At 35.7% G+C, this 60,948-nt stretch overlaps 4 protein-coding genes across 36 annotated transcripts; 2 read left to right on the forward strand and 2 right to left on the reverse strand.

The window, feature by feature from the left end:
- Positions 1 to 14,742: 14,742 nt before the first annotated feature.
- Positions 14,743 to 30,724, reverse strand: LOC127245076 (uncharacterized). Of its 33 annotated transcripts, none has more exons than XR_007837397.1 (12): positions 30,543 to 30,724; positions 29,861 to 29,933; positions 24,949 to 26,154; positions 24,125 to 24,180; positions 17,654 to 23,079; positions 17,338 to 17,544; positions 17,171 to 17,255; positions 16,946 to 17,038; positions 16,525 to 16,847; positions 16,355 to 16,410; positions 16,169 to 16,253; positions 14,743 to 15,314 (listed from the first exon to the last, which is right to left on the reverse strand). XR_007837397.1 is itself a non-coding variant. In XM_051265718.1 (9 exons), exons 5-9 carry the CDS (start codon positions 16,723 to 16,725, stop codon positions 14,835 to 14,837), a joined length of 714 nt encoding a protein of 237 aa, XP_051121675.1. In that variant the 5' UTR covers positions 16,726 to 16,847; positions 16,946 to 17,038; positions 17,171 to 17,255; positions 17,338 to 17,544; positions 17,654 to 18,632; the 3' UTR covers positions 14,743 to 14,834. The 33 variants fall into 33 exon arrangements, 1 of the variants encoding a protein (XP_051121675.1); XR_007837392.1 differs by having other exon boundaries at positions 24,949 to 26,211; XR_007837393.1 differs by having other exon boundaries at positions 29,857 to 29,933.
- A 999-nt stretch (positions 30,725 to 31,723) lies between these two features.
- On the forward strand, positions 31,724 to 34,170 carry LOC127244939 (flavonoid 3',5'-methyltransferase-like). Its single transcript, XM_051265545.1, has 5 exons — positions 31,724 to 31,878; positions 32,735 to 32,820; positions 32,903 to 33,047; positions 33,258 to 33,389; positions 33,694 to 34,170. Exons 1-5 carry the CDS (start codon positions 31,726 to 31,728, stop codon positions 33,991 to 33,993), a joined length of 816 nt encoding a protein of 271 aa, XP_051121502.1. The 5' UTR covers positions 31,724 to 31,725; the 3' UTR covers positions 33,994 to 34,170.
- Positions 34,171 to 45,920: 11,750 nt separating this feature from the next.
- Positions 45,921 to 47,164, reverse strand: LOC127245004 (uncharacterized). Its single transcript, XM_051265646.1, has 5 exons — positions 47,033 to 47,164; positions 46,789 to 46,914; positions 46,348 to 46,671; positions 46,041 to 46,171; positions 45,921 to 45,936 (listed from the first exon to the last, which is right to left on the reverse strand). Exons 1-5 carry the CDS (start codon positions 47,162 to 47,164, stop codon positions 45,921 to 45,923), a joined length of 729 nt encoding a protein of 242 aa, XP_051121603.1.
- An 11,688-nt stretch (positions 47,165 to 58,852) lies between these two features.
- On the forward strand, positions 58,853 to 60,643 carry LOC127245005 (uncharacterized). The gene is made up of 2 exons (XM_051265648.1): positions 58,853 to 59,290; positions 59,381 to 60,643. Exons 1-2 carry the CDS (start codon positions 58,853 to 58,855, stop codon positions 60,641 to 60,643), a joined length of 1,701 nt encoding a protein of 566 aa, XP_051121605.1.
- The last annotated feature ends 305 nt before the right edge of the window (positions 60,644 to 60,948 follow it).

The raw sequence follows: 60,948 nt of genomic DNA on the forward strand, positions 1-60,948 counted from the left end.
GTCACCCAAGCTGCCCAGCTTGCTAGGCAATGAATATGTTCCCTTCAACCAGCAGGGGGCAGGTGAGTCAACTGCTGCTGGATCAGACAATGAAACCACACCCGTTAACCAGTTGGGAACGGTGGAGCCTACTACTGCTGGATCAAATGAGGAGCAGGAGACCGTTATCACACAAGAAACCATCGGCGGGATTGATGTCACTGTAGAGTCGTACAAGGAGTATCCCACCGAGGTCCCCGCTGCCCCAACCGCTGAAGCTACCAGTGAAACCGAAGGGGTGGAGGCAGTGATTTTGAATCTTCCCCTTCTGCCGGTGTCCCCGTGCAGCCCAAGAACACCAGTAACAACTGGGACACCTGCAGAAGCTTTGACTCTGGCCTCAGCCAAATCAGACAAAACAATCATTGATGAGGAGGAGAATGAAGAGGAAAGGAAATTTAGGGAAAGACAAGCTCAGATGCTCGCCGAAATACAACATCTCAAAAAAAAGCGGCAGCTCGAGCATCAGAAGAAGAGGAAGATTAAGGTGCTGGTCAAGTTGCTCAAATACTGGAAGCCGCTGACCCAACTCCAGCTGCGATTCAGGAGGTACCTAGAATGAAAGAAGGTAGAGCAGCTGGAGTATGAGGCAGCGAGGCAAGTGGTGTTCCTTAGGGATGTCACCCTTGAGCCAGCACCCGATTCCTCACAGAAAGAAGAGCCGGTGAAAATCAGTTCAGCTGAGTCAGAGAGACAGTCACCAGCAACCGCGGGAGCGGGCACATCAGCTTCCCGCACAACGCTTGAAACCTTAGAAAAAAGACTGAATGAACTCGACTCAGCCATGCTCAGCCAATACTTGATGACCCAGACCTTGATCGACACCTACGCAAGGAACTTGGCTGAGGGACTGGCCACTGGCAGGAAAGCAAGCACCGCACTAGAAGCGCGTGTAGAGGCACTGGAGACTCAAGCTGCAAGCATGGGTGCATCTCTAATAGAGATTCTGAAGGCGCTCGCAGCCATCACCCAACAAAATGCCATTCTCATGGCACAACAGCTTGACATAGCTCGAAGTCTCTAAAGGATGGAAGATCTAGTGCGGCAACTATCACGGAATCTTCCTCAAGGGCGAGGACCCTTAAGCGAAAAAAGAAAATGAAGGAAGGTCTTCTCCCATGTACATAACTCTGAATGGAAAGGGCTATATATAGAACAATGATCAACAAAACAACAATTTTTGGTAACAAGTGACATTTTTCTTTATTGTATGCCTAACATAATCTAAAGTATGTGTTCTTATTTGAAATGCTTGTGATATTCCACTGCGTTAACTCTGTGATATATTTTAGAGTAAAGTTAGATAACTTACACACATCAGACCAAGTAATTGTCCTTTGAACTTCTCAATAACCCGAACATTAGTGTTAGACTAAGTAACAACGAATAAGACTTGTGAAGATTAGTACCCCCTTTGTTTCAAATTTTTCCATACTCAGTAGGGTAAGCGGACTTCTATTTTTCGACTTTGTTCACAAGAAATGACTTGAAAAGAGAAATACTTAAATATGGTTTAAGACACAATGTGAGCGAAGCAGGGAGAACCTATCATTACAAAGGAATTGAAAAGGCCTAGGTGCGTGAGAATCAAATAAAATCTTGAGCAAACATAATGTTTGTTTGAAACTCTCGATCCAAAATATATATATATAATTATCCGCACCGTTCGGCTAAAGGTTTCCTTAATAAAAAACAATTCCTGCTGAGCAAACAAAGTAGATGATACCGGGATAACTCCATTCATGTTATATCAAATGACAAGTTTGAATGCTTAAGGCTCAATTGTTTCTATTTGAGGTTCATATTGCTCCCAATCATGACATTGATCGTTAGCAATTCTTGAGTGCAGTGAATAGAATAAATCTGTGATCTCATAATTCAGTTTGTTTGAGGACGAACAAAGGTTTAATGTAAGGAGGTTTGATGACTCCAAATATGAGAATATTCTTAGCTTGACAAAACTGTGTATTACTTGAATTTTTGTATAAAAGCCATCATAATAACTTGTTAATGGCGTACATTATTGATCTATATCGCTTGGCATGGTCCAGAGTTCGTTGTTGAGATTATTAACAATTTTTGCCCTTTTTAAGCGGTATTCTGGTGCCAGAAAAAGTTAAGGCAGATGCCACAAGCGGTAGCCACCTCTGCTCGCAAGCGACCACTGCATCACCTAGAAATGGCTAAGGCAAGAGAGACAAACAGTAGCTTCCACCGCTCGCAAGCAACAGTCTCTCCCGTTTGCAAGCGACAGTCCAGACACCCACCGCTGCAGAATGACAGCAGATATTGACTAAGTATTCCAACTGCAGCAGTACAACCATTCCACTTCCAGCCAGCACAAGCAAGCCTAGCTGCGCTGATGCCCTCTAGCCCCGGCAAGCGAGGAAGATCTGAGCCCTTACTATCCTATGCAAGCGAAGCGGGCACCCTAGGAGTTATGGCCAGCAACTGTTTCAAGAAAATAACTACCATCAACCGCCTAACTGCCTAACGGTTGGAACTCCCTTGCAACTGCCTGCAACCGTTCCTTTTCACCTACTATAAATAGGGCCAAATATTTCTATGTAAATATACTACGATTTTGGAGTACTTTAGCAATTAATTTCTGCGGAATCTAGTTGTCTTCTTGTTTTTCGAGAGCTCCAACCCTGTAAGGGAGTTCTCCACAAGAATGAATCCCTTGGTCAAGACTTTACCGCTTTCTTAGAATAGCTTACTGCTTTCAATTACAGCTTTGTAGTTTTAGCATTTCCAACTTTATTAGTAAGTAATGAAATATCATTCAGTTCTTCATATATATTTCTTCCACATTCTCTTCATACTTATATAAACTTTGAATTTAAAGAATTTCATTTCACTGGTTTAGAGCATGAGAAGAATTTATTATCTAAGCCTTGTCTTTTGCCAAAAGCGTTTTCAAGGTAGTTCAATGTAGTTAAGTACGCGGGAGCCTTGTCGACCTACTTAACTACTGTTCTGAATTCAATTTTGATTAAAAAGAGGTAACAGAAGGGCAAAGCCACTGATGAGGCAGAATTTGGGATAATTCATGGGGCATAGACGATGGTCTATTTGGTCACAGAAATTCCTAATGACAGTAGGGTTTCTTTCTTATAATATTCCAATTATGGGTGTCATTGAAGTCTTGCTGTAAATCCCTTAAGGTCAAATTCCAGTGTTAAGAATTCTTTAAAATTCAGTTTATATATTTACATTATCTCATTCCACCGCTTTCGCATACATATACCTCCGTTAACACACTTATACCGCTCGCTCACTACATCCAGGAAAACCTAGCCATTAAGTAACGCATAAGTCAGACACAACATCTCTCCTTCACTCTCCACCGCTTACATATATACATATATACATCTTGTGCCATCCGCTCATGTTCCGTTCACTTGGTAATCGCCATCCGCTCATGTCCCGTTCACTCGATAATCGCATCCGCTCATGTTCCGTTCACTCGGTTACCGCTGGCACTTCACTGCTCACCTCTGCCCCGCTCGTCTCCACTCACTCTTTACCGCTTTCACTTATCGCTTTCCTTAGACTAGAAATCTGGATCCGCTGCAAAGCAGGTCCTTTACTGTATTTTCTCAAGATCTATACTTGTTTTGAAATTCATGGTTTAAAATCCCTGTGTCCAACCTAGAAACTCACCAGTAAAAAAGAGTATGAATAATTGTGATAACTACTTAGGGTTTACAACCACAATTTTTACTATATCTGACCGCCTCCTATAAACATTCGCTCATAGATTTTCGAATATAAATTCCCTGTGAAAATGTACAAATTATATTTCAGCAAATTTTAGTTATCATGTATATATATAATCAATACTAGTGACAATTATAGTGTTAAAAATTTTGGAGAAGAATAATAAAATTGTATATTCTCAAAAGTAAGAGTTTACAATATATATATATAGCGGTGAACTCAAGCCTAAACTAACCAAATAATATTTAAAAAATATCTAAATTTAATAAAATAATATAAAAAAAATATCTAAATTTAACATCCCCTCAAACTCAAGATAGGGCAGTACAAATCAACTTGAGTTTGTCCAAGAGTAATCAAAAGCGGCCTGAAAGAAGAGACTTCGTGAAGATATCTGTTGTTTGATCTGCACATGATACTGGAACGAGATGAACTCCCCCATTGACAATATGTTGTCGAATGAAGTGACAGTCAAACTCAATATGCTTGATGCGCTCGTGGAAGTTATCATTATGGGCCATCTTCATAGCACTCTGACCTTAGTGTACTAATTGCAATCAATTGTGTATGGGTCTAAAAGATACAACACAATATTCTCCGGTTACTTTATATCATTTTGACTATTACTTTTCGAGACTTCACTAACCTTGATAGGACAATAATACCATACCAAGCCATTGTGCTTCGAGAGATTGACTAAATACCCCACCGGATAATTTGTGTGCCTCTATTACGATTCCTAATACTTGTGTCATTGAATTATCATACACAAAAAGGAACTGCTAAATGCCCGTTGTTCGTGTTATGTACCACAGTAGATCCAAATTACAACCGCGGTTCTATGCAAGTTGGGTCTTACTGTTGTATATTTACCAACAATATTACATTATATCAAGCACTTCAGAAGTAATTACACACCAAATGGGACGTCCATAACAAAAATTACACTTTCAAAAAGACTACACTAGCCGGTCTTTACAACTTCTTCTGTTGTGCTCGAGACGATCAAAACAACCGTATTTTCGTGGCCGCTTATAAAACTATTACATAAAGCTCCCCTTGATATGAACAAGTGGTTAGCAATTCTGGGCTGCTTTTGTCACTTTCCATCAAAGCCAATCAAGTCTACACATAAATTAACAATTTTGTTTCATCAACTATAATTATATTACTAAGAACAAATTTAACTACCCAAAACACTCAAATCAGATGCTTTTACATACTTTTAATATTTAAAGTCAAGTTCCGATTTTGTTATAGATATCATATACCGATAGACAATTATTCTATCTGTTAATTAGTGCACCACACAAATCAAAAGTCCCGATAATTGAATTAGTAATTTGTATAAAATTTTGACAAAATCAAAATGAAATGCATTGATAAAAACATCCATATCTGAAAATTTTTTTACTTCTGCTTTAAATGCAAGTTGTTTGAGTAAGAGAAATTTATAATAATTGCCATCAAATCAGAGATGCTAGCTATAAGCTACCACAGACAATAAACTAATATGCTAAATAATAAAATTAGTACATTTATTGAAACAATATAGAAACAAATTGATAAGAACTTTCAATCAAGCGGATATATGCAACATAGGACATTTCTTGAAGATAACTCATATGATCTTAGTTAACATATGGAAAAGAGCTATTATCCACGTAATCACAAATATCTAATCACTTGACAAACCAAATTTTTGCAAATGAAGTTTGAATATATTTTTACAAATGGATATATTTGAAAGTTTGTTACTTGTGAGTCAGCATTCTCGAGTAGAAATTTTAGTTTCCCATAAAGTAATTAATTTTACCCAAAAATCAAATTATAAATATAAATTATTTTATTAATTCCAAAAAAGATATATTTGTAATATACTTCCAGTAATAACATGTATATCGGCTTATACTCATACATATACCCTCACTTAAAATATATATGCTCAGACATGCGGCTAATATAGTCATTCAAGATTGTTGTGATCGATTATAATTCTTTGACATACCTATCATTCTTGTGATACGTGCTGCCTTGAAATGGAGAATGACAATGAATACTTTGACAATAATTTATCAAATTCTTTGACACTAGGACAAATGTTTTTTGGGATATTTTATCGAACATATTGCGTGCATCATTCAAATTTTCACCTTACTAATATTCATATAGTGTATTCCCAAATAGAGATATATATATATATATAAAAAGGAAATATGAATCTAATTTGAGAGAAACTATTGAATCTAAAAGAATAGATAAATTCTTCTACTTATAGGCATAACATTTTGTTATGAAAAATTAAAAATATTGTATACCCACATGACGATTAGAACGTGAGGGAGAGAAGAGATGCAGGAATACTCGCTGGGATATAATGGAGCATAGGAAAAATCTTTTTAGATGATACCTGCAACATATTTGTCCACTGAAGTGAAGATGATGATGAAACCAACCGTAAAAGAAATCGGAGGCTGGAAAACTGCGCAAAAATAAATGACCAAAAGCAAAAATATGGGTTAAGTGTTGAGAGGAAGTTATACAAACATATTTGTAAAGGAGAGAGTGAAAATAAAGAAATTTAAAATGGGGACTGAATTCCAATAAAACATGAGGCAATGAGATTTAATACCAATTATCCGTAATAATAATTTCATAATTTATTTATTTATTCATTTTTCATGAGTATGTGTGAGATGGCAAAAGTAGTACTCAATCATTACTTCTGCAGTTCTACAATACTCTCTCTGTCTCCGCTATCATGTTATCTTTACTTTAGATACAGAAATTTATGAGGAATATAATTAATAAATAATTAAAATGTATTAGTGAAAATAATATCGTTTAAAAATGATTTTAGATTAAGATAAGGATAACTAATTGGTCTAATTAAAATTAAAAAAATTATAAATTAAAAAATTTAAAATGAAATTAAAGTGTATAATTATTTTTCAAAAAGAAACGTGACAAAAAAAGTGGGACATACGAAAATAAAAAGATGGACATAGTAAGTAGGACGGATGGAGTAATAATTTTGGATTGTTAGGCCATCTCCAACCCATCATCTCCATTTATCCAGTTTTAACTTCAAATATGCAGTTGCTACAGTAATTTTACTCCAACCATAACTTCATTTTTTACTATTATTCTTCAAATATTCAATTTTTCCTATTATTTTAAACAAATTTTTATTTTTATAATTTAAAATAAAATTTTAAAAAATTTTAAAGAATAAAAATTAAATTTATAATTTAAAAGAAATTAAAAAAAAAATAGCGTTTGCTACAGTGCAACATCAAAAGCAAACTCTAAATTTGGTGCTGGGAATGGCGCTGGATTGAAGCAGCTCGGCGGCAAAAATGATGTTGGAACGCCAGATATGGAGAATGGTTGGAGATGCTCTTACCCTATTGTACACATCGGTGTTGCGGCCGTGTAAGTTGTAGAGTTATTTGTTTTTTTTAATGTACACGAACATGTTGTTTTGGATTATGGTCATGTTGGTCCTAATCGGATATCACCATCAGCTCTATTATGTTTCATATGAGCTTTTTCGTTTATTTTTTTTTAACTCTGAGACTGAAATTGATCACATGTGATCAAAATTGATAAATTTTTTATACTAAGACCAAAATTAATTAATTTTAATTATATTGAAACTAATATTATTTGTCCCATATATTTTTATTAATCATAATAATAATAACAATAATAATAATAATTTATAATTTTTGTTTATTACTCTTATTACCAGATTATTTTTTTTTTTTTTTAAAAACGATATCTGTTATATAATATATAACAATATAATATAGTTGGTAAGTATTAAGTATATATATATATATATGAATGTGTGTGTGATATTTAATGTATATCATATTTAACGATATATAGATATATAGAGAGAGAGTGTGAGAGAGGGGATTATGAGAGAAGTCGTGTGCGGATATGAATTGATGCCTACTCCATTTCATTCATTTTGTACATATATATAGGAGAAGCAATATACAGTATATGAGTGTAATGCATCCACATCAAGGACAGGTAGTGTCTACGTATACATTTGTTGTACAATACTTCCCCTTGGATGCTTTATACAAAGAATGTGCCTCGTTAAAATCTTACTATGAAGAAATCCTGTTGGAAAAAAAATCATAGTGAAGGAAAAAAAGTACATCATTCTGGTATTAACGCGCTCCCCCTATTTTGGAATTTATGTGATATATTTTAGTCGATACATTCCAATTCCTTATACTAGTTTGTTGAATGTTGCAGTAGGTAGTGCCTTTGTAAATGAATCTGCAAAATTTTCAGACGATCGAATTTGTTGCATATTAATTTCACCACTTTTCTGAAGATCGTGAGTAAAAAAAAACTTCGGAGATATGTGTTTTATCCGATCTCCTTTAATATATCATCATTTTAATTGAGCTATACAAGCTGCATTATCTTCAAATAATATTGTAGGAGGTAATATATCATCATAAATCAAGCCACAATTTTTCTGAATATGGTGAGTCATAGACCTTAACAAAACACATTCACGACTGGCTTTGTGAATTGCTAAAACCTCAGCATGGTTTGAAGAGGTAGCTGTTATTATCTGTTTAGCAGATCTCCAAGAGATTGCGGTTCTACCACAAGTAAATATATAGCCAGTTTGAGATTTTGCTTTGTGTGGATCAGACAGATAACCAGCATCAACATAACCAATTAATTCATTTCGAGATTCACTCGAATAAAATAGACCGAGGTCATGAGTCCCCTGACAAAGAACGAAAAATGTGTTTGATACCAATCCAATGGCGCTTTGTGGGGGATGCGCTAAACCTGGCCAGTAAACTTACTGAAAAAGATATATCTGACCTCGTACAATTTGCGAGGTACATTAATGCGCCAATAGCGCTAAGATATGGTACCTCGAGGCCAAGTATTTCTTCATTTTCTTCTTTTGGCCTAAATGGATCTTTACTGGGATCAAGGGATCTGACCACCATTGGTGTACTCAAGGAGTGAGATTTATCCATATAGAATTTCTTTAATACCTTTTGGGTATATGTGGATTGATGGATAAATATTCCGTTATTAACATGATCCACTTGTAATCCCAGAAAATATTTTGTCTTTCCAAAATCTTTGATTTCAAATTCTTTATTTAGATATTCAACTACAATCTGGATCTCTTCTGGAGTTCCAATTAAATTGAGATCATCAACATATATTGCAATAATGACAAAATTTGATCCATTTTTCTTTATAAAGACGCATGGACATATAGGATCATTAGTATAACCTTTTTTTATTAAACATTCACTCAAACGGTTATACCACATTCGCCCTGATTGTTTAAATCCATACAATGACTTTTTCAATTTGATGGAATATGATTCCCTTGGGTGTAATTTGTATGCTTCAGGCATATTGAATCCCTCAGGAACTTTCATATAAATATCAGTATCCAATGAGCCATAAAGATATGCAGTAACTACGTCTAAAAGGCGCATATCGAGCTTTTCTCGCACTGCTAGGCTCACAAGGTATTTAAATGTTATCCATAACAACCGAAGAGTATGTTTCATCAAAATCTACTCCATGTATTTGTGAGAATCCCTGAGCTACAAGACGGGCTTTATATCTCACAATTTCATTATGCTCATTTCTTTTTCGTACAAACACCCATTTGTATCCAACTGGTTTTATACCATCTGGTGTTTGAACAATTGGTCCGAAGACTTCTCTTTTGTTTGATGAGTCAAGCTCTGATTGAATCGTATTTTCCCATTTTGGCCAGTCATTTCTTTGCCGATATTCATGAACCGATTTTGGCTCTGGATCCTCATTATCTTCCATTATATCAAGTGCTAAACTATATGCGAAGGCATTATCAATAACTTCCTCTTTACGGTTCCAACATTTTCTTGAAGTAACATAGTTAATTGAGTTTTCAATAATCTCATCATGTTCTTCAAGATCGTGCTCTTCTTGAGCATTTATTTCAGGATTGACTTTCTCATTAGATTGAGATTTATCAATGCCATTCTTGATATTTTCATGATTATCATCATTAATTCCTCTTTTCTTTCGAGGATGTTTGTCTTTGGAACCAAGTGGTCTACCACGCTTCAAGCGTGTTGCTGATTCATTAGCACTTCCAATTTGTCCATCAGGGACAACTATTTTAGCCGGAGCACTAGCAGCTTGGATATATGATCGAGTGACTTTACTCGAGTTATTGAATGCATCCGGTAACTGATTTGCAATATTTTGCAAATGTATAATGCGTTGAACTTCTAGTTCACACTGCTTTTTACGAGGATCACAAATATTCAATGGGATTTTTCAATTAATATCCCTTTTTGGTTCATTTCTGTCTCCCCCTAATGTCGGAAAATGTGATTCATCAAAATGACAATCTGCAAATCTTGCAGTGAATAAATCACCCGTCATAGGTTTAAGATATTTTATAATTGACGGCGATTCATATCCGACATAAATGCCCAATCTATGTTGAGGACCCATTTTTGTACGTTTGGGGGGTGGAATAGGAACATAAACAACACACCCAAAAATACGTAGATGAAACATATTTGGTTCGTAACCAAATACTAACTGCATAGGGGAATAACTATGATAGCTTGTCGGCCTCATTCTTATAAGTGTTCCTGCATGTAAGATTGCATGCCCCCAAGCTGAAACGAGCAACTTAGACCTCATCAGTAATGGTCTAGAAATCAATTGCAATATTTTAATAAGTGATTCTGCCAGGCCATTTTGTGTATGAACATGAGCAACTGGGTGCTCTACATTAATTCCAATCGACATGCAATAATCATCAAATGCATTCGATGTATATTCACCAGCATTATCTAGACGTATGGTCTTAATTGGATTATTGGGGAATTGTGCCCGTAATTTAATAATTTGGGCAAACAATCTCGCAAATGTCATATTGCGAGTAGATAATAAACAGACATGTGACCATCTGTAGATGCATCAATAACCACCATAAAATATTTAAATGGTCCACACGGTGGGTCTATTGGTCCACATATATCCCCGTGTATTCTTTCCAATAATGTAGGTGATTCAATACCTACTTTAGATGGCGATGGCCTGGTTATCAATTTTCCCTAAGTGCAGGGAACACAGGTTAACTCATTTGAGTTTAACACTTTTTGACCTTTTAATGAATAGCCATGCAAATTCTAAATTATTCGCCCATTATTATACTGTCAAGATGCCCAAGGCGATCATGCCATATTTGAAATCGGTAATCTTTTGATCTACCGTGAGGTGTTTCAATAACACCTAATCTGGCATAATATAAGCCAGTAGAGAGTGATGGTAATCTCTCAATGATGCATTTCCTTGTATTAATGATATTGGTGATCAATAAAAATTAACCATCGGTATCACTCATAGTTTCAATGTGATAACCATTTTTAGTGGCCAACAGTGCATACTGTATCACAATTTTCGTCCCCGCGGGGAAAAATATAATGGCTTCTCCAGAGCCTTCAATTAATTTTGCAATGCCACATATTGTATTGACATTCATCTTTTCCCTTTTCAAATGGGAGTAATATTTTTCGTGTTTCAATATAGTATGTGTCGTTGCATTGTCAATGAAACACATATTTGTATCATTTTGTTTGACATCCATTTAACCTTCAAATATAAATAAACATAATATTAATAAACGCAAATATAAATATTACAAAATGCATTACAAAAAAGGCAGTATGCGATAATTTAAATATTACAAAATATAAAATGACATAGTATGTCTGTCACTGGGGATTTGTTGGATCTACGAAAAAATCTGCTATTTCAAGATGCGTTGTGTCGTAATCCAGAAGATCAGCATCGGGGTCGTCATCATTATCAACATGATTTGGCTCGACCTCCTTCCCTTTTTTCTGCAGTGAGGCTTGATAAAGATCGGCTAGGTGTTTGGCTGTTCTGCAGGTATTGACCCAATGGCCTTCAATGCCACACTGATTACAAATGCCGATTTGCCTCTTTCTCTATTTAGCCTTTTCGGCTATATCCCTATATTGGGGTTTACTCTGCATCCTGTTAATGTCAAAATTTCGGCGATTGTAAGGGGTATATCAACCGCGTTGACTCTCACGACCGCAACCACGTCCACGACCTCTACCACGTCCTCGGCCTCGTTCAGAAAATATCACGTTCGCTTCAGGGAACGGACTAGAAGCAGTGGGCCGGGACTGATGATTTTTCATCAGTAACTTATTATTTTGCTAAGCTAATAAAAGACATGCAATAAGCTGTGAGTATTTTTCAAAGTTTTTCTCACGATACTGCTGTTGCAGCACAACATTAGAAGCCTGGAAGGTAGAGAGAGTCTTTTCCAATTTATCATTCTCAGTAACATTTTCTCCGCAGAGTTTTAACTGAGATGTAATCTGATGGATACCAGAGTTGTACTTTGTAACAGTTTTAAAATCCTGCAACCGCAGATTAAGCCAATCATGTCGGGCTTTCGGGAGAGTGATATATTTCAAGTGCCCAAATCTCTCCCTCAATTCATTCCACAAATCTAGTGGATCTTTCACCGTCAAATATTCAGACTGTAGAGGAATGTCCAAATGATGACGGATGAAAATTAGCCCGATCTTGGCTTGTAGCCGCATTTTCACTGGCAATTGTATGAACAAGGCCCATAGAAGTCAGATGCATTTCTACATCCAAGGACCAAGTCAGAAAATTATTGCCGGTGAGAGACAGAGGTTTAAAAGAAAATTTTGCAAGGTTTTCTATAATTTAAAAAATAGATAATATAGATAGTATAAAAATAAAACTTACCAAAAATAAAATAGGCAAGAACTTTCGTGCTGATAATGTGTTATATAATACTCCCTCCATCCCAAACACCCTGCAACATTTCTTTTTTTATTTGTCTCAAACTCACTGCAATATCTATATACATATATTAATATACATTTTACTTTATCCCATCACATCACTCAAATAAAAAAAATAAATAATCATTTGTCTCTCCAATCACATCACTTAATATTCAAATTATCTCAAATTATCTCAAATTATTATACTTAATACTCCCCACCTAAATTCCCGTGCCAAACACAAATGTTGTACGGTGTTTGGGATGGAGGGAGTATATAACAATATAATATAGTTGGTAAGTATTAAGTATATATATATGAATGTGTATGTGATATTTAATGTATATAGTATTTAAAAGATATATAGATATATATAGAGAGAGTGAGTGTGGGAAAGAGGATTATGAGAGAAGTCGTGCGCCGATATGAATTGATGCCTACTCCATTTCATTCATTTTGTATATATATATATATATATATATAGGAGAAGCAATATACAATATATGACTGTAACGCATCCACATCAAGGACAGGTAGTGCCTGCATATACATTTGTTGTACAATAATATCATATAAAAAGCAAAATTTAAAAATTACCCTAATAAATATTACACTATCCGTTTTTCTATTGAAAACGTTACCGTCCAATTAATTTTTTAATTATAAATGTAAACAATGAAATAATGAAAAAAAATTTGTTCACTTTTTATGGAATATTATTTTATTCAATATCTCAATTTTCCTTCGTATCCAATAAATGTTTTTCTATAAAACAACATTTACCTAACTAAAATTTTTAGACATATTTTTCAATTATTATTATAAAAAAATATAATATATATTTACACAGTAAATTAGTCATACATATATCGTGTATATACACCATATAATGTCATAAACAAATAAATTACAATTTGCTTATTTGGGAATTTGAATTTTGAAATTGAGTATTAAATAGTAAAATTTTAAATTTAAATCATTCCGTGATATAATATAAATAAATATTAATATGATGTGAATAATATAAAATTAATTTGTATGTAATATAAAAAATTAATTTTAATTAAATAGCATATGTCGTAATTTTGCAAATTTACTACTATATGTAATAGATATGGGGTGTGTTTGCTACATAAAGGGCTCGATCTTTTGTGTTTGGTACATAAAAGTTCAAATCTAATATCTCATTTTAAACAATTTCAAATCACAACCAAACAAATCCAAAGTAATTTAATGAGAATTATATATATATGTATTGAAGTATAATAGATAATTCAAAATAGATATATAACAAAGAATTAATTGTCATTTATTCAAATTTTAATTTTAAATGTAGATATCACTACCAAAAAAATCATTTTCTGCTACGGTTGGAAATTCGTAACAAAAAACCAATTTTCGTGTAATTTGCATATTTGCTACGCCTCAGTGACGACTTTTATCCGTAATGTGTACTCACGTAACGAATGTTTTTTGTCACGCACATTTTCGTAACTACTACTCTCGGTCAACGTTCCTTATGACAAGCTTTTTGTTATGATATTTGTTACAAATATTCGCTTGTAATAAAAAGTCGAGCTTTCCATGCATGTGCCAGGTCTTTTAGTCACGATATTTGTTACAATAGTTCCTCGCGTTACCAAAAAATTTACTATGATCGCTTCTCAGAGTACGTTTTTTGTTACGATTTTTTGTTATATCATTGAAGCCTTAATAAACAATATATTCTCTTATGGTCACGAAACCGGCCGTAACAAAAATATCCCTTCATATTTGTTACATCCAAAAACCACTCTTTGTTACATCATTTCATCTTTTTGTTACGTCATTTATTTTTTTGTTACGTCATTGAACCCTTAAAAAAATATCAATTGTTATGGTTACAGAACCGGTCGTAACAACAAACACCCAAACCGACATTTTGTTACGTTATTTCTCGCTTTTGTTACGAAAAAATAGGGTCTCATAAAAAAGAGTAGTTGTGGAACAGTTCAATTTGTGCGTAACAAATTGACCTGTTGTGATCTTTCTTATACAACCATGCTATAAATATTACGATCGGCCATAATTGCAAACAATAAACACTATAAGAGAATCCCAACATAGGATATTAACATAACAATATTTATTAGTCGATGTCCTCCACCAAAAAACAAAGTAAATCAACCCATCAAACAAGGCTAGAAACATCTCCACTTGACATTATGTTCTGCAAAATACAAGCATTTCAAACATCCAACCTACTAATAAACAAGTGGGGAAATCCATCAATCCATGACAACAATTCTTACCACACAAAATATACATCCAAATGTCTATGCATCTATTCCAAAGGTATTTCACATAACCATTAGAACCTACCATCCAAGCACATCCACGACATGCAATTGATAATGCAAACAAAGGCAAAACATAAAGGAACCGGTTGATATGCTTCAGGGGTGGCGCATGAGCTGCAATTATCAACAGAATAAGGTTTAGTTTAAGTAATAATTATTTTAATTTTGGAGTCAATACGTGAAAGTTGTGAAAGTAGATTTATATGTCCTTATAGTTCCACTCAATAGGATCTTCACCGACCACCTCGCGAAAGGTAGTTGCCCCAGAAATTGTCGGTAAAATAAGGGATGTGTCCGAGACTGTGGCAGATGTAACAAAAACCTTGACTAGGGAAAGTGTCACCTACAACATTCACAAGAGCAATTTAAAAGTATGTAGTTCACCGTATATATCAACAAATTAAACTGTATGTATAAACATGTCATAAATCATTTGAAGTGTATATTTCCCAACTCATATACCACGAGTATGTACATTCGGACATGTACTACGATACATGGTATTTGACCCATTAATTAGGCACCAAACTACACTACTTTCTAATTTTCAATGTATTTGCAACTCGAACTATAAACCAGCCATCCACCAATAAAACCTACGTAAAGCAGCAGATTATGTACAGTACTAAAATAATAATTTCAATAATTAATAAATCCTTATGGTTACCCCCAAATAGGATTGCTCCATGTATGTGTCGTAGTATCATGCCATTAAAGATTAATTATCATTTATGCACTAAATATGAGCAGACCCCCGCAGATGAGTTCAAGTTCAGAGTAACGACCACTGATAAATCAAAATATATGTTAGTGATCCTCATCACATAAAAACCTATTGTGTGCAGGTCGGGGCTACACAAATACTCAATAATAAAGCAATCATTCATCAGTTTTGGGACTGTAGTGTGCACCTAAATAGTATAATAACAACATAGCCATAAACAATGTCATGTCAGCGATCAAAAATATAAGATCAACACAGAATCGGCATTACACCAATATACCCATTGTCCCTATATTAACAACCTATATACATAATACTCTAATTGCCACATATGTCAAATTAAATATGCCCATACTCAATAAAACCATAATCAACTGCACTATGAGACATGTACGGTCACAACATCGACAATGCGGTATGAACATCATATTGAAGGATTCAAAAGAAAAAATTTAAGGCACAATGCCACGAACCTGGGGCAGGGGGGTAGAGCAGAAGTTCTTCAGCAACAATTTTCTTCTCTCCAGTACGAGATAATATAAGAACACGGGTGCCAACCTACAACAAAGATTGCAGAGGAGTTGAAAGCATACAGGTTGGAGATGAAGGTTAGCCTAAAGTTGACACTTAGTTAACTTTAGGGTTTCACGAAATCATACCATTATAGGTGATTCAAAGACAGACCTAAGAAGCTCAGAGACCGTATCAATACGAGCTGTGGCCAATGAAGAATAAACAAATCGTAGTGAATTTTTTAGCCATCCAAAGCTCGTGGGATGCAATTACAGAAAGTATGAATATTAAGAATACTTATAGATGGGCCACTAACTGCTCTGGAGTTTCTGTGCATGAATGCATACGCATCAGCCTTGATGGTTTTGAACTCTGCAAGTCCGCTCTGCATTTCTTCCCACCCTTGCTGGAATGCTACAGTATCTATTAAACCAGTTGCATCACTGCGGGGATGAGCTGAACTCGTAGCACTGTCAACCTTTGAGCATTGGAAGAGAGCTTCAAGCAAGCATTCCATCGATCAAAGACCGGAATGCATTTTTTGCTCTTTCCCCCAAGAACCCGTCGCTAAAGAGTCTCTCGAATAGCCGGAGTCCGCCCTTCTGGGGGAATCTTGTTTAGCTCATTCTGCAAATATGTCTACAAAAAAAGAATCAAATGAGGCCGACCTTGCACGTATAGTTATAGAGGTACTTAATGTCTAAATTGTACTAACATAGGGAATGAATTTATTATACCAATATCTCTTCGGTTTGTTGATTGTTTGTTCCCTTGCCTTGTGTCCGACTGGATATCCATATCTCTAAACTGTCGGGGTCCTTCCCCTTCACCTTGATCAGCATCAACACAAGGCATTGCGTCATTGAAAAAACCATCAAATATACAAAAGGAAAATGTAGGGATAGAGCATAACATAGAAACAAAAAAATTTGGACTGATTACTTAATTGTAATAAAAAGTACCTTCTCGGCGAGAGTCGTGAAGGACTTCCGCCTAGTACGATGCAGGAAGCTTCTTTACGTTAGATGCATTTTTCTTGGATTGAAGCTACATATATATGAATTATTTAGATCTCAAATAGGACTCTGCCAATATAATAATCAAATTATTGTTCGTTTATATTGCATACCTTAACCTTTTCATCATGCCAGTACTTGACCAACTTCGGCCATTGATCGGCCACGATCCAGCTTGAAGGAACCTTTTTCAATGCTTCATTGTCATCCTGGATTGGGTTGAAGTAAGTTGATTTGATGTTGTATTTCCCATGTCTCCAAACCTCCCTTAAGTCAGCCAAGACCATTTTTTCTGCTGAGTTTGGTAATCCGTTGTTGCTCTGGTAGGACATGTGGCGTGGTTATCGCCCCGTCCAAACAAGATAGTATGAGAATAAATAAAACTCTGAAAAAATTGAAGGAATTTATAATTAATGAACGTTGCATCACCTGAACCTCCATCCATGCACCATGTTTCTTTGTCTTCAGTATTTCAGCAAATGTCGAGTAATGCAGAGGAAGTCGAGCTCCATTGCGCGCAATGACCCTAATAGCGGTCTTGTACTCGTTTACTCAGGTCCAACAATGCTTTTGTCATCCGACGATATGAATACAAGTATCTTGTGATCTTTTCCCCATCCATATGGCATTTTCGCTACCCCCCTTCCCTGTTTTTTCTTTGAGGAACCAACTAATACAAAAAAGATATTATATGTTATTATAAGGAGCGTGTGCAGCACTTTCTTCATTAGTTAATGCAAAACATAAACTGTCAAGGATGATTTCCAAACCGCCATCTGATGTTATCCCATCTAAGTGTGCCATATCTCCCGCCTCTGTGTCTTCCATCGCCACAAGGTCGGGCCCCAATTCCCCACCCAAGAACGGCATATCACTCTCTGCAGTCTCCATGTCTTGCGTCGGTGGATTGTTTCGTCATCTACTTGTGTGGGGGGTATTGTCTCATCCTCATCTTGCATGGGTGCATTTGGTTCAAGGGAAGTTGGGATATCCCTAGCATTATGTTCTTGTTGGGTTTAATACTATTAGCACATTATGGACTTAAGACAATGAAAGTTAAGAACCAATCTACGCAAAAGAGCAACATTACCTCTGCAGGCTCCTGTGAATCCTGAAGCACTGCCCGTCGAGCGGACGATGTCATTGATTTGGTGTGAGCATGTATATTGCCCCATTTCTCCCACTCTAATGTGATGGAGGGAACTTGCCGAAGCAATGGTGAGACCCGCGTTCCCTTTCGTTTTGTCATTTTCTTTGCAATTTTCCGCATAAGTGATGAGTTTCTGCTAGTTACATTAGTTCCATCTAGGGGGCTGTTGCGTGCGGATGCCCGGGTAACACGTCTTACGGGCGAGCCAGTCGGATCCTGGGACCCTCCTACGGCACCTTATTGAGTTTTTGCCATAACCTGCAACATATAAGCATTAGGTTGCTGTGCGAAAAATCATACAACAATGCAAGTAGCTGACGAAGAACATACAACAATAGAAAACAGAGTTGATGAAATGAGATGATTGACTCAAAGTTGTTACCAAAGGTGTACTTGAACTGATACACCCTTACGACAAAAGTACCATATGTTGAGATGTGAAATTTATTCTGATGTTGGAACTCAAAAAGGAAGTGTGGTTGTCACACCATCAAAATGGGGGTGTTCACTAATCAATATTTATACACAATAAAAAATGTCCGCTTTCTTCCTTCACCACTACGGATATTCATCTTCAGAGGTTTCCTCCGAATACCGAGCTGAAATCTCTGCATTGTCAATCTGTGTTGTTCCATCAAGTAGCTGGCCCTCAACGTCTTCCCTTCGCCAATAGTCGGCAGCTTCTCTGGCATTGCCTCTGATCTAAAGCAAACCTAGTACTGAATCTATGATCGATTGTACTATACACTTCATATGTGTCCCGCCGAGTCACCGGAACAACAACACTCCAGTTCTCCTGAACCGGCTCTGCAATGTACCAAACATGATTGGCTTGGGTTGCCAGGAGAAATGGCTCATCAGTGGGCAAGTTCTTCGGATACATCAAATGATTGAAGTTCACAAGCTTATACTTGAACTCATCTTCTTTAACACCTCTCTCTGAATCCACCTAGTCACATTTTAAAAGAAGGTACTTCTGTGGATTGTCATAATACACCTCTACAATGTCTGTAACAATCCCGTAATATGCCACGGAACCTTCTCGTGGGTTATGGTTCCTAACGGAGTCGTAACTTACTATATCTGCCGTAACCATAACACATGCACATTGTGTCCTCTTTTCCGCATCCCGATCTTTAACCCGATAACGTATTCCAGAAACAGTGCACGGGGAGTACCGTGTTGCACTACATGATGGTCCACGGGCCAATGCACATATCCAATCCGAGATTGGGCAGACATCGTTATGCGTTGGATCATCTACCTACATTTGGCGTAAAGTAGTTGATGAACACTCATGGTTTCGATATTTTTTTTGGGGTGTTCCCGTGTAGGGTTACTGGTAAAGGATACTCACATGGAGGTGCACGACCTCGACTAGACCTAATACTATCAACGTGAAGCCTACAGTGCCAAAAGAAAATTGGAATATATTGAACATCAATAAAGAATGCATACAACTATTGTGAAGTTGAGGTGAAATAACCTTCGTATCGGACTTATTGCATCTACATTTCCTAGAATGTAACCATGAATCTGACGCATCGTATTGTAATCAAGGTTAAACCTAGAACCAAATAATCCTTTCTCGTGTTGTGTCCCTTCTTCATCACCTTGAACACCCAGGTTCTCTTTGGTCTCTATGTCCCCGAGATATCTTGAGCAGAAGGTCACGCACTCTTCCATAAGGTATCCACGTGCAATAGAACCCTAAGGTTGTGCCTGATTCCGTACGTACCTCTTCAGAGTACCAAGGTACCTCTCAATGGGATACATCTACCAGTACTGCACCGGACTGTTGACCATTGCCTCCTCAGCCAAGTGCATTGGCATATGCTTCATCACATCGAAGAATGAAGGTGGGAATAGCTTTTCAAGGTGGCATAATGTCAACGAAACTCTTTCCTGTATTCGCTCCAGCTCACGAACTATGTTGCTAGTTGAGCACACAAAATTGAAGAAGTTACAAAGTTCAATCAACACGAGCACAACATTTTTGGGAAGGCACTTGTAAGAAGTGATAAAGTGGCACTTGTAATTATGTTAAGAGGAAGCGTGACTTGTGTTAAGTAATATAATTGTGTTACAAGGGTATATCGTCGGGCTGTAATAGGAAGAAGTCGTTGCATAAGAATGTGGCAGTTGTGGCTCTTAAGACCCCATAGTAGTTGTTGTTGTACCCTAACACGACGTGATAAGTTTTAACTGAATCCATGAGGTGGTCATAGATCCTTCAACACAGATAGGAAGATTCATTTTTCCGGGTTACTCATAGTGTACGTAGCAACAGGCAAATATATAAAACCCCTCGGGCCGGAGACCTGGTGCGAAGAATTGCGTATTTGCAGTAACTGCAAGTCTTTCCTTGTGTTGAGATTATCCTTTGTTTTTACTTTAGTCCCCAACAATGTATACAATACATTCTCACACACATTCTTTTCAATGTGCATCAAGTCGAGGTTGTGACGTACTTCATTCTCGGCCCGATAAGGGAGCTCGAATAGAATGCTCTTTTTTTTTCTATGTACGTTGGTACACATCTACCTTCCGGATACGCTTTCGGGATCTCTATGCAACAACCTTCTGAATCAGATAAACCTTACGTTACTCAGTTCGCACATCCTGAAGCTGTTGGAGCAGTTCATTGGAAGTCAAGCGAGACTGCTTTGTCTCAAAGTCCATCATACCGTAAAATGCATGCTTATCATAGTGCATTTTATGCCCACTCAGTAGGAACCTTCGATGCCCACAGTAGCTATATTTGTGGCCATTTTTTAGATACCTGGAATGAGTTTCACACCACAAACAGGACATGCATTCGCCCCACGAGTTGGCCACCCTGACAACATACCATAACCTGGAAAATCACTGATGGTCCACAACAACGCAGCTCGTATCTAGAAGTCCTCTTTGCTTCTCGCATCGTATGTCCGAACACCGTCACACCAAAGCTCTTTCAACTCATCCATCAAAGGTTGAATGAAGATGTCGATCTGATCCCCCGGGCCATGCGGACCATCTATAATTGTAGAAAGGATGAACGATGGTTGCTTCATGCTTAGCCATGGAGGTAGATTATATACCACAAGTACTACGGGCCAAATGTTGTAGCTGACGTTCATATTTCCAAAGAGGTTGAAACCGTCAGTGGCCAACCCAAGGCGTACATTGCGAATACCCTCAGCAAACGTGGGGTACCGATGATCAAACCCCTTCCACGCAGGACTATCTGCTAGGTGATGCATCTTGCCATCATCGACACGCCCTTCGGCATGCCATCGCATAGAAGATAAAATTTTGGAAGATAAGAACCATCTCTGCAATCGGGGAATCAACGGAAAGTACCTCAACTTCTTCACGGGAAATCTATCTTTCCCTGTGTGAATCTTTTTTCCCCACGCACAACACAAGCTTCGCGGTGAACATCTTCCCCGATAAACAACATGCAATTGTTGATGCATGCATGGATAGTCTTGCATTTGAACCCCAAGTCCTTTGTGATCTTGTTAGCCTCGTACAAGTTCTTCAGGAGGACAACATTGTCTGGAAGTGCATCCCTTAAAAACTCTAACAACAAGTCAATAGATTTATTAGACCAGTGGCACAAAACCTTCAAGTGCAAAAGGCGAGCGATAGACAAGAGTCTGCTCATTTTTTTGCACTCTGGTATAAACTCATTCTCTAGATCTTCTAATATTTTTCTGTACCCCTTACTGCCACGATGTATATGCTCATCCTCCTTATCATTAAGAGGTTTGGTGTTACTGGGCCCCAACCCGATCTTCTCTGCTGTTACGCACTCTCGCAACAGAAGTTCTAGTTCATCCTCTCAACGCATTGGAACATTGTCTTCTGCAGCCGCATAGTTCACCTCTCCTTCCCCATGACAAGTCCAGACCTTGTAGGATTGGTCGAATCCATAGTGAATACAATGGATCAAGATATCCCTACGAGATTTTGTTATGCGATTTCCGCAGGATGTACAGGGACAGTAGATGGAAGCATCAGAGTTCCTACCTTTGAATGCAAAATCTAAGAAAGCCCTGACCCCATCCAAATATTGAGCCGAGATATGGTTTGCATCGTCTATCCAACTCTTATCCATCTAAAAAGAAAATATACATGTGATTCCATCAACATAACATGCATTCAAACTCGTAATACAGGCGTGCACCCTCAATTTAAAAGAACAAAGTTATAGCATCGGCTTTAAGAACCCGCATTTTTGTACCTATAAGTCCATGTACTGCATTTATAAGTAAAACATAATATTTATCACAACATTAAGGCTCATGGTTTAAAATCAACCATTATCTCCACTTCAGAACCTTTTATGGATGCAATTTCATGAGAATTGAATGATTTCTACGCTCCGCCAAAAATTCTAGTCCGTCATCTCTAGATACTAGAGCAGGAAGAATTATCCATACCCTACTTCTGTCAAGAAAAATTTCTAACTATTCTAAATTTTTTCTTGCCCTTTTGTATGAATATGAAAAAAAATCCTCAAATCTGATGTCCAAAGAATAATTCAAGTTTATGGGAATGCATACAACACTTAACTACACCACCACCCGAGAAAACATAGACCACTTAGAAGCTTTGCACAGTGGAAATGCATTAAAAAGAAATCAGACATTCCGTTAAGCTCAAGTCTGCTTATCATGAATTCACACGCACGCCTTTGTCTCCACAATTTAATAACCTGTTAAAAAAAACACAAGTTAAATATGCACTCATTTTCAATAAAAATAGCACAAACTACTATAAAAGTTAAACACGCACTACTTTACAATATCCATTCTTTATTGTAGGATTGAATTGGTACATGTATATCACTTTTAGTATTATATGTTGATGAAAGGACTGAAACTGCAACATAAGCCTTTGAATTAGTTCCTTCATTAATTTATCATAAGTGACTGCTGTTGACACTATAAATTCTAGGATCTCGACACTATGTGAAATTAACACACATACAAAAACCATGATGCATATTTTTTTCCACGGGTATACTTTGTTTTAGAAGAAGAACGAGGTTATTCACATTGTTTAGAAACAAATGACATTTATGTCTATGCAAGGCACATATTGTGTATTCATAACTAACACAATCTTCACAATATAAGGGGAAAACCGACGTTGTATACCTCCCTAACAGGAGTAACAAATATAAAAAACATGGCCAAATACTTTTCGATAGTCGAAAATCTTTCTTATGAAATCAGCAAAGATGTACTATTACATAAAATGTGTGTCGGGTCTCATACCAACTGTTTATTTAAATTTGAGATCAGAATCAGCTTTGATGTATCTATTTCCACCATGATTTTAGGTGTTTTGTAAGTTTAAAATCAGCATTATCATGTTCGTCATCTAAACTCTATTCTAATTGGTCGTGGCTCTAATTAAGTCTAAGATACAAGGATTAAATACATTATACAACACAGTGTTAGTTTTTTCAACCATTTAGATGCTTGCAAATGAAAAATGAGATACTTGAAGCCCATAATCATGCAGGATTTAGATACGATGACCTCCAGTTTTACCAGGTATTCAGAATTTTCTGCAGCTAGAAGATATAAAAACTAGAGATTAGGGTAGTACACATTTAAGGAATTTATCCAAAATTACATAACAGCAGATGCAAAATCAAATAAACAAAATGAGATGTCAACAGCCATAGCTGAAGAAAGTTGAATGCTGAAATATTCCTAGAACATAAGCCACATAAGTTGTCAATCACTTACCGGAGAAGGTGATGCTGGGTTTCGGAAAACTTTAGAACCTCCAGGAGCCTAAGGAACTGTTTACAGAAAAGGAAAATGAGCACTCACATATTGTTGCAATTAATAAGTGTAATGGTATTAATTGTATAAATTGATTTTGATGATTGTTGTATGAGATTAGCAAGAAACAAAACAATGTGGTTCCAATCATGTAATATCACACTATATGAGCATATCAAGATCAACATGCATCCTTAGGTTGCAAAAAATAAGATCCAATCGTTGATATAACAGGCTGCATCATAGATGCTACACGCCACATGTTTTGATATACATATTTAATTCTAGAAATAGTTAAACAAGGGTTACCCTTCAATTTCAAATATTCTAAAATATAAATAAGCATATTTCCAATCAAATATAACATAACAGTTATGATGAAAAATTTTAAGAAGACACAATTAAAATTAAGATAAAAAAATTTGCACATAACCTAGGGCAGCCCGCTTTGTAGATTTCAACTATGAAATCTCGTTCTAAATTTAGTTCAATTAAATCATACCAATCAACTAAGAAATCCTAGAGTCTTACTGGATATCATCAACAAATGATCTTTCTGCAAAAAAAAATTTAAACAATCGACCTCAATAGCTTGCTCTAGACACAAACCTGAACAAAGAAGAAGCAATCATGGCGTACCATAACCCACTCCCAAAATCGACTAGTTCGCATGAACCTAAAGAATCCATTTTTTTGTGTTCCTCAAAATATCGGTTTGAGAATGCTACAAACAAAGAACCGTAGGTCCACACTAAATCATAGTGGACAAAACTTAAACACCTTACCTGAACGCCGACGCCGGAGTAGCTTGTCAATCCCACCAATTTGACGATGATGGTTGTGTCGGCACAAGGAGGGGGGAGTACAGCACATGAAGGAGAATAGCGCGAGGGGCGGGGGAGAATGTGTGCCCTAATTTCTGTAGTTGAGATTTTTGGGTGAAGACTCGACAATGTGCATTTATATATATATTTTAATTTCAAATATTAAATTTAAATAGAAAAAAATAAATTAATATCATTAGTTACGAAAATTGATCATAACTAATATTATTTTGACCAAAGTTTACCATATCCTAATTGTTACGTAAAATTCTGCGTAACTACGGTGCCTGAAACGTTGACCGAACAAAAATTCTTTTGTCACGGATTTTATCGTAACCAAAATATCTATTTGTTATGATGATTTTGTTACGAATCCTCAGCCCGTGGTTATTACTCTGTTTTTTGGTAGTGTATAATAGAAACGTTGCTACAAAGCTATGTCTCTATTTTATCTCAATACTTTTTCAATGCTAAATTCAAGATCGACAAGTCTGGTATATACAAAACACATTCAAATCTAAAAGAAAACTTCAAGGAATATTTCATATATCGAAAGCAATCGAACTCGAACTTAGGTTACCGAACAGAAATCAACCGTAAACCAACTGTAGCACATAACCAAGCCCTAAACCACAACCGACATCCACGGAAACGTAACAAACAAGTGAATTGACCCCAATCTATGGAAGCATAAAAAATCTATGCCTAATCTCATCGCGGACAGACAATACACCACGAACTGTAAAGAAGGCAAAGATCAAGAAACCAAACCGAAAAATAGCCTCAGCACAGGCTGAATATCAAATCCAGCAGTCGAAGCTCCAAATTCGCCAGACAGATCACCAAAGAAAACCCAAGGAAGATCGATTGGAATCGCGGTCGGGATGTTAGGATTTTTACAGAGATGAATCACTAGGTGAATGTATGAATAAATAAATCCGGTCTGCGGTGGTTTAGGAGATCCATATAATAGATCAAGTAATGCAGATCCAATGGATCAGAACAAAACCCTCTATCCAACGGTTATGATTGAGCCTCGCATAAAATCAGGTCATGTCGCGGTTACTGGATCCAGGTTTCGTGTAGGGGTCAGGTTGTGCGCATTTGGGCCTCACAAGTCACTTACTCAAAACTCCACAAATCTCCACCATTTTTGGTACGGAGAAACTGCATATAAATGGGTGACATCATTGTCCGAGCATCAATAACTTTCAGTCTTTTAACCTGCAAACTTATTAACACGATTAGTATTCACAGATTTTACCCAACATACAAAAACAAAACTAAACCAGTATCTTAAAAGTAAAGAAACCAGTGCATTTTTCTTTTCAAATCAGAGTTTTAAAACATCAATTTAAAAACAGTAAATTACAGTTTTTATAGTTTCAAACACATTTCTAATCAAAAGTATCAATATACATTGTTTTCTTAGAAAAATTGAATTTCGTAATTGACAAAACCTTGGTTCCCATATCCGCAGGGTTGTATTCAGTTGGTATTTTTCAAGTTTCAAAAGACTTTTAGACATAACATCACGAATAAAGTGAAACCTAACGTCTATATGTTTGGTACGATCATGAAAAAATCGATTTTTATACAATTGAATACCAGATTGACTATCCGAAAAAACAGTGACATCATTATGCAAGTAAATAATTTTTTTTAACAGACCCTTTAACCACAAAGGTTCTTTTAATGCTTCAATTATAGCCACATATTCATATTCGGTAGTCGAAAGAGCAACTATAGGTTGGAGTCGTGACTTCCAACTAACGCATGATCCACATAAAGTAAAGATATAAAATGTAGTTGACTTCCTAGAATTTCTATCATTTGCGTAATTGGAATCCACATACTCATTTAGTTTAATCGTAACTTATGTGCTTACCAAAGGCTAAACCAACATCAATTGTACTAACCAAATATCTAAACATACATTTTAATGCATTCCAATGTTCTACAGCCGGATTAGACATATAACAACTCAAAGCAACTAATAGCATACGCTAAATTAGTTCTTATACACACCATCAAATACATGGTAGATTCTATGACATTAGAGTAAGGAATATTCTTCATGTAAATCACATTATTTTCAAATTTTGGACATTGTTCTTTTGACAAAATGAAATTAGATGCTAGAGGAACTGATGAGAATTTTTCATCACACATGGAATTTTTTTCAGAATTTTCTTAATATATGTGGACTGATTTAAAGACAGCATATTATCTTTCTTATCCCTCACTATATTCATGCCAAGAATTACTTTTGCATCCCCTAAATATTTCATATCAAATTTCTTGCTCAAACAATCTTTCACATGATTTATTGTTCCCAAACTAGGACTCATTAACAATATATAATCAATATGCAACAAGAAGATGAGATGTTTACATGCTATTTTAAAATACAAGTAATGGTCAAATTTAATACTAATGAATTCCAAAGATTTCATACATTCATCAAATTTTATGTTCCATTGCCTAGGGGATTGTTTTAATCCATAGAGTGATTTCTTTAAAAGACAAACATGATTAGTTTTACTTTTATCAAGATAACCCTCCGATTGTTTCAAGTATATCTTTTCGTACAAATCACCATGTATAAATGTTGTTTTTTATATCTAATTGTTTCAGCTCCCAATCAAAATTACATCTTCTCTCAAGCTATCAGAACTAATGCTTGGAACTACATCTGAATTTCCAGCACTGTAATCTGGATCAAAATTGGTTGATTAAGTATTAGTCATATCTGAAGCAGAATTCTCCATTAATTCATCCTCTGATTCGGCTAAATTATAGTAATTTTGCTCTACCTAATTTTGAGTATTATTAGAATCATTAACAGAAGAATTATCATCAATTAAGGACTACAAATATCTTCTCCCATCATGTGTGGATTCACTAGAAGGGCCCCACACATCGGAGTGAAGATATTCTAAAATATCTTTTGAAATTTTTTTACTTTCAATAGGTTTTTGGGAAAAATACATTTTATGATGTTTCTCTATGAAAGCCGTTTTTACAAAATGGCATATTTGAAAATTTTTCAAAACTAGAATAGTCAGATTTTTGCAAAATCTCTAATCCTCTATTATTTAAATGACCTAATCTTCTATGCTACAGTTCAGTGGTATCTTGGACAACATTAACACACACTTCAGATTTAACAACAAGTATAGCAGTCACAACATAGATGTTATTTCTCAAATCAGCCTTGAAAACCACTAAAGAACTCTTTGTAATTTTCATAAAATTCATTCTTCATTTTCCTTCTAGCCCTAGGGATGACAGACCAGCACAAGAAAGCTGATTATTAGACAAATTAGGAACATGTCTGACATTGCACAGTTTTAATACATTTCTTAAGTTAAACCTAAAAATAACAGTCCCTATCCCTTAACACTACAAACCCTGTTATGTGTCATTGTCACGTTGCAATTTGAAAGGGTTTTGTAATTGCGAAAAAATTCTTTGAAATGAGTCATGTCATAAGTGCATGCCGAATCTAATATCCATTTATTTTTTTTTAAAAAAAAATCAGTTATATTTGAACATTCAGCAGTTACAACAAAGATTTCACCCAAACACTCATCATGTAAAATCAAGTTTACTTATTCATTTAAAGTGGTATTAACAGGGTTGTCCCATTGCTCAAATTGTTACTATTATTAACATTGTTACGGTTTTTCTTAGGACAATTCCTAATGAAATGTGAAGGATCCCTACAATTAAAACAACGTTTAACATACTTAGATGGGGTTTAAGACCTATTCTTAGACTTATTGTAGACCTATTCCCTTGCTTATTGGAAAGGAACCATTCTTACTATGTCTAAAGGGAGATCTACCCCTAACATGCATGACTTCACCATGTGACTTTTTACTAGCTTTATAAAGTTGCAAGTCCATTTCTTTACTTTTTAGACCATTAATAACAACATCACGTGTAATCACATCCCTGTCATATTTTATTGTTGATTTTACATCTGAATATTAACTAAAGATTGCATTTAACAAGATACTAAAACTATAATTATCAATATTTTTATCCTCCGTCAGTTTTATATTTTGAATTAACTTGGTAAAAATATCTAAATTTTCATCTATTGCCTTAGAAAGGTCTAATTTGAAGCTAAAGCATTTTTCTAGAAGGTGTATCTTATTTTGAAGAGAAGTTTCAGTAAATATATTGTTTAATTTGTCCCACAAGTCCTTAGCCGATTCATAAACCCCTAATTTTCTAATTACATGGTAAACTAGATTCAAAATAATGCACGATGACGCTAGCTCATTCAACTCATTCCTCTTAGCAAGATGAAGATCTGCTGTTTGCTCTAGTTCAACGGCTTTAATCAATCTTTGAGTAATAAGAACACTTCTCATCTTTTGTTTTCAAATAGCAAAATCAATTTTTTATCAAATGGTTGTATATTAAAGTAGGTTTGATTTTCCATTTTATCAAATCTGATTTTAGAAATGGTTTCAGCTAAGAACATATTTAAAGAAAACAAATCGAATCACCTAAAATATCACTAAATCAGCCACAATCACTCACATACATATTAAAAAAAAAAAAGGTTTTAATGTTTTAACACAAACGACCACCAATGGATATGCAGAGACTCAAAACAGATTTGCAACTAAACACAGAAGAGCAAAACACACAAATACTAACGGATTTAAGGAGCAATTTCTTGTTTTCAAGAAACCAACTCAACTAATTGTTGGTATATGCAACAAAAAATTCTAACAGACTTGACAAATTTGCAAGATACATACAAAACAGTCGCAACAGTCACAGAACTGCCACAAAACAACCACGGCACAAATAAATCTCACATATAATATGGAAAAAACGAATTGTTACCGACTCCTAGCCCTGCAACAATTCTTTGACTTTCTTTTCATAATCCGCAAGGACTCCACCTATCAAAATCTAATTCCCTGCGCACTTAATACACAGATTAGTAAGGTTTGGATGATTCAACTAAAGAACACCATACAAATCAACCGCATAAGGATGATTTCAGATTTCAATCTTTTATATGATTTATTTTAGTCCTTCACAAGGAGAAACAAACTTTACATAAGTGAAAAAACGCCACTAAAAATAGGCTTCACTTCAATAGTGTTTCAAAAAAAAAAGATTTCAAAGACAATCTTGAGTCTATTTACAAAAACACCTTTTAGCTTTACAATGAGAACAAGTTGTTCAGCATTAGAACTCGAAATCAAACTTTCCAGTAAACAAATCAAGCTCCATACAGCTCTAATACCACTTGTAATGCTAAATTCAAGATTGACAAGTCGTATATTTGCAAGAAACATTCAAATCTAAAAGAAAACTTAAAGGAATCTTTCATATATCGAAAGCAATCGAACTCAGACTCAGGTTACCCAACAGAAATCAACCCATAACCGACATCCATGGAAACGCAAGAAACAAGCGAATCGACCCCAATCTATGCAAACATCAACAATCTATGTCTAATCTCATCGCGGATAGACAAATACATCACGAACTGTAAAGAAGGTAAAGATCGAGAAACCAACCTGGGCAACAGCCTCAGCAGAGGCTAGATATTGAAGCCAGCAGTCAAAGCTCCAGATTCTCCGGACAAATCATCGGAGAAAACCCAAGGAAGATCGATTGGAATCATTGTCGGGATGTTAGGGATTTTAGAGATGAATCACGAGGTGAATGTATGAATGAATAAATCCGATCTGCGGCTGTTCAGGAGACCTATATAACATATCAAGTAATGCAGATCCAATGGATCATATCAAAACCCTCCATCCAACGGTTATGATTGAGCCTCGCATAAGATCAGGTCAGGTCACGATTACTGGATCCGAATTTGGGTGGTGGGTCGGGTTGTGCACATCTGGACCTCACAAGTCACTGGCCAAAAACTCTATAAATTATTAGTTACTAATAACTAATCACTATAGAAGTAATTATTAAATTTAAAATATAATTTTATTTTAATAAATTGGACTAAGCCCACCTTCATGGGTCCGGACACGGCCTGGTTGATTGGCGTACCGGATCAGGCACAGTCCAAAAAAGTTTGTGATCTTTTTGGAGGTCCAAACATAATTCTTTTATATCGTATTCGAATCGAATTTTCGAACTATGCTTATTTTTACTCGCAATATCCAAAATAAATAAGTAAAATATATTCATTTTTATTTTATACTCTAAATTTTCTATACCAAACACATAATTTAATTTCCAAATGAAATACTCCCTCCGTCCCATAACTATAGTTTGGGTTGTGTTCGATACGGGATTTAAGGAATATTGATATTATATTAGTAGTGGGTAAAAAGTACAGGTAAAAGACTTTTTTGCCCTTGTGGGTGTATTAGTATAAAAAGTAGTGGCAATTGTGTAATAATAATGAAAAAGTAAGGATAGTTTTATACTGATATAATTATTTATGGAAATGAGACTATTGTTTTAAGACGGATAAAAATAGTACTATTTGTTTTTGCAGCACAATTTTTCCTAAGGGAAAAAACGGCACATCAAATAATACAATATTATAAAAATAATATTTGGATGTGCAGTATTGGTGAAGAAATTAACAATAATACCTCCCCTAACCCACCTACCCACCCACTCACCTACTAACCCATACAAATAAAATTAAATTATTTAATGAGGACATATATATTAAAGTAAATATTTAAATAAAGTAGGCAATTTGATTGGGATTCGTCTATAAATAAGATGAAGCTGAAGCCATTGGGAAAGCATAAACAAAATAATTTTTATAAGTTATATCGAATTGAATTTATTTATTTTATTTCTCCCAAATCTTTCTCTGTAACGATGAAAGAGAAATTTTCATGCACCATTCTCCAGAGTGAAGCCCTCACTAAGGTATTTATTTATTTATTTATATTTCGTATTTATATTTGTCTATTATTTAACTATTTTAGGGATTCGGCGGTGGCCGGAGATGGACAGCCGCCGAATACGGTTGCCTGACGGAGAAATTCATTAATATTTCTGGTGGCTGATAATATATTTATATATATATATATGGAATTTTAAGTGTGCATGCATTTGTATCTATATTTAGGTTAAGCATTTTTATTTTTATTATTATTATTATTATTATTGGAGTTGATTTATACAGTATAGATATATATATATATATATTGCAATTTACTTATTATTATTATTTTAATAGAATATAATATTTAGAGATTACTATTTAAAAAAAATAAAATTAAAATCAAATTTGAATAGAACACATGCTATTGTGTTTTCCCATGTTTTGATATTTTATAATTATTTTAAAAACAGAAAAAATAAAAAAATAAAAAAATAAAATAAAATTGAATGACAGGATAAAACTACTGTGTATGATGTGTTTATCTGATGATATTTTTTATTTAAAAAAAAAAAACTTTTTATTTAAATAGTATGTTAAATGTTATGTTTTATAGGATGAAGCTATGTAATATAGTTTTATATACTGTATAACTAATAATTGTAAAGTAAACGAATAAAGAAGGAAGTAAACTTAGCTAAGAATTGTAGTTTGTATTATGAATATTTGGATTATTTTTAAATTTGATTAAATAAACAATAAATTTCAATTGCGAGATTTGTTAGAATGAAAATTAAGCGTATTGATTAAATAGTAAAGAAATATATATATATATATACATATAAAAAACATTTATTAGTATATGTTAATTTAATTCAATTTATTTAAATTATCATGCAGTATCTTTTAGAAACAAGTGCTTATCCACGAGAGAATATACTGCTTAAAGAGCTCAGAGATGCCACAGTCAACAAATACGAGCAGCTGTAAATATTCCTTATTATTATTGTTACAAAAATAAATTTGTTGTAATTTATAGTATGGTTAATAAATTAATTTAATTTTCAGGAGTAAGATGAATGTGCCTGCTGATGAAGGCCAACTTTTATCGATGTTATTGAAATTAATGAACGCCAAAAAAACCATCGAAGTTGGTGTATTCACAGGATACTCACTTCTAGCCACTGCCATCGCCCTTCCTAAAGATGCTAAAGTAAGTATCATCATAATAAAAAAAAAAAAAAAAATTGAATAGAAAATAAAATTTTGATATGATATAAATAGATATTCAATATAATATTAAAGAAATAAATTTGAATGTAATTTTTTTCGGAGAGTTTATTTTAATAGTGTGGAAGAAGATTGAAAATATATGGAAACAAAGTAAATTGATTGGATGTAGTATACAATTAAATTGAATTAGGTGGTAGCGATCGATCCGGACAAAGAAGCATACGAGGTAGGGCTTCCGTACATAAAGAAAGCCGGCGTCCAACACAAAATCAACTTCGTTAATTCTGACGCCATGGCCGCCATCACTAATCTCATTGATGATGTAAGCATTTTTATGCCGTAATATATACTCTCTATTATATATATATACACTATATTTACCTTGTTTTGTCTCAATATGATTTTTTAAGTGTTATAATTTCCATGGTTTATTTTTTTATTGTTTTGTTCTCTTTTGTGATGTTTTATAAACTATTTTGATAATTATAAAAAAATAAAAAAAATAAGTAAAAACTAAAAGAAAAATTGCAAATATTATAAGACACTTTAAAATAGAAAGAAATAGAAAGCAAGGATGGAGGAAGTATATTGTCATCACTCTTTATTATATTTATTATTTGATTTAGGGCGAGGAGGGGACGTTTGATTTTGCATTTGTTGATGCGGATAAAGAGAACTACATAAATTACCACGAGGAGTTGCTAAAGTTGGTTCGGGTTGGGGGTATTATCGCCTACGACAACACCTTGTGGTCCGGGACGGTGGCATTAGACGACAATGATCTAACTCAAGAATGGATCGATAAAATAGGGAAGAATCGCATATTTCTTAGGACACTCAACACATTTCTTGCATCTGATCCACGGATCGACTTGGTTCAGCTCTCCGTTGGGGATGGCCTTACGCTTTGCCGACGCCTTAAATAAAATAATAAAATTTTAATTTATAACTCCATGCTTAATTAAGTTTTGGCCTATGTCATTAATGTTGTTTTGAACCCTTCTATTTTAATTTATCGCAAAAAGTGTTATAGTTAATTTACTTTTTGTTGTAACAATAATTATGGTTGTCACATGTTAATTTGAGGCTATTTTGTTGTAGTATTTTCTTTTTGGTTTTTTATTTTTTTTTATCTTTAATTTTGCTCCTTATCTACTTCTAATCATCAAAAGGTTTAATAATTATGATTCTAACTAAGCGTTTGTTTATGGGTTTTGGAGGTAGGTTAAAGGTTAATTTTTTAATTAAAATAATTGTTTAAAATAAAATAAATAAAAATTGATGTGATATTTTTTAAATATAAAATTATTTTTTGATACAATATAATATAAAAATAAATAATTAGAATTTAATTAATTATTTATAGTGGAAAATTAGCAAATACTAATAATATTTGACGATTACGGTGCTAATTTAGAAAAATCAGTATAGTACTATTTTTTTTATAACATTGTTCAAGTCTTCAGAAAATACGTAGGAATTATTCCGATAGTATCAATAAAAAATTCAGATAGCACCAAATATATACTCTATATACCACATTATATAGTTTGTAGAACATTTCTATAGATCACCAATCATATTTCTATAGAACACTTGAAGAACAAGCAAATAACACATAAGTCTTATTTTAAGAGTACAATGCTATCTACACTATATTTTCTGAATATTCTTTGAGGAAAATGAGGGTTGGAAGTACACAAACCAACCGAGCTTAAATTTCTCTACTTAGTACACTCAATTGTTTGTTTGTTCACTTTTTTATATTTTCAATTTTGTTTCAACACTATCCATTAATATATTATTTTTAAGAATTATTATTATAAGTATTTATTCATTATTAAATTTTTTATTATTTCAAACGAATCGAAAACCCAAAAATACTTTTAAAACATGTGTAAACACCAACTTTGATAGTGTAATGCCCACTAAACAATGTCGACATGATCAACTTTTTATTTTATATTTTATATCATGAGAATGAAGTGGGTAAGAAAGCATAATAATTTTAAAAGTGAACGTAAGTAATGATTATATTTTATGTAGAAAAGAAAAAATAAAAATAAAAATAATAATAAATAAAGATGTGTTTGGTTTGTACCATAAAAAATAATAATAAATAACGATGTGTTTGGTTTGTACGTATGAGTTTCGTTTTTTATTTAAATTTAATTTAAATGGTATATTAATATAACATTTTATATAATAAAATATTGTATTTATGTTAGAAATAATGAACATTAGATAGTTAAATTAAAAAAAAAAAAAGGATAAAATGTAAATACTCATTACATTACCACTACATTTACTATTAAAATAATAATGATAGTTTTTGGGTAAGGATTAGAAATCATAAAGAAAAATTAATTTTATATAAAATATATTTTTGCGATGGACGGTTAAGAAATTTTATATTCAATTTTAAATTTAGTAAATTTATATTTAAATTTGATCTTATTCATAGATAGATTATTAGATTTTAGTATACCGAGTCTATTGTGTATTGTTTATATATAGGTCTTTTATTTTGATGATTAATAATACAATTTCATTATTTTCTCAAAAAAATTATAACATGATATTAGAGCCTACTTTTCTCCTGCAGTAGATATAGTCTACCAACATGTGTTTCTCCTGGTACATTCAACCTATAATGTACCAGAGGTTTCCCAATTTTGAGATTTTTTTATGTATAGTTTATAGTCCTTTTTATTTCTAATTTTGATTTTGTTTTTAATTCTGATTTTGTCTACATTTGAAGTCATGTCTGCGCATCAGTCTGCGATTCTGCTATTCGTCTGCTGCCCTGTTTTTTATTGCATTGAGGGTCTCATTATTTCCGACTTTGTGGAAAATACTCCCGTCGTTTTCAGCTCTAGTAGAGAGTCATGTCGTTTTCGAGTCCGTTGTGAGTTCTGTTATTTTCGATTGTAATTCAGTTGAGAGCATTGTTTTTAGCTTTAATATGGTAGAGGAGCGGCGGCAAAGACAAGCAATTGTTATTTTTATTTGCTGTCTTTTGCGTCTGTATTCAACTTTCTTATCAAAGTCAAGTTGATATTTTTATACCACTTGTGTTTAAAGGGATGTTGAGATATTTTAAATATTTAGTTTTAGATTTAATAGACTTATATTTAGATTTGATCTTATTCATATATTAGATTACTTAGATTTGAGTTTATCGAGTCTATTTTATATTGTCTACATAGAGGCCTCTTATTTTGATGATTAATAATACAATTTTATTATTTTTCCCCAAAAATTCTAATATTTATGATATTTGAACATAATATGTGCTCGCGGAACCATTATTTTTTGTCATGTCATTTTTCATAACAAATCTTTCTGGTCAACACCCTAACAATTTTTTTTTATGTAATTTAATTCATGATAAATATATACATATATATATATACATCCTTTTTCGTACGAAGTCATCCATAACAACGCACATTGTAAAAGAAATAATTTATCACGATTTTTTCTAATTTTGTTACGGCTAGCAGAACAGAACTTTTCTTATGGTATTTGTTACGCACTTGAAATTCAGTAGAAAATATATATATATTGTTCACACATTAATAATATAAAATTGGTTATCACGCATACAAAAAGGATTGAAATTTGTATCGTTCATATTTAGAACATCTCCAATCCATTACTTTTATTTTTACAATAGCTACAGTAAAAATACAGTTGTTTTATAGTAATTTTACTCTAATCATAAACTTCAATTTTCACTCTAAAAAGTATATTCCCGGTATATTCTTATTTTATATTATTTTATATAACTTTTTATATTTATAAATTACACCCCAACTTTAATTTATTTTTACAATATAACCCATATATATAATTACACATTATATATCACTTTTCGAAAGATAAAATTATATATCACTTTTTAAAAAATAAAATAACACATTATTCTTAAAAAAATAAAATTATACATTATTTTTTTTAAAATTTAAATTACATCTCATTTTTCTAAAAAATAAAATTATACAATATATCCAAAAAAAATAACAAAAATACACAAACACCACAAAAATATCACACAAACTCCACTCCATACAATGTTACTCCAAATACAACGCTGCAAAAATAGGGGTTTTGATGCAATTTTTCAACAATAAAAAGTAAAATCCGAAAATAAGAAATTATCTTCGAGTTTGATATAATTAGTGTCTGAGATTAGGAATTTCTAAACACTGTAGGATATATAAATAAAATAGAAAAATAAAACTACAGACTTGAAAATAAAGTGGTGATCCCCAAAGGTAATTCTTTTGAATTTGATGTCGATTGAAGATGATTAGTCAGAATAGACCCGACTCCTTAAATAACCCCTTAAAGAAACGGTTTGAACCGCCGTCTGGTCGGTTACAGCAACCGCTGTCAACCGCCCATAAAGTCTTCTTCTGTCGACACGTGTGTTAACCGACTCACCAACCGCTCGCGCCAGTTACAGCACTCAACTGTCTCGGCCGACCGCTTCTGAAAACCTCACTGCCTTAAATGGACGGCTGGTCCCGACCGACTACTCAACCGCCCAGCAATAACCACTGGCTTCTTAGACTGGTCGCTAGACCAAACGACTCATCGGCCACCCCATCAAACGACCACCATCTGATTTCTCCAATCGGCTGAACAATGAATCATCCAGACGATTCAATGGTCGCCCCAACCAAGCTACTGAACTACTGTTTACTTAAGTAGGCGACCAATTAACAGACCTTTTTTCGACCGACCTCAGTATCAGCCGTCCTTCTTCGCCCGACTTCCTCTTTCGACCGACCTCCGTATCAGCCGTCCTCCATCCGACCTCATTTGGTCCGACCGCGAACCATCCTACAGCGAACCAACCGACCGGCTCTCTTTGCCTTATCTCCTTAGATGGACAACTGGTTCAACAGACTATCCTCTTGACAGACCTCCGCGTCTGCCGATACTTCTTCTTTGCCCGACCTTATCACGTCCGATCTCCATGCCCGACCTTGTCTTGTCCGACCTCCGTATCTGACTTTATTACGTCCGATCCTCCGTGCCCGACCTTGTCCCGTCCGACCTCCGTATCGGCTGATCATCTTTCCTTGTCCGACTTTCTTTTGCCTGACTTCTGGGCCGTTTGGCTTATATTCAGACTCATCCAGATCTTACTGCCATTATTTATTATTATTATTATTTTTTGTGCTCAATAACTTGCCTCCTCCCGCCCAACTCCTAAGCGTCACTTCTCGGGACGTTTAGAAGTTTGCAGGCCAGCATCCGAGGCCACGTTAGCCCTAGATCCGACCTGCATCATCCGAGGTCACGTCAGCCTCTGATCCGACGTCCATCTATTGCGTACTGGTGGTGGCCTGCGCGTTGGTCGATCTCGCATTATAATTTCAGCCACCATTTCTTCAGCACCTCCCCATTGTTCGTCGTCTGGTGGATGCGTCTCTCTAAAAAAGGATTCTAACCTCCCCGCTTTGGATGCTAAAATGGCCAGATCTTGAATGTCATGGGCCGTTAAAGCCTTCCGCAGTCGCGTGTGCATATTCCTGACCATCAAGTTGGTCATCTCGCTCTCCTCAATGACTGTCGGGCAACGCCCCTTCATTAGACGTGTCCTTTCGATGAACTGTGAGGCTGACTCTTCTGGACATTGTTTCATTTCCAACAAATCAGAAAGAGAAATGGCTGGTAAAGGGTTGAAGAATCTAGTATGGAATGCCATCTCTAAACCTTCCTAGGTTTGTATTTGCCAGGTGGCAGATTCACAAACCATGAAAAAGCTGTCCTGGTAAGAGACAAACCAAATAGTTGCAATTTATAAAAAGGGTTATTACCGACTTCTCCTAACTATGCTGTGAACCGACCCACATGTTCTATGGTGGAGGATCCGTCTTCTCCTGAGAAAGCATGAAAGTCTGGCGGTCGATAATTCCTTGGGAGAGGAAAATTGTTAATGATCCTTTCTGGAAAAAGGCCTCTGATATGCCGGTCTATTCATCGTTTGTGGATTCATTCCGAAATGCACCCGCAGAACTTGAACGATGTCTTTCGGATCCACTCTAGGTGGAATAGGATCGAACACCGGAATGGGATTATGGGCTTGTCCCCCCAACCTCTCTTCCCTAGAGAAGGCTGGCTCGGCTGGGATGGGATTATGAGTCTGTTTCTCAAACCTCTCTTCCCTAGAGAAGGCTGGTTCGGTTGGGATGGGATTATGAGTCTGTTCCCCCAACCTTGCTTCCCTAGAGAAGGTTGGTTCGGCTCTGACATCCAATGGAACATTATTTGGGTATGTTAGAGGAGTTTTTCCCCTGTCAACCCTAGTAGTGGCACTTGGCAGAGTGCTGTCTACATATGATTGCCCTGCAAAATTTGCTTGTAATCTGGATGGTGACATCCCTGGCTGTGACTGAGTAGGTTGCAGAGTAATCCTTGATAAAGCCTGATCTAGCATATTTTGCATAAGGTTTTGTTGCTCACGCAACATGTTTTGCATTGCCAGAGTATGCTGATTGTTCAATTGTTGAAAATAAGACACCCAATCGGCAGGTACTTGTGGTACTTCCCCTGCATTCAGCATAGCAGGTGGTGAAATTGTTTCTCCCACTGGTGTTGAAGAGACTTGGGGCTGTGAGCCTGCCATATGGATCATTTTGATTATTCGGCCGAACCTCGGTCGTATAAAATTCTCGCTTGACGTAGGATCAGTAATCTTGCCTTTCTCCCACTGTGGTCGCCAAATTGTTGATGCAATTTTTCAACAATAAAAAGTAAAATTCGAAAATAGGAAATTATCTTCGAATTTGATATAATTAGTGCCTAAGATTAGAAATCTCTAAACACTGTAGGATACATAAATAAAATAGAAAAATAAAAATACAAACTGGAAAATAAAGTGGTGATCCCCAAAGGCAATTCTTTTGAATTTGATGTCGATTGAAGATGATTTGTCAGAACAGACCCGACTCCTTAAATAATCCCTTAAAGAAACAGTTTGAATCGCAGTCTAGTCGGTTACAACAACCGTTGTCAACTGCCCAGAAAGTCCTCTTCTGTCGACACGTGTGTTAACCGACTCACCAACCGCTCGCGCAAGTTACAGCACTCAACTGTCTCGGCCGACCGCTTCTGAAAACCTCACCACCTTACATGGGCGGCTGGTCCCGACCGACTACTCAACCGCCCAGCAATAACCTTTGGCTTCTTAGACTGGTCGCTAGACCAAACGACTCATCAGCCACCCCATCAAGCGGCCACCATATGATTTCTCCAATCGGCTGAACAATGAATCATCCAGACGATTCAATGGTCACCCCAACCAAGCGACTAAACTACTGTTTACTTAAGTAAGCGACCAATTAACAGACCTTTTTTCGACCGACCTCAGTATCAGCCGTCCTTCGCCCGACTTCCTCTTTCGACCGACCTCCGTATCAGCCGTCCTTCTTCGCCCGACTTCGTGTTTTGACCGACCTCCGTATCAGCCGTCCTCCGTCCGACCTCATTTGGTCCGACCGCAAACCATCCGACAGCGAACCCTACCGACCGGCTCTGTTTGCCTTATTTCCTTAGATGGATAACTGGTTCAACAGACTATCCTCTTAACAGACCTCCGCGTCTACCGATACTTCTTCTTTGCCCGACCTTCGTCTTGACAGACCTCCGCGTTTGCCGATACTTCTTCTATGGCCGACCTTATCACTTTGAACTCCGTGCCCGACCTTGTCCTGTACGACCTCCGTATCTGACTTTATTACGTCCGATCCTCCGTGCCCGACCTTGTCCCATCCGACCTCCGTATCGGCCGATCATCCTTCCTTGTGCAACTTTTTTTTGCCCAACTTCTGGGCTGTTTGGCTTATATTCAGACCCATCCAGAATCTTACTGCTATTATTTATTATTATTATTATTTTTTGTGCTCAACAGGGGGAATTTGGGGATGGGTTGAAGCCCCTCCCCCAAATTTTGGCACAATTCACTGCATTTTTGTAGTGGGTTGGAGTTGCTCTTAATAAGCGTTATATAGCACAATACAAATGTATGACTCTCCCATACTAGTAGATAATAGTCAAAATTTGAACCTAACAACAATATGGGAATAAAAACATTCAAAAATCCACAATGAGATATCCAATAGATGAACAACAATCTGAACGCCCAACCTAGCAACGATCCGCAAACAAAAATATTCAACAATTCATAACGACAAACCTCACGAAACGAAAAAAACAATTCTATCAATCCAAACAACAATCCCACAATAAATTCAGATGGACAGACCAAAGCAATAGAGAAACCGTCGACTACTAACATCCATGAAGGCAAACAACAAGACGTAGAGGAAAATATATTGAGTTAAAAATTCAATTATATGTTAAATGTAAATTGTTTAGACTATCAGTCAAATTAGGCCTAAAAAGTTATCTATTAAATTTATTGAGTTAAAATGTATTTAATAAATGCAAATCTTCTACATGAAATCCATTAAATTGGGGCAAAGTAATAATAGTGAATAATATACAGTTGTAATCCAAATCTAAACGCTACATTTATTTTTCTCAGTTTCATCGTGGAAAGAATGGCACAAAGAACTCATTGTTCTTAAGGAGTGTTGCACTTGAAGAACACAATATATTCAAACTTGAAGATTGCGATTCGATTTCTATCATGAAATATTAGAAACTAAATTGAAAATCGAGATGACCAATTATCCAAATCAAAATCTAACAAAAAAAATTTCAGAACAGGAGACAAATTCGAGTTTAGTGTTGCACGTGATCTTCTTGAAGCAAATTCGGTCTGCCGCCGATTACTTTCCAGGATAAAATGAATAAATTGGAATCAATAGTTCCACTGCGAACCGAACCAAGAGATTTTTTAATTTTTTGAGATAATGTAAAAGCAAAAAAAAAAAATTGCAGAGTTGTAGTGATTTTTATAGTTAATTCACGTGTTCGTTTGATGGATTTGGACAAAATTCCACTATTCATCCTAAATTTTTCCCCCAAAAAATCAAATCAAACATCTATTTTTTATTTTTTATATTATGCTAAAAATCAATTTTACTTTCAAAACATCACATCATCACCTATTTATATCACATCATACAACTATTCAAATTCAAAATTTTTACTATTCAAATCCCAACTCAAAATCCAAACCCCCAAACAAACACACCCTAGTATTTTGTTGGTGTATTTGTTCTTTTATTTAAGAGGAATATTAATATTCCGAGGACATAAAATCCGCAACCACCCAACTTTTATTAGCACACGTTAAAAACTATTGTAACAACTTTCTTTTATCCTATTAATTTAGATTTTAACAGTTAAAATAAAATAAAATAAATTAATCAAATAAAATGAAAATTAAGAATTAATTGAATTTTACCGCGATGGAGCCTGGCCCACGAGCCCCACGGCCCTAAAGCCCAACCTTGACTATATATATGAGCCCAATCATATTTCAAGCTAGGCCCAAGCCTAGTTGGACCCAATCCAATCCAATTAGTTCTTTTAATGGGAGTAGGGACAACATGGAATTTATGGATGGTATAGTTTCTTTAATCTTCCCATGTGGGGAACAAGACCTTTCAAATTCCTCTTCGTTTTCCTCTTTCATCTTCACACACCGACAATCCCCCACATGAAAGAGGAAAAAATAACAGCTCGATGAATGAAAATTGAATTATGCATAGGATAAGTAGATTTCCCCTTTGAATTTTCCTTTGAACAGTACATAGTTTTTATCAACTGTCCAAAAGACACGTTGTTCTTGAATTGTTCAGTTTCTTAGTAAATAAATTACATGCCGACACAAAATCCTTGTTCTTAGTTTGGTTCTTATTGTTTGGTCTGTTTTGGCCATGGAACCCATCCTGGTTCTGCGAGAGTTTCTAAAGTTTTGTGCCTGAATAGTTCTCCTTTGAAGCGGTCCCATCTTTTCTCTCACATAGGTGATCTTTTTAAGTTTCCAAGTGATACAACACTTATTTAGTGTTCATTAAAGCAATCATTTTCTATCCTCCTTACTTTGTCACCATTTGTTCAAATGAATGTATCGATATTAGCCCCTACAGTGACACACAAAAATCTTATAGGCAGGTTGTCCCATTGAACCTAGTTTTTGGGATCTCCAATCTTTCTAGGTTGGGTTTTCTTTTATAATTTTTTTTCCTCAGCAGGCTTTAGCCTCATTCCTCTTGTCAGTTTATAAATTGCATCACGATTTAACTCTTTGGTTAGCGGATCCGATAGGTTATCCATTGACGTAAAATGGTATATCGCAATAACCTTAGTTGTGATCAATTGTTTTATGGAATTGTGTCGACGGAGAATGTAGCGACTCTTTCCATTGTATATTGTACTATCTGCTATACCAATAGTAGATTTGCTATCGCAGTAGAGGGTTATGGCAGAAACAAGTTTGTCCCATTCTAGAATGTCCTCAAAGAAGTGGCGAATCCATTTTGCCTCTTCTCCGACTTTATCCAATGCAATGAACTCATATTCCATTTTAGATTTGGCAATAATTGTTTATTTTGAGGATTTTCAAGAGATTATTGCACCAGCTAGTGTAAACACATATCCACTAGTTGATCTCGAATTAAGAGTATCAAATATCTAGTTCACGTTTGAGTAGCCTTCTACATAGCTAGATGTCTACGATAGTGCAGTCCGTAATCTCGAGTGTACCGTAAGTACCTAAGTACCCGAACGATGGCTTTCCAATGCTCACAACTAGGATTACTCGTATATGTACTCAGCTTGCTTATAACATAAAATATGTCGGGTCTGGTACAGCTCATCAGGTACATCAAGCTTCCAATTATCCGGGCGTATTCGATTTGTGATACACCCTTTCAACGACTTTTGGATAAATGGATACTTATGTCCAATGGGGTTGCCGTTATTCTTGTATCATCCTTGCTGAATTTTCAAGGATTTTTTCGACATAATGAGTTTGACTCAAAATTATACCATTTTCGGTTCGTTTGATCTTAATTCCTAATATCACATCAGCGAGACCCATGTCCTTCATGTCAAATTTAGAACTTAACATGTCTTTGGTGGATTTAACGATGTTATCGTTGTTACCAATGATAAGTATTTTCTCTACGTAAAGACATATAATCAAATAACCTGACTTAGTGGTCTTTGTGTATATACATTTATTTCGTTCATTGATTTTGAAACCACTATCCATCATGGTATGATCAAATTTCTCATGCCATTTCTTTAGAGTTTGTTTAAGTCCATACAGTGATTTCACAAGTCTACAGACTTTATTTTCCTTTCTTGGAACTGTAAAGCCTTCCGGTTATTCCATGTAGATCTCTTCATCAAGATCTCCATTTAAAAATGTCATTTTCACATCCATTTGATGTACCTCAAGATTCCGCGGAGCGTCTATAGCAAGGATCATCCTAATGGATGTTATTCTTGTGACAGGAGAATATGTGTCAAAGTAATCTAGGCCTTCTCACTGCTTATAGCCTTTGATTACAAGTCTTGCCTTGTATTTTTCTATTGTGTTGTCTAGTGTTAATTTTCTCTTGAATATCCATTTTGATCCAAGATGTTTTGAACCAGGTGGGAGATCTACAAGTTCCAACGTGTGATTCTAAATAATATAATCAATTTTACTTTTTAGAGTTTCTTTCTAGAGAGGCGCTTGAGGAGACCTCATCGCCTCAGCATATGTTTGAAGCTCGTTTTCAAGGAGATAAGTGAAATAGTCATTTTCAAACGACTTTTCAACTTGTACTCGCTTCTTATGAGCTCAGGTTCTTGAACTAGTTCAGATGGGGATTCATACACTTTCATTCGATCTTGATTCCCTGTTTTGTGTTCTCGACTGACCGAATTAGATTCAGCGCCTACCTTTGTAGGGAACACATTTTCAAAGAATGATGCATTATTTGATTCTATTATCATATTCTTTGCGATATCCAAAATTCTTGAATCAAATACCAAGAATCGATAGGCAGTATTATTTTGTGCATATCCTATGAAAATACAGTCCACTGTTTTGGGACTGATTCTTACACTTTTAGGAGGTGGCACCACTACCTTAGCTAGACACCCCCACACTTGAAGATGTTTGTAAGATGGTTTTTTACCTTTCTAAACTCATAAGGGGCTTCTCCATCTTTTTTCGAAGTATTAAGTTAAACAGATAATTACTGCTTAAAATTGTCTCCCCCCACATATTTAGGGGTAGTCCACAACTTAACAACATCACATTCATCATTTCTTTTAATGTGCGATTTTTGCATTCAGCAACGCTGTTTGATTGAGGTGAGTAAGGTGAAGTTACTTCGTGAATTATTCCATTTTGCGAATAAAATTCACCGATCAGAGTATCAAATTATCCACCCCTATCAATTTGAATTTGTTTAATCCATTTGATAAATTAGTTTTCCACTTCATTTTTGTACAAAATAAATGTACTTAATGCCTCATCTTTGCTTTTAAGTAAATAAACATAACAGTATTTTGTACAATCATTAATAAATATAATAAAATATTTATTACCACCCCATGTTTGTATAAATTTTTAAATCACATGCCACTGTGAATGAATTCGAGTGGTTTAGTTTCACGGTGTATTGTTTGGAAAGACGATCAAGTTTGTTTTGCTTCAACACAAATTTCACATTTATATTTATTTAATTCAAACTTTGGAATGTGGTTCAAGTTAATTAATCGATGAATTGAATCATAATTAACATGACTTAATCGATTATGCCATAAAGTAAAGGACTCAACAAGATAAACAACAAACTTATTATTATTATTTTCAATGACAGGCATAATACAACAATTCAGAAGTCTATCCTCCACATAACCTTTACCCACATACACTCCTAATTTATGCAAAACAAAATTATCACCATTTATATTAGTATTAAAACTGTGTTTCATCAGGAGGGTCCTCGAGACTAGGTTCTTCATCATCGCTGGCACGTACAAGACATTAGTCAGCATCAAAACTCTTCCAGACGTAATCTTCATAAGCACATTTTCTCTTCCCTTGACTTTAGCAGGAGCAGCATTCCCCATGTACATCATTTCTCCTTTGATACGCATGAATGAGGAGAACTGATTCATGTCCATGCAGATGTAGTGTGTTGCTCCCGTGTCGAGCCATCACTGTTTCTTGTTCGATCCCATCACATTTGCCTCAGAGACAACATATGTCAGATTGAATGGCTCTTCATCTTTAGTAACAAAGTGTGTCTGATTCATCTCTTTTTTTTTAGCGCTTTGCAGTCTACCGAACGGTGTCCAAGCTTCCCGAAATTGAAGCAAGTGCCTTTGAAACTACTCTTTTCTTTCTCAACACCTCCAGATGGCTTCAGCTTCTCCTTTTCCTTGTCCGCGGGCTTCCAATTCTTTCCAGACAGCTCATTGTTCCTCGGAGAAGTCTTGAAACGAGAGCTTTGGCCTTTGTGTTTGACTTTATTGGCTTTCGTGCCGAGCATTAGATGTCCCCTACTTGCCAGGTTTGATCTATGCTCCTCTTCAGTTTGGAGACGATTGATCAGTCTCGCCATATCCATTTCCTTCCATTTGTGTTTCAAGTAAATCTTGAAATCACCCTAGTTATGAGGCAATTTTTCAATTATTGTCGCCAATTAGAAGGCTTCACTTAGCTCTATCCCATCGGCCTGGATCTCATGCATAATCAGCTAAAACGCATCAAGCTATTTTGTAACGCTTTTTTCATCGACCATTTTGAAATCCAGAAGCCGTTCGATGATAAATTTCTTTGCACCAGCAACCCCGGTTATGTACTTTTTCTTCAGCATCTCCCACAGCTTCTTAGCCGTTAGCGCGTGCCGCTAAACACCACACATGGAGTCACTCAAGCAGTTCAGTACATAAGTTTTGCACATAAAATCTTAGTTTCTAGGCTTTCAGAATTTGTGCTTTCTGTTCTTCCAAGGATCCTTCAGGCACAACAGATGCATCCTCCATCAGCCAGTCTACCAAATTCAACATGGTTAGATAAAATGTCTTTTGCTGCCAAGTTTTGAAATTCTGCCCGTTAAACTTTTCTGGCTTTTCGGCTGCTGCAGCAACAGGCTGCATTACATGGTCCTTAACATCAACAGGGTTGTATATCCTCCAACTCGTCTAGTTGTTGTCCGGCAGACACAACAAGACCCTGTGCAAGTTCTGCAGCCATACGCTACGGACGAGGCAGAACAACAGCAAACGGTCTCAGACAGGTATCAACAAGATCCCATTTTTTCTCTCCACAACAGGCTGGTTGGAGGTTGCAACAACAAGTTGTGCCCCCTTCATCGCAGCCTTAAAGGCCTATTTGTACGCTGCCTTCGCAACCTTTTTGGCAGCAGCCCTCCTGACTGCGTCACGAACTTCATGCTTGGCAGCAGTGATTTCAACAGCCTTATCGGTTGTGCGGGATGACTGCAATTGTTGTTAGAGGAGATTCACCATCTTTCTAAGAATTAATTTGAGGCTCCATATTGATGGGTAACGAGAAGATTCACAATCTAGATGATCTTCTTTGCTTCTAGTTGCTCAAAAGAAGACTTTTCAAGCTGCTCAGTTCCAAGATATAATACCTGTTAAGGAATAAAAGATATGGTATCAACATATTTTATTTTTAGTTATTGATATGATAGGATCCAAGGCAAAATTCTCCAGTGCTCCTTCATTTTGTGTTGTCCAAATATAGTAGACAGTGCCCGCAAAACCGATATGCCTCATGAAGTGTGGGCTCTAGTCTTTGTCTATACTGTTCTGAAGCTAGTTCATAATCCATTGGATCGAATCATAGTCCAAATGAACTTTAAGTCAAATATAGATGTCCTTCCAAATAGAATTGGCATTTAAATAATGTGTTGGATGTCCTTCGGATGCCCCTTGAACACACAAAGGATCTATATCGAGGAAGCTCATACAATCCTTAGTTTTTTATTTACCTAACATCGTAAACCACAAAATAAATGTGTACTTAGGGAGAATCAGTTTGCACCAGTTAAGCAAGGAAGAGAGCCACTTGATTCTCGAGTTTCTGAAAATGTTATAAATAGATTGGATAGCATCACCATGGCTGAACCAACGAGTAAACTCAACCTTAGTATGATCAACGCTCTCAAAATAAGAGATTTGCTTATCTCGAGTAGAAGCTAATGATTTCATAAAGAATGAATCAGGAGATACATGTTGTCGATGCCAAACATGGTGGAATTTAAAGTATCAATGGTGCATCCATTTGACCCATAGAGATTTTTTTTTCGTCGAAACCTCCAAATGAATTTGGCAAGCATAAAAAAATTCCATTTCGTGAGGGAACATAGACCAAGCTCACCTTCATCCCTTGGCTCACAAATAACTTTCCAAGAAACAACTGCTGACTTGTTTTGCCAAAGAAATGTCCACAAAATCTTTGTAATATAATGAATGAACGTGATGGGGCATGGGAAAGATTGAAAGCCAAAATAAACATATACCTTGGATAACCAAGTGGAGTAATTCAAGACGACCCGCGTAAGATATATTACAATAGCTCCATTTCCGAATGTATTCTAAGATCGAAGCGACCAAATCATCAAAATGGGTGACTTTCAATTTACTAGGGGCAACCCAAACGCCAATGTATTTAAAGGGAATAGTAACCTTATTAAAGCCGGTAGCTAAGACAAGGGATTCGGTAATCTCATGGGAGGCGCAACCCACATAAATAGTAGTTTTCGTAACATTCAACATGAGCCCAAAAATATCGCAAAATGAAAAATGCAATCAAGCAAGATCCCAACCGAATAGTTGTCCCCACAAAACAAAATAATATCATCTGTAAAAGCGAGGTGAGTAATTTTCATCTCCGAACAGACCGGATAAAAATTCAACTCCCGGTTATGGTTTTGTGATAACTCCAAATTTGAGCATATTTTTTACTTATTAAATATGGGTATTATTTGGAATTTTTATGTGAAAACTATCATAATATTTAGATTATGACATATTTTATTGATTTTTTTTCACTTGATATGATCTAATTATCCATAGTAAAGATTCACTAACCTTTTAGCCCAATTTAAGCGAAATCCAAGCACTACAAAAAAATAGTATATTTGTAACGGAATTCTGTTACTAAAGTTCACGTAGCTAACGTAATTCCATCTCAAATTCCGTCTCTAATATCATTAGTAACGGAAAAAGTGGATTTAACAACGAAAAAATCTTGTTACAAAATTGATATTTTTTGGTAGTGAAGTCTATATGATTGATTTTAAACGAAGCGGCAAAGGTAGACACATTTTGTATGAGCGACGAGAATCCTGCTCAAGCCTAACTACAACGAAACCATGAAGTTAAATTCTTATTTGTTTGAGCGAAGCGGATATCACATCGGTACAACCATTTCAGTTCCGACATGCAAAGAAAGCCAGCTCCACTTGAGTGATGCCGATGCCCTCATTCCGCTAAAGCGGGGAGAAAGATCTGCGCCCGTAGTAAAGGATGCAGTGAGAAAACTAAGAGTTATGGAAGTTTCAACATAATATAATAACTTACCGGTCAACTACCTAATTGCCCAGCGCTTCCAACTAACCTTTAACAACATCTCAATTGTTGTTCTCAACTACTCAATTGCCGTTCTTGATTTCTCTATAATTAAGGCTAGTTTTTTCTTTATAAACAACATTTAATCTCCAAGTTTTAGTGCATTACTATTATTCTGTTCTTTTGATTTGAGAGTTACAAAATATAAAGCGTTATCTTTAGTGTGGTGTAGGTCAGGTGATCAATAGAGCTTTCATCACCTTTGATTCCCCTTAGTTTTGGCATTCCAAGAAGATTTCTTGCTTTTATTTTTTATTTTAAATTACTATTTGTTAGTATAAATTTATAGTTTTTCATTAATTTTAATGAAATATCATTTTTTTTTCTTCAATTGCATCTTCATTCACAAAACCCTATTTGTATTTAATTATCTAAGTCTTTATTCTTGTTAAAAAATATATATATATATATGGTAGAGCGAGAGAAGGATTAACCATTTAAGCCTATGATCGTGTCGCAATAACAAATAGTAGGTAGTTCGTAGAAATTAAGTACGAGGGACCCTTGTCGACATGCTTAATTTTGATTTGAATTTAATCATGATTAAAAAGAAGTATCGGAGAGGTAGAGCCACTAGAGAAATAACATAATTAACAAGTCATTAGAGATAGGTGTTTTCTAATCAAGTCACGAAAATATCTAGTGACAGTGTTTGTTTTTTTTTTAACTAATGTTCTTAACTGGATGTCGCTAAAACTTTGTTGTAACTCCCCTAAAGTCAAGTATTAGTAAATTCAAGAATTTGATTCAAATAAACAAGTATGATCACATGTTTTATTTATGTCTTATACATGTTATGTGTATTATATTGTTCAATTAATTCACCATCGTCATCCGCTCATTTCGTCCAAGAAATATCTAGCCATTTAGGAATATAGGTCACTCGCAAACATATCACTTTACCCTACCATCAGTATACTACTATTCATAATCCATTCTCATTCAACAGTCATTACTCGCTCACTTCCACATTATATGTATATCGCTCACTTATAGCCACTCCGCTCACCCTCATCATCACTACACTCATCGCCTAGGAACCACTGATCCGTTCACTTTCACTTTTCTCACTTCACTTCTTTATTTAATTAATTGTTTTTACTATTTTTCTTGCTCAAGCGAGCCTATTACTGCATTCTCCGCTCAGCCAGACTCATCTGTAAGAATTCTTCTAATTTTATTTTATACCTTAAAATCTTTGAGTTCGACTTGTATACTCACCAATTTAAATGAATATAATAAATATATTTTTTTTATAGAAGAGAAATTGATAACTGCAACTAAACTTTCATTAAATCAATATCTGACCATCTGCAATATATCAAAATTTACCGATTTAATTTAATATATTGAAACTCTTATTTTTCACTCATCACTTTGCATATTCAAGAATGTAGACGAAAATTCTATAAATTTAATGAATAAGTAAGATAAAAGAGTGGGTATCCTTGCTTTAAGACTTTTTCCCCGGAAAAAAAGCCATAAGTCTTACCATTGATCGCCAATGAGAAAGAGGTGGTAGAAACACATTCCATCAGAAGTCCAACAAGATTTTCCAGGAAGTTCAATTTTTAGAGAATCACATGAAGGAAATCCTACAAAATTGAGTCAAATGCATTGCGGAGGTCCAGCTTTATCATGTATTAGGGGGAGCTTCACTTTCTTGAGTAGTTATTATAGCGCTCTTGGAGTCAAATGATGTTTTTAGCCATATGTCTATCTTGAACAAACTTCCCTTGGGCTTTATCAATGATGATGTGGAGTCCAAGCTTGAGCCGATTGGCAAGAATTTTAGAAATTACTTCGTAGATGACCTTTCAACACTCGATCGTTTTAAAATCTCCCGCTCCAAGAGAAGCTGTAGATTTGGGAATAAGCACAAGATTGGTGTGGTTCACTTAAGAAGTTTACCGTTCTCAAAGAAATACCTCACCATATTGAACACTTTTGCCCCAACAATGTCGTAAACCATAGTGTAGAAATCCAGTGAGTACCCATCACTTCCAGGGCCTTGTCCATACCTATATTTTAGTAAGAAAATGACCTTCCTAAAATAGGGCCATTACAGATGACAGCATCTTCCGGTCCTATAACATCCGTTTGGTTTCCAAGAATATTTGAATAGAAGTCCATGAAATCCTCTACAACTTGGTCGAAAGAAGTAGTGGTCGAGCCAATCTCTCGAGTAAGATTGGCAATAACATTATTCTTTAAGTTTTTTTTTTTTATCATTGAATAGAAAGTTTGTGAATATTGTCATTTTCCACAAGAACTTTAGACTTAGTTTTTTTGTCAACAAAGGAAATGGTAATCTTCTGCAAAAGAGCAGCATTTTCTCTAAGAGTAGATGGATTGACTGAAGAATATTGATTAGGGGTGGCATCCATCACTACCTGATAGCCTTCAGAGCTTGAATATCTGCTTTTGCACAGTCAATATTACGTGAAAAGTGATTTTTATTCAAGCGGAGATTCTTCCTTCAAACAATTTCAGTTTCGTGAGGAGGCAAATTTGAGTCATGCCATCCACTGGAATGTTCCAACACTTCTTATCATGTCCAAAAAATGAAGGATACGGGGACCACTGTAACACCCCCAGTTGGCTCATACTAAAGATGCTATCGCCACACTACATCATGAAGTCGTCACCTCCTACTTCGGGACCCACAATACAGTGTTAAGGCTAAAATTAACTATAAAAGCGCATTATCTGTTAAAAAAAAATCTGATTTATGAATATATACAAAACACACTCCTAAACAAGAGGTTTTTCTGGTTAAAAATTTACACATAATACAATAGATGTAAGTTCACTCACTCAGCCCGTCTTTTTATATCCCGAGACCTCCCCTGTCCCGGAGGTGCCATGCATACTTAAACCAAATATTTTTCTTAAAAGCAGTCTAGAATTAAATCTATTTTAAGAACTAACGTGAAATATGTCATGTCATACCTTTTAAAATAAAGTCTAATCTCCATCAATCATAAAATACGTGTCATGTCATGCCAATAGTGAAATGATACAACAAAGATATCAAACTCGACAACAATGCACATGCACATATATATATACATCCGCCGAAGTAAGCAGCCGGAATACCCTTCGCTCCATAATAATAGGCTCACTGCATCTGTCTAAGTGAGCAGCCAGAATAACCTCGGCCCCGTAGTAACAAGCTTACTAGACCATCATCAATAAATAGCCGGAAAATCCTCGGCTCAAGGAAGGACCTGATAAACCGATAATAATATAACGGTCATCCAGTCACTTCCATATACCCACCATACGACTCCCCCAATCAATACATGGATAGCCGAACGTTGTCGTCATTAACCACAAGACACCCCATAGTCTGTGATAGCGAAGATAGGACCCCCACTGACTAGCCCTATTCCATGTAATGTAGTAGAATCCGTACAACCTGGAATCACCCAAGGGAAAACCCAGAAACTCTACTCCTCCTCACGCGCCCTAACGGGATCACGTTTGGAGTTTGGCATATGATTCTAAACTACCGGTAGACCTCACCAGTGATCAGTCCAATTAGTGGAACAACACCTAAACGAATGATTAGACCAACTACGTCTCAAGTACAATGGGTCTAATCCTTGAATGACCGTGCGACTAAGTCACCCAGTTGTCTTACTACTATCGTCCACTATCGCCAAAGTTTTACGGTACATCGGGGTCGAATATCCTAACCCCAGATGATGCATTTGCCTAGCACTACCGCACACGGCGACTAAACGATAGATCCATAAAACATATCCGATAAACCGTGCAATATGTGTGCAACATGTCAAATAAATGAATTTACCGAAAAGGGCTGGTGAGACAGCTTACCTATCCTATTTTTCATAAATTCACCTACACAATCAAATACGTATATCAAATATCATATATCGTGAAGTCTCCCACATACATATACACATATATATATATAAATATATACATGCACTGACAAAATGATTCACATAATATCAAATTAACATATTAATCATAATTTCATACAACATGCATACCTAATTTCTCAAAATTAAATTTAGTTCATTACTGCTTAACTCTTATCGACACTCTCTAGCTTTTGCAATCTCACTCAAATCTCCTTCAACGTACACCTGTCCCATTATTTACTCAAATCAGATGAGCTATATGCTTATTCATAGGAGCTACTTGCTTATTCAAAAGCTAATTTCTATAATTAGCTCTTTGGGTTTCAAACTTTTATATTTGCTATAATACGATATTCTAGCTATAAAACTCTTATAACTCATAATATTTATATTTTCCGATTATTAAATAAAAAATACTTAAATATATGAATAAACAGGCAGGTGCAGTACACTGCCGTTTTCAATCCAATTTGGATTGATGCAAAATTCTCCGGATATAACACTAGGACTACATATAGGCTATTAGCTAAAGAAATTCGTCGATTAAATAGCCAAATAGCTAGTTATGAATTTTTGAAAAATTTCTAATTTAATATCTTCAATATCTAAATTTATATTAAAATTTATAATTAAATTCTACGTATAATTAAATCGGAATCGAAATTGGACGGCTAAATCTTTTTCTTTCTTCTCCTTCTTCGCGTTCTGCTTCTTCATCTTCAATGTGTTTTGTTTGCTTTTACATATGAATATATATATATTTTATTATTATTAAACATTATTATTTTCTTTTACATATAAATATATATATATATATTATTATTATTAAACCTTATTATTATTATTATTATTATTATTATTATTATTATTATTATTAGTAACGTTATTATTATTATTATCCTTACCATCCTTATCATCGTTATTATCATTATTATATTAAATTATTATATATATATATATTATATTTTATATTTATCTTTATCGATATTTATTCGTTTAACAGTCTTTTTCAATCATAATCAATATATAAAATAGGAATAAAATTTATTTCGGAATATTAATTTCTTGATTCCAAAATATTATAAAAATATTATTTGCCATAATAATATTATTTTATACACTCCGAAATCGGGGCATTACAATTCACTCCCCCTTAAAAAAATTTCGTCCCCGAAATCTAAACTCAAACGCATAACAACACTATTCAATTAAACAAATGTGGGTATGCTTTGAACATCTCTTGTTCTACTTCCCACGTGGCCTCCTCTGCTCCATGCCGGGACCACATTACTTTTACCATACGAATATCTCGGTTCCTCATGGTTCGAACCTTTCTGTCCATGATCGAAAGAGGCATTTCCTCATACAAAAGATCATCATTTAGCTCTAACTCATCCGGAGACAAAATATGAGAAGGATCTGCGACATACCTACGAAGTTGTGATACATGGAACACATTATGAATTCGCTCCATGGAATTTGGAAGTGCTAACCGATCAGGCCAATCCTAACTTGATCGATGATTTCATAGGATCCAACATAACGCGGACTCAATTTTCCTTTAATTCCAAACCTTCTAAAACCTTTCATTGAAGATACTTTCACCGGGACGAAATCTCCACTTGAAATTGATCCTCACGTCGGGCTTTATCGGCATAACTTTTTTTGGCGATCTTGAGCTGTCTTCATCTTCTCTCTGATAACTCGAATCTTTTTTTTTTTTATTCTTCGATCATTTATGGACCTAATATCAGTCGATCACTTATACCATCTCAACTTAAAGGAGTCTTGCATTTTCGGCCATAAAGAGCTTCAAAAGGATTCATTACAATACTTTTTTTATAACTATTATTATATGAAAATTTCCACTAAATCCAAGTGGTCCTCCCAACTTCCTTGAAATTTTATTACACAAGCTCTTAGCATATCTTCCAGAATACGGATAGTTCTCTCTGATTGACCATCAGTCATTAGATGGAATGCAGTACTCATATGCAACTGAGTACCAAAGGCTTCCTGCAACGTAACTTTTTGCCAAAATCGAGATTGAAAACGTGGATCACGATCCGATATGATTACCTCAGGAATACCGTATCGTTTAACCACATGATGAACATTTAATTTGGCCAACTTCTACATACTCAAAGTCATACGTACTAAGATGAACACTGCTGACTTGGTCAATCTATTTATAATCACTTAAATTGCATATGTTCCCGACTTCGCCCTTGGAAGTCCTGTCACAAAATCCATTGCAATAGAATCTCATTTCCAGAGTGGAACTTCTAAAGGTTGTAGCAACCCCATTGGTCTATGATGTTCTACTTTAACCTTTTTGGCAGTTTAAACATTGTGCAACAAATTTGGCTACATCCTTCTTTATACCTTTCCACCAAAAATGTCGACATAAGTCTTAATACATTTTAATCCCTCATGGATGCACTGAATATGGTGTATTATGAGCCTCACTCATAATTTGCTCCTTCAAATCGCTTCGGTCCTTTGGGATACACCACCTCCCATGGAACCGAAGACTCCCAGCTGAAGCAATATTAAAGTTTTGAGTCTGAACCGTATTGAACTTTTATAGCCAGCTCGACCATCTTATTATTTTCCATTTGAGCCACTCTAATGTGATCATAAATTTCAGGCTCAACTTGCATCATTTGCAAATATCCCCGTGTCATGCCCCGTCCAAGTACTTCAATTTCCATCCGTGCTAAATCTTGACAGAGTTTGACACGGCTCCAGATCACCCGAACCTGAACTTAGACGGACCGATTGCAACCCGAACCTGGTCGAAGCTACTTGTTTGCTTGGAGGTTGTGATCCTTTGATCTTAATCAAAATGTGTGGTTTAGATTAGCTTGCCACTTAAAAGATGTGTGGCTTAGATTAATTTGTCATTTAGTATATATAGCCTTGTTTATTTTCTTGATGGACACAACTTAGATGATAACATTTTTTAGAGAGGGTTAACCTAGCTTTGGAGAGATTCCTTAGAGTTGGAGTGATTCCATCCGCCGAGAGGGCAATTCGATTGTTGAGCTTCGGATGCAATTGCGTGAGAGACGGAAGATGCATCGGCAGCCTCGGACAGTCCGTGGATTCTCAAAAGTGCTTGCTCGAGATGAGTGATTGCTTTTGGAATTCAACTTATCCTATTTCTATTTCGATTTTCGATTCAGCATTTGTAAGTTCCTGAATACATATTAGATACTTGTCTTCGAGTTTGATTCATGGAGATGATCCTAATCTATGTCATAAATTGTTTTCAGAGCGGTTGTTGATTTGATCATAAGATTTCGTAGCAATTTTGTTCACAACATGTTCGATAATATGTCGCTATGTCCTGTTTGATCAAATTTGTGTTAGAACATTGGTTTAGTTCATGTTATTTGGAGATAGTTCATAGTTTCTGGAAATAGCCATTTCGTTGGTGCAAAAATTCCCTCTCTAGTGGAAATGATAACTAGTTCCAATCCATTGTTAGTTGCCAAACATGAGTTGTATTGTTGAATTTGTCTCTCTAGAAACACAAGTAGTAGTGATTATTGGCTGGCGCTAAAAAGCTTTGTTCGTAGTTTTCTAAGTGTTCTTAGACCTTGATTGAGTAATATGGTTGGTTTTGAGCCTAAACACATCAAATGATCATGGAATTGAGTGAATTGAGGGCTTAGAAGTGTGTTTTTGTGAGTTTTGTCGGTTAATCGTATTTTGGCCGTAACTTTTGCATACGAACTCTGATTTACTATTGTGAGGAGGTTTCGGAATCGGAATCGAGTCCTCTATAACCGTGCTGTGATCTCAAAATATTCAAAAAACACTCGGAAGACAGTTTTTGGTCAGTCTGAAAATCTTGGGTCCAACATTCTATTTTCTGTTTTGAGCAGTCGAATTGTTCTATTTACTGCTCTCAATTGGCTTGGAATTATTGAGTGATTCTTTTCTTTCCTGTTAGGAATCCTTGAAGTTGATTGTAATTTTTGGAATCGTGAGATTTGGTTTTGAATAGCTCTCTGAAATAGCATTTGAATTTGGTTATAGTGCATTGTGTCCTGTTTTTGAGGAGTGTGGCAAAAGTGCAATAAAAGAGCCAAGCTGGTAATATAAATTAGAAAAAGGCCCACTCTAAACATTAAGTAAAAGCCTAGAGCATTAAAAAAAAATACAAAAAAAAAAAAAAATTGAGCAGCACACTTTCTCTTCTTTTTATAGTGTTTTGTCGATCATTTGGATAATCATAGTTGAGAGTCACTAAATCAGTTTTGAGGAAGTAGTTCTATCCTTCTGTGGGGGTTCTTTTGAGTTAGGAGAGATTGTCATGATCAAATGATGTGCTAGGGATTTCGATTCTAGCATGTTGCTTAATTGTGGAATAAGAACTTGTGTCACACTTTCTTTACATTCTACAATTATAGTTTGGCGTCGAATCCTCTAGTTTGATTCCTAGTTGATGCGTCTTTTTTTTGTTCGACATTACTTCTCCTTGAGTATTGCATTTGAAGGAATTCTGACGTACTGTTTGAGGTATTTGCAAAACGCTTCTTCTGTTTTGATTGTGGTTGCTTCTGATTTTCCTTTTTGAGAGTTGTGAGAGAGAGTGAGAGCACTTACCTTTCGATATACATATATATAGTTTGTCTTTGTATGCAGGATGGCCACTTTCGAACAATTGAAGGAGCTGTTGGAATCGAGTATGCAACAATTGGAGGCCAAAATGATAAAAACTTTATCCATGCAACAAAGGGCAACTTGGGATCATGTAGAGTACACTGTGAATAAGAAAATGGAGGACCTCAATCACAGGTTGACATCTTTGGAGACGGCACGGACTGGGGTTCCTTCTGGAGTAGCTGATATTCGGGGTAGATATGATGCAGCTGAAGCTTCTCGTCATCGTGATGTGAGTCCTTCAATGAGGTCAGACGCACACAATAGTCGTAACTCAGAGCACTCATTCCATGAACGAGACCGAACTTATCATCGACGTGGTGAAGTGGATGACGATCTTTCTACCATTAGGATTACCCTTCCCACCTTTGGAGGATTAAGAGGGGCAGAGGAATTTTTGGATTGGACAACGAAGTGCGATATGGCATTTGACTGCTATAATTACTCGGATGGCAAGAAATTCCGAATGGCGATTTGTGAATTTAGGGATTAGGCATTGACTTGGTGGGAGAAGGAGAGACGTTATAGAGAACGGCATCAATGAAATCCGATTGATACTTGGCCCCGGTTGAAGGAAATCATGATAAGGCATTTTGTGCTACAAAGTTATGAACGAGATATGAATATCAAGTTGCAGTCCTTGGTGCAAGGTTCGAAATCGGTGGAGGAATATTTTAAGGAATTGGAGATTTTGATGATGCGATTGGATATTGATGAGAGCAAGTCATTGACAGAAGCTCGGTTCATTAAGGGTTTGAGGCGTGAGATAGCTTATACGGTTGAGCTGCACCGTTTTCGTTCTCTTCGAGAAGCTGTGGATTTGGCTATCAAACGCGAGGAGCAGCTCAAGAGACCAACCTCAACTGGATTCTCATCTCAAAGAAAGTTTCCAACCAGTTGTGTAGCTCCGGTTGTATCTTCTACCGGATCTAAAGGAATTGTTTTCGCTAAGGCCTTCGATAAAAATATGGATAAAGAAAAATATAAAATAATTGATAAGAAGGATGAGGCTGCGAAGTTCAAAGGAAAGGATTTTGGACAACAAAAAGAAAAGATTGTAACGTGCTATAAGTGTCATGGACAAGGGCACTATGCAGGTCAATGCCCCAATAAATGAACCGTTATGATTTTGGAGAATGGCGAATAGGGATATGTCGATGATGGTGAGGGCGATGAGCTAGTAGAGGCTGAAGCAGAGGCTGGAAGTGATGAAGACGTTGAAGAAGTGTGCGATGAGGATCCATTAAATTTAGTAGTCATGCGTGCCTTGATATCTTTACCACGCGAAGATAAGGATACGGGACAGCGAGAAAATCTATTCCATTGTCATTGCAAGGTAGCGGGACATACTATATCCATGATAGTGGATTCGGGTAGTTGCACCAATGTTATTAGTTCCTATGTGGTCGAGAAGCTGAGTTTGAATACCACCCCACACCCGAAACCATATAACCTACATTGGATGAGCGATGAAGGAGTTCTCCGTGTCGATAGACAAGCGATTGTTACCTTTTCGGTTTGTGGTTTCAGCGACGATGTCCTTTGTGATGTGTGTCCCATGACTGCATGCCACATTCTTTTGGGACGACCATGGCAATTTGATAGACGTGTTTTGTACGATGGATATAAGAATCAAATATCGTTCACTAAAGGTCACAAGAAGCTGAGCATTTTCGCCCTTCCACTCGAGACCATCCGTCGTGATGCTGAACATTTACATAGGACTATGCGAGATGTGGAAAAATCAAAAGGGGTTGTTGTTACCGTTTCGGCAAAACCTTCCGAGGGAGACGATAGCAAGTTGATGCTTAGTCTCAAAGAGTTCAACAAAGAAGTTCGCCAAAACAGTAACCAAGATGAGGGAAGTTACTTTTATATTCTCTTACTCAAAGAAGTACTTGTTATTGACGATAATTCTTTTTCTCACTCGTCTCGTCCTTTTGTAGACTTGCTTAAAGAGTTTGAGGATGTTTTTCCGGATGATATACCACCTGGATTACCACCATTGCGAGGCATCGAACATCGTGTTGATTTTGCACCAGGTTCATCAATCGCCAATAGGCCAGCTTATAGGTGTAATCCAAAAAAAAGTGAGGAAATTCGAAGAAAAGTCCAAGAGCTTCTTGATAAGGGATGGGTTCGAGAATCTTTATCTCCTTGTGTTGTACCTGTTTTACTTGTCCCTAAAAAGGATAATTCATGGCGTATGTGTGTTGATTGCAGGGCCGTCAATGCAATTACTGTGAAATACCGACATCCAATCCCTCAATTGGATGATATGCTTGACAAGTTGCATGGAGCACGATTGTTTACAAAAATTGACTTAAAGAGTGGGTACCATCAAATTCGTATGCAACCCGGAGATGAGTGGAAAACAGCTTTTAAAACTAAGTTTGGGTTGTACGAGTGACTAGTCATGCCATTCGGGTTGACAAACGCACCCAGCACTTTCATGCGGTTGATGAACCATGTGTTGAGAGAATATATTGGAAAGTTTATGGTGGTATACTTCGATGACATACTTGTCTATAGTACTTGTTTGGAGGACCATCTAGGACATGTTAGGCAAGTTTTTCATGCATTAAGAAATGCTAAATTGTATGGTACGTTAAAGAAATGCATTTTCTGCACTAATGAAATTATTTTCCTTGGCTTTGTTGTAGGTGCAGATGGTCTTAAGGTTGATGAATATAAGGTTGCTGCAATCCGGGAATG

Source organism: Andrographis paniculata, unplaced genomic scaffold (genome assembly GCF_009805555.1).
Source record: "Andrographis paniculata isolate CXL003 unplaced genomic scaffold, ASM980555v1 Contig21END, whole genome shotgun sequence".
NCBI classification, from domain to species: domain Eukaryota; kingdom Viridiplantae; phylum Streptophyta; class Magnoliopsida; order Lamiales; family Acanthaceae; genus Andrographis; species Andrographis paniculata.

Excerpts from the sequence above, each read along its gene's own strand:
- LOC127245005 (XM_051265648.1), top strand. The coding sequence starts at position 58,853 with ATGAATATCAAGTTGCAGTCCTTGGTGCAAGGTTCGAAATCGGTGGAG. Across the intron at positions 59,291-59,380 it reads GACAACAAAAAGAAAAGATT|GGATATGTCGATGATGGTGA; the intron begins GTAACGTGCTAT and ends AATGGCGAATAG.
- LOC127245076 (XM_051265718.1), bottom strand. The coding sequence starts at position 16,725 with ATGGAATGCTTGCTTGAAGCTCTCTTCCAATGCTCAAAGGTTGACAGT. Across the intron at positions 16,254-16,354 it reads TCTTTGAATCACCTATAATG|GTTGGCACCCGTGTTCTTAT; the intron begins GTATGATTTCGT and ends TCTTTGTTGTAG. Across the intron at positions 15,315-16,168 it reads GCTCTACCCCCCTGCCCCAG|GTGACACTTTCCCTAGTCAA; the intron begins GTTCGTGGCATT and ends TGAATGTTGTAG.
- LOC127245004 (XM_051265646.1), bottom strand. The coding sequence starts at position 47,164 with ATGCAGCCTGTTGCTGCAGCAGCCGAAAAGCCAGAAAAGTTTAACGGG. Across the intron at positions 46,915-47,032 it reads TGATGGAGGATGCATCTGTT|CGGCACGCGCTAACGGCTAA; the intron begins GTGCCTGAAGGA and ends TGTGGTGTTTAG. Across the intron at positions 46,172-46,347 it reads GGAAGCTTGGACACCGTTCG|TTCTCCTCATTCATGCGTAT; the intron begins GTAGACTGCAAA and ends GACATGAATCAG.
- LOC127244939 (XM_051265545.1), top strand. The coding sequence starts at position 31,726 with ATGAAGCTGAAGCCATTGGGAAAGCATAAACAAAATAATTTTTATAAG. Across the intron at positions 32,821-32,902 it reads GTCAACAAATACGAGCAGCT|GAGTAAGATGAATGTGCCTG; the intron begins GTAAATATTCCT and ends TTTAATTTTCAG. Across the intron at positions 33,390-33,693 it reads TCACTAATCTCATTGATGAT|GGCGAGGAGGGGACGTTTGA; the intron begins GTAAGCATTTTT and ends TATTTGATTTAG.